Source organism: Ailuropoda melanoleuca, chromosome 8 (genome assembly GCF_002007445.2).
Source record: "Ailuropoda melanoleuca isolate Jingjing chromosome 8, ASM200744v2, whole genome shotgun sequence".
Classification (NCBI taxonomy): domain Eukaryota; kingdom Metazoa; phylum Chordata; class Mammalia; order Carnivora; family Ursidae; genus Ailuropoda; species Ailuropoda melanoleuca.
The window spans coordinates 2683110-2744634 of NC_048225.1; the positions used below are offsets into that span (position 1 = coordinate 2683110).

The 61525-nt window shown below is 42.5% G+C and overlaps 2 protein-coding genes across 15 annotated transcripts in view; both read right to left on the reverse strand.

Annotated features, from left to right (window-relative positions):
- The window catches only part of LOC100465168 (caspase-12-like), an 18095-nt gene extending 8177 nt beyond the window's left edge, over nt 1-9918 (reverse strand). The window contains exons 1-6 of one of the 7 annotated variants that reach the window (XM_034665665.1): nt 9665-9917; nt 9161-9254; nt 8469-8717; nt 7101-7163; nt 4687-4749; nt 2483-2545 (exon numbers count right to left, since the gene is read on the reverse strand). In XM_034665665.1, coding sequence (XP_034521556.1) covers nt 2483-2545; nt 4687-4749; nt 7101-7163; nt 8469-8664 — 385 coding nt within the window. In that variant the 5' untranslated portion in view covers nt 8665-8717; nt 9161-9254; nt 9665-9917. Of the gene's footprint in view, nt 1-2482; nt 2546-4686; nt 4750-7100; nt 7164-8468; nt 8718-9157; nt 9258-9664 lie in introns of all 7 variants that reach the window. The other 6 variants (XM_034665666.1, XM_034665663.1, XM_034665664.1 and 3 more) reach the window with 6 other exon arrangements.
- Nucleotides 9919-24569: 14651 nt separating this feature from the next.
- Nucleotides 24570-52624, reverse strand: LOC100464921 (caspase-1). 8 transcript variants are annotated; one of them, XR_004626991.1, is made up of 11 exons: nt 42850-43002; nt 42009-42275; nt 39661-39720; nt 36583-36837; nt 32620-32729; nt 31615-31788; nt 30206-30440; nt 29268-29411; nt 27964-28073; nt 26168-26469; nt 24570-24676 (listed from the first exon to the last, which is right to left on the reverse strand). XR_004626991.1 is itself a non-coding variant. In XM_034665657.1 (11 exons), exons 1-10 carry the CDS (start codon nt 42854-42856, stop codon nt 26371-26373), a joined length of 1461 nt encoding a protein of 486 aa, XP_034521548.1. In that variant the 5' UTR covers nt 42857-43002; the 3' UTR covers nt 24573-24676; nt 26366-26370. The 8 variants fall into 8 exon arrangements, 7 of the variants coding, with proteins under 7 accessions (XP_034521549.1, XP_019658449.2, XP_034521547.1 ...); XM_034665657.1 differs by having other exon boundaries at nt 24573-24676; nt 26366-26469; XM_034665658.1 differs by lacking the exons at nt 39661-39720; nt 42009-42275; nt 42850-43002 and adding exons at nt 49283-49342; nt 51631-51897; nt 52472-52624 and having other exon boundaries at nt 24570-26469; nt 36583-36747.
- Nucleotides 52625-61525: the final 8901 nt, after the last annotated feature.

The window sequence follows — 61525 nt, forward strand, 5'->3', positions numbered from 1 at the left end:
GACTCAGGACATTATTCAGACCTGTCCCATCTGTGTCTCCCTCTTCCCCCTCCTGTGTTCTAACCCTGGCATATCACATGCCTTCACATCCCTCTCTCTCACAGATTCCTCCCCTTCCCACCCTTCTCCTCCAGCTGTTGGCCTGTGCCTGGGCTCCACGTCTCAACACAACTCTTTAAAGATGGTGTCCCTCTGCACTGTTACTATTTTTTCAACTCACATTTTGTTCTTGTATGTAATAGACACTGGCTGTCACTGTCCCCCTCAAATCCTTGGGATCAAGGTTCCCACTGACCATTTGTTGCTTTTCAGCATTTAACGTGGCAGAACACATCTTCTTCTGTGAAGAGTGTTCTCCAGGCTTCTGTGATGCTGTGTGTTGTGGCCATTCTTCCTCAAGCTGCTGGCGCTCGCTTTCCGGCCACACATCTAAAAGTTGGGCTGTTCTACACTGGACCCTCTGTCATCCTCTCTGAGCATCTCTGCCCAGGCAGTGTCTGCAGGCACACCATCTTACCAACCGGCTACATGCTCCGGAATCCTCAGAGCTATTCCCAGGCCTGGTTCTTCTGTGAACAACTTGGTTTAATCCACTGGTGTATTCAGTGTCTACCCTGGGATGTACTACACACATCAAAGTGACATGTACAGGGAAGGACTCCTAATATTTGTCCATGCCTCTCTGTTTCTCTTGAGTTTTCCTTCAACTACAAGTTTTCTTCTATCTCAGTTAATCGTACCTTCACTTAGTTGCCAAAGAAAACCGATATTCATCCTGATTTCTCTTCTTCCTACATTACCCCACGAATGTCCATCCATAGTCTTTGTTGACTCTACCTCCAGAAGAGGTGCGGATGTCACCACTTGTCATCCTCTCTGTCAGTACAACCCCGCAGTCTAAAAGCTTGTTATCTCTGAACTGAAGTATTTGATCACCTGTAGCCTTTCTGATGCTCTGCTGCTTTATCACTCCTCCATTTAAAAACTCCTAAAGGCTTTCTGTTGCAAATAAAATCCAATTCTTTCTCACTTTCAAAAAGGCCGAAAATAGTATGGTAGCTTCAGCCCGAGTCCATAACAGCTCCTCCTACCATGTCCCCCCAGTTTCATGCTCTCCCGTCAGATTGGCCTTGTGACATGACAAGTCCATTTCTTCTCAGCGCCCTTGGGCTTCCTTCCCTTCCATGGGATCCTTTTGCTATAGAGGGTGGCACAGGCCCCTCCCTCTCTACTCAAGTATGCAATGAAACATCACCTCAAGTGAGTTCTCATAATTGTCCACCCTGGCCCACGTGCCTCGCCTCTCTTCTCTTGTCCATTTCCGGAATTGTACTATATATTTTTTTTCGTGTTTGCTATCTATGTACCTTCACTACCCTGTCAACTTCATGAAAGAAGGCTCTTCATTTATCTTGTTTACTGCTATAAACAGTGATTAGAATAGTAGACGGTAGGTTTTCAGTTCCTGTGTGTGTGTGTGAGAGAGAAAGGATATAATGGCAACTAAAGATTGCAAAGTGTTTATGCCTTTGTAGGCTTGTCCAGAACTTCTGAAAATATGGTACTCAAAGCACAACACTCCTGTAGCCCCTTTCTAGACACTGTGATTCCTTAATGTGGTTCAGTAGCGGATCTGTTTCTTTAGTGATCACACAGTGTATGCGACTTGTCCTGTTGTGTAATTTCTAACATGCATTTCTTAATCACATCCTTGTTCTGTTTATGCAGTTGATACTTGCTTATCTGTTTGATGATTTATGAAACTTTTAAAGATCTTATTAATCTCATTGAAAACTATGAGTCTCAGAAAGGTTGGATTATTTACACCAGAGAACATGGTTAGTCGGTGGCCATGTTGGGCTCAGTGTAGAGATTGCTTGGGTTTTATTCCAGTTCTCTTTCTGGTACAGCATACGGCCTCTCCAGCTGCCTTCACTCACAGAATGTCACCAAACGTCCGTGACACTGCCTGTCATAGGCAGAAGCCATGCATGTGGCCTCCAGCCTTCTCCCTGATTTCGTGATCTTCACTTTCACTTCCAGACTCTTAGAGGATGGAAGAGCAGGGACATAATTGCTGACCTTACTTTGACTCGGGTAGGTGCAGAAGGAAGAAATAACCCAGAATTTCTGAACCCATCTCTGGTCTCTCCACTGTAACTTAGGGCCCCTGTCACTTAGGGCCTTACCCTGAGTGAGGTATGAGGGTTTGCATGAGCCACTGGGTTTGGTGGCATCTGCTAGGGGGAGAGCCAGTGCCTGGGATGACTCCGCATTTTCTTCTTCTCCACTTCCTTCTGATTATTTCAGAGTCCGAAGTGGAATGAACAAAAAGTTAAGGATCAATGCTCTCTGCTGAACATTATTTCTAGAGATGGAAATTAACTAAAAACACAGTTTCCTAGGTCTTGACTGCAGTGCCTTCTGACAGCCCAGTGGTCTGAGAGTTTTCATTTGTGATGTGAGATTTGAAGGTGCTTACCTGTCAGAGAAGAAGAAGACTTGCTGCTCTCAGATTCATCATCCTCATTTTCAGCATGAGATTCTGAAAGATTAGAAACAGAAGACTTGTTACCAGAAGTAGGTTTCTAGAACCTACACACTTGAAACTCTTGCCCTTGCACTCAGAAGAAAATGACGATATTCCACGTGGGGTTATCCTATGAAGCATGGAAATTTGGATCATTTTCTAAGCTCCGGGTTTGTCCTAGGGGACTGTGTCTTTCTACCAAGTGAAGGAGGAGACAGAGTTTCCAGGAAACAATGAAGAGCTCATTATTTTCTTGTTTATATAATACAAGGAATAATCAAATTTTTAATCAAGGTTTTTCTGCAATAGCATTTTTCATGCTGAGGAAAGAATTTACACACCTCTGTAAAAGTTCCATGGTCTTTCAGCAACAATAAAATGATCCCAGAATAATGTTCCACGTATTAGGAATACACTCATGTATATATTGTGCTCTAGAGTAGGGGTTAGGAAACTTTGGCCTGAAGGCCAAGGTCAGTTCAACACCAGTTTTTGTCAATAAAGCTTTATTGGAACACATCCACAGTCATTTTGTACTTATTATCTATTGCTAATTTTATGCCACAGCATCAGATTTTAGCCACTGTGACAGAGAAAGTTTGGTCGAAAAAACTTAAAATATTAACTCTCTTGACCCTTCAGAGAAAGAGAGTGCCAACCCATGCTTCAGAGAGAAANGCAAATAAAATCCAATTCTTTCTCACTTTCAAAAAGGCCGAAAATAGTATGGTAGCTTCAGCCCGAGTCCATAACAGCTCCTCCTACCATGTCCCCCCAGTTTCATGCTCTCCCGTCAGATTGGCCTTGTGACATGACAAGTCCATTTCTTCTCAGCGCCCTTGGGCTTCCTTCCCTTCCATGGGATCCTTTTGCTATAGAGGGTGGCACAGGCCCCTCCCTCTCTACTCAAGTATGCAATGAAACATCACCTCAAGTGAGTTCTCATAATTGTCCACCCTGGCCCACGTGCCTCGCCTCTCTTCTCTTGTCCATTTCCGGAATTGTACTATATATTTTTTTTCGTGTTTGCTATCTATGTACCTTCACTACCCTGTCAACTTCATGAAAGAAGGCTCTTCATTTATCTTGTTTACTGCTATAAACAGTGATTAGAATAGTAGACGGTAGGTTTTCAGTTCCTGTGTGTGTGTGTGAGAGAGAAAGGATATAATGGCAACTAAAGATTGCAAAGTGTTTATGCCTTTGTAGGCTTGTCCAGAACTTCTGAAAATATGGTACTCAAAGCACAACACTCCTGTAGCCCCTTTCTAGACACTGTGATTCCTTAATGTGGTTCAGTAGCGGATCTGTTTCTTTAGTGATCACACAGTGTATGCGACTTGTCCTGTTGTGTAATTTCTAACATGCATTTCTTAATCACATCCTTGTTCTGTTTATGCAGTTGATACTTGCTTATCTGTTTGATGATTTATGAAACTTTTAAAGATCTTATTAATCTCATTGAAAACTATGAGTCTCAGAAAGGTTGGATTATTTACACCAGAGAACATGGTTAGTCGGTGGCCATGTTGGGCTCAGTGTAGAGATTGCTTGGGTTTTATTCCAGTTCTCTTTCTGGTACAGCATACGGCCTCTCCAGCTGCCTTCACTCACAGAATGTCACCAAACGTCCGTGACACTGCCTGTCATAGGCAGAAGCCATGCATGTGGCCTCCAGCCTTCTCCCTGATTTCGTGATCTTCACTTTCACTTCCAGACTCTTAGAGGATGGAAGAGCAGGGACATAATTGCTGACCTTACTTTGACTCGGGTAGGTGCAGAAGGAAGAAATAACCCAGAATTTCTGAACCCATCTCTGGTCTCTCCACTGTAACTTAGGGCCCCTGTCACTTAGGGCCTTACCCTGAGTGAGGTATGAGGGTTTGCATGAGCCACTGGGTTTGGTGGCATCTGCTAGGGGGAGAGCCAGTGCCTGGGATGACTCCGCATTTTCTTCTTCTCCACTTCCTTCTGATTATTTCAGAGTCCGAAGTGGAATGAACAAAAAGTTAAGGATCAATGCTCTCTGCTGAACATTATTTCTAGAGATGGAAATTAACTAAAAACACAGTTTCCTAGGTCTTGACTGCAGTGCCTTCTGACAGCCCAGTGGTCTGAGAGTTTTCATTTGTGATGTGAGATTTGAAGGTGCTTACCTGTCAGAGAAGAAGAAGACTTGCTGCTCTCAGATTCATCATCCTCATTTTCAGCATGAGATTCTGAAAGATTAGAAACAGAAGACTTGTTACCAGAAGTAGGTTTCTAGAACCTACACACTTGAAACTCTTGCCCTTGCACTCAGAAGAAAATGACGATATTCCACGTGGGGTTATCCTATGAAGCATGGAAATTTGGATCATTTTCTAAGCTCCGGGTTTGTCCTAGGGGACTGTGTCTTTCTACCAAGTGAAGGAGGAGACAGAGTTTCCAGGAAACAATGAAGAGCTCATTATTTTCTTGTTTATATAATACAAGGAATAATCAAATTTTTAATCAAGGTTTTTCTGCAATAGCATTTTTCATGCTGAGGAAAGAATTTACACACCTCTGTAAAAGTTCCATGGTCTTTCAGCAACAATAAAATGATCCCAGAATGATGTTCCACGTATTAGGAATACACTCATGTATATATTGTGCTCTAGAGTAGGGGTTAGGAAACTTTGGCCTGAAGGCCAAGGTCAGTTCAACACCAGTTTTTGTCAATAAAGCTTTATTGGAACACATCCACAGTCATTTTGTACTTATTATCTATTGCTAATTTTATGCCACAGCATCAGATTTTAGCCACTGTGACAGAGAAAGTTTGGTCGAAAAAACTTAAAATATTAACTCTCTTGACCCTTCAGAGAAAGAGAGTGCCAACCCATGCTTCAGAGAGAAAGATACTCTTATGTTTCCCAAATCCCCTAGGTAGTCCTTTAAAAAAGACAGTCTAGGTTCTCAGAGATTTATCTCTTGGGCCACGCCACAGCTAAGCAGAAGACAGTGGATTGTTTTTTTTCTGTTTTGTTTTGTTTTGTTTTCTGTTGAACATTTTGCATGTGGGAATAACTCTGGAGTCCACAGTGTGTGGCCAGAGTAGCACAGATTAGCTAACGACTGTCCCTGAGTTTACTAGCGCTCCAGCACCATTTATGCATTTCACAAGTGTTTACTGAGCACCTTTTATGCATCAGGTGCCATTTCCTTGAGTTGGGGCTCTCTTCATGAACAAAGCAGACAAAGCTCCCTGCTTCGTGGAGTTTACGTTTTAGCAGGGGAGATATGATACAGTGAATAAGAAATGCTAAGGGATCATTGAAGGTGACAGTTGCTGAAGGAAAAAGATTTGTAGGAGTGTAAAGTGATGTTGGATGCTGCCACATGGACTGGGGGCTTTNCGTGCCTCGCCTCTCTTCTCTTGTCCATTTCCAGAATTGTACTATATATTTTTTTCGTGTTTGCTATCTATGTACCTTCACTACCCTGTCAACTTCATGAAAGAAGGCTCTTCATTTATCTTGTTTACTGCTATAAACAGTGATTAGAATAGTAGACGGTAGGTTTTCAGTTCCTGTGTGTGTGTGTGAGAGAGAAAGGATATAATGGCAACTAAAGATTGCAAAGTGTTTATGCCTTTGTAGGCTTGTCCAGAACTTCTGAAAATATGGTACTCAAAGCACAACACTCCTGTAGCCCCTTTCTAGACACTGTGATTCCTTAATGTGGTTCAGTAGCGGATCTGTTTCTTTAGTGATCACACAGTGTATGCGACTTGTCCTGTTGTGTAATTTCTAACATGCATTTCTTAATCACATCCTTGTTCTGTTTATGCAGTTGATACTTGCTTATCTGTTTGATGATTTATGAAACTTTTAAAGATCTTATTAATCTCATTGAAAACTATGAGTCTCAGAAAGGTTGGATTATTTACACCAGAGAACATGGTTAGTCGGTGGCCATGTTGGGCTCAGTGTAGAGATTGCTTGGGTTTTATTCCAGTTCTCTTTCTGGTACAGCATACGGCCTCTCCAGCTGCCTTCACTCACAGAATGTCACCAAACGTCCGTGACACTGCCTGTCATAGGCAGAAGCCATGCATGTGGCCTCCAGCCTTCTCCCTGATTTCGTGATCTTCACTTTCACTTCCAGACTCTTAGAGGATGGAAGAGCAGGGACATAATTGCTGACCTTACTTTGACTCGGGTAGGTGCAGAAGGAAGAAATAACCCAGAATTTCTGAACCCATCTCTGGTCTCTCCACTGTAACTTAGGGCCCCTGTCACTTAGGGCCTTACCCTGAGTGAGGTATGAGGGTTTGCATGAGCCACTGGGTTTGGTGGCATCTGCTAGGGGGAGAGCCAGTGCCTGGGATGACTCCGCATTTTCTTCTTCTCCACTTCCTTCTGATTATTTCAGAGTCCGAAGTGGAATGAACAAAAAGTTAAGGATCAATGCTCTCTGCTGAACATTATTTCTAGAGATGGAAATTAACTAAAAACACAGTTTCCTAGGTCTTGACTGCAGTGCCTTCTGACAGCCCAGTGGTCTGAGAGTTTTCATTTGTGATGTGAGATTTGAAGGTGCTTACCTGTCAGAGAAGAAGAAGACTTGCTGCTCTCAGATTCATCATCCTCATTTTCAGCATGAGATTCTGAAAGATTAGAAACAGAAGACTTGTTACCAGAAGTAGGTTTCTAGAACCTACACACTTGAAACTCTTGCCCTTGCACTCAGAAGAAAATGACGATATTCCACGTGGGGTTATCCTATGAAGCATGGAAATTTGGATCATTTTCTAAGCTCCGGGTTTGTCCTAGGGGACTGTGTCTTTCTACCAAGTGAAGGAGGAGACAGAGTTTCCAGGAAACAATGAAGAGCTCATTATTTTCTTGTTTATATAATACAAGGAATAATCAAATTTTTAATCAAGGTTTTTCTGCAATAGCATTTTTCATGCTGAGGAAAGAATTTACACACCTCTGTAAAAGTTCCATGGTCTTTCAGCAACAATAAAATGATCCCAGAATGATGTTCCACGTATTAGGAATACACTCATGTATATATTGTGCTCTAGAGTAGGGGTTAGGAAACTTTGGCCTGAAGGCCAAGGTCAGTTCAACACCAGTTTTTGTCAATAAAGCTTTATTGGAACACATCCACAGTCATTTTGTACTTATTATCTATTGCTAATTTTATGCCACAGCATCAGATTTTAGCCACTGTGACAGAGAAAGTTTGGTCGAAAAAACTTAAAATATTAACTCTCTTGACCCTTCAGAGAAAGAGAGTGCCAACCCATGCTTCAGAGAGAAAGATACTCTTATGTTTCCCAAATCCCCTAGGTAGTCCTTTAAAAAAGACAGTCTAGGTTCTCAGAGATTTATCTCTTGGGCCACGCCACAGCTAAGCAGAAGACAGTGGATTGTTTTTTTTCTGTTTTGTTTTGTTTTGTTTTCTGTTGAACATTTTGCATGTGGGAATAACTCTGGAGTCCACAGTGTGTGGCCAGAGTAGCACAGATTAGCTAACGACTGTCCCTGAGTTTACTAGCGCTCCAGCACCATTTATGCATTTCACAAGTGTTTACTGAGCACCTTTTATGCATCAGGTGCCATTTCCTTGAGTTGGGGCTCTCTTCATGAACAAAGCAGACAAAGCTCCCTGCTTCGTGGAGTTTACGTTTTAGCAGGGGAGATATGATACAGTGAATAAGAAATGCTAAGGGATCATTGAAGGTGACAGTTGCTGAAGGAAAAAGATTTGTAGGAGTGTAAAGTGATGTTGGATGCTGCCACATGGACTGGGGGCTTTTGCTGTCTTATGTAAGTTCATCAAGCAAAGAAAGTACTAGAGATGTGGATAGATTGTTCTCCACTCACAAAAAGAAATAAGACAGAGATTGCATAAGAGAGCAGATAAAGCATAAGTTAGTAGTCCTTTGGCCCAAGATACTCACTTAAACTCAGCAGGCTCCTGGAATTGACGAAATGGTCCGTAAGTATTTTGCCTACCACTTGAGTTTTCTCAGTGAGATCGTCAACCAGGTTTTCAGTCTTATTCACGATGACATTCACTTTTTTCCCTATTGTTTGTAGCTCTTTCTTATCTAACACCTTCTTTTCCCTCAAGTCCTCCAAGAAGCTACCAAACATGGTGCTGGCAATCACCTTTATGTCGTTGACTGGGTCTTGTGGTGATCTCTTCTCTGTGAGAACAATAGGGTTTTAGGTATTGAGAGGATGTTAGATCTCTGATTCTAGGCCCATGGTTCTCAAATTTAACAGGGAGAGTATCTGCTAGCTGGGTGAGCAGAGCTCCCTGCACCCCATTCCCGAAACCTATTCGATAGGTCAGGCTTGTGTGCATGAATCTTTACTTCTCCCAGCATCTTAGGTGATATCAAAGCTACTGTTCTGAGGACCACAGGCAAAGTAGCACCAATCTTCCACAATCCTATGCTTTTTTACTGGTGGAGAAAATGAGCCTCAGGGAAGGAAAACAACTTCACTAAGTAGCTTAGTGATGGCTGCGGAATTTCAGCTTGCTATCACCCGTGCTAGCTTCGCTTCCTGTCACTTTTATCAATACCTCTTTTAAAAACACACTATAGTTAATATGGGTAGAAGTAAAGCGTAAAAGTATTACCACCTATGGAAGAGGGCTTGTTTGTTTCCCTGGCCCGGCCTGGCAGGGTGGGTCTGTATTCTGAGACTGAGAGCTCACATTGTGGCTGACTTGCTCACTGCTGGAAACAAAAGGTCATACAGAGAGCAGAAATATGGAGGAAATGAGATACCCCCTCTTCAACTGGATGGCCCCTCACCCTGATGGGAACACTTAGGTGGTTAAAACACTAAGTCAGTATAAGTTCAAAGAAAAGACTAAAATCACAGGAAAGTTCTGAGAATGTAGGTCCAGATTTTTTATACTTTTTCCCCCCAAAAAGCTGTAACTTCTCAGCTAAAATACTTTGTCTTCTACGACACTTACTTAGTGTGCCCCAAGCTCCCATCCTCTACATTCCCAGAGTAAAACAGTCCTGTCTCATGAGAGCCCCCTTCCAGGCTCCGTCTCCTGTCCTACACTCCTTCCTCCTGAGCTGTAACTCCCCCAAAACACAGACATAAACGGCAGAAAAACGGAGACACTCACCAGCCATTGCTGCTCTGGCTCTCTGGGCAGGAAAGGTAGTGAAAATGAAAGCAGCCTTCTCCCTTTCCTCTCAGTGGACTGGCGTGCTGGTGTTGCCTAAATGGGAAACTACAGGTTTTCTAATTCTCTTGTCAGAGCAGAGATAAAATTTGACTCTTTTTCTGATATGTATCTTATTTCCTTTGGAAAACAGGAATCAAACCTGTCTTTCCTCCTTAGTCTCACACACAGTCTGTGTTCTGTTTTGCAGTCAAATTGACCCTCATCGTCCCTGTGCCACCCCTTAGTCACTAAATGGCAGAGAGGCCTCACCACAGACACCCATTCAGCCCCTGAAGTGAGGTGTGAGTTTTCAAGGCTTATGGGGAGCAGGAAACTGACTGGAAACAGACAAACAGTGCTATTTCTGTCACTGTTTTTAAAAACCCAGGTAAGTGGGGCCTGGGTGGCACAGCGGTAAGCGTCTGCCTTCAGCTCAGGGTGTGATCCCAGCGTTGTGGGATCGAGCCCCACATCAGGCTCCTCTGCTATGAGCCTGCTTCTTCTTCTCCCACTCCCCCTGCTGTCTCTATCTCTGTCAAATAAATAAATAAAATCTTTAAAAAAAAAAAAAACCCAGGTAAGTGATGTCTTTTCTTCTTTCCTTCCTGATCTGTGTACTTGTCAGTCCTGGGAAAATGTGTATATTTCAATTTATTGACTCTTTGACTTGAGATTAGTTTTTTAAACAGTAGATGTTTGCTATCAAAATTAAATAATGAAATTTTTATGAAATGGAGTAAGATCATCTGCCTTCTTCAGTCTCACACGACAAAATAACCACAATTATATGCTTAGCTTACATCAGTGAGAATTTTTGTCCTATGCTTTTAAAAAGCACTCAGTATAGTGCTGATGTTATTGATGACCCCCATCAGGAGTCTCTTTGTATCCTTTTGTCTGAGTATAAACTCAACTCTGACTTGGTTTTGCCTGTGATGCAGTAAATGGACCCTGTGCAGCTCTTTGCCAGCTCGGCAGACCTGTGGTCCATTTCTCCCTCTTGGACGTCTGAAGGTCCACATGAACAAGCCTGGCTAGATTGCTAGAGGATCAGAGACATCACATGGAGATGCCTACCCTGTGTACAGATGATCTCAGAGACATGGGTAACCCCAGAACCAAGAAGAACCACAGGGGTGACTGATCACCTTGTGAACAATAGTAATGGCTCATTGTTTTAAGTGACTGTGTTTTGGGGCAGTTTCTCACCGATACAGAAACACTGCCCTACTCCACATGCTGCCTAATATTTAATGATATAATGATTTTCAATTCTTTTCTTGATTAATTTTTAAATATTAAATAATATATTTGAAAAAATTCTGAAATACACAAATAAAGAAATAATCCTGACAGTAGTAAAGGAAAAAAAAAATCCTTAGAAAACAAATAAGGTTAACAACAGATCTGCCCAGGGAAACTTGGCAGGCTAGAAGAAAGTGGCATGATATATTCAATGTGCTGAATGGGAAAACATGCAGCCAAGAATTCTTTATCCAGCAAGGCTGTCATTCCGAGTAGTAGGAGAGATAAAGAGTTTCCCAGACAAACAAAAGCTAAAGGAGTTCAAAACCACTTACACAGCCCTGCAAGAAATATTAAAAGGGACTCATTGAGTGAGAAAGACTGAAAGCAACAAAGATTAGAAAGAATCAGCGAAAATCTCCAGAAACACAGAATTTATAGGTAATACAATGGTACTAAATTCATATCTATCAGTAATCATTCTGAATGGGGATACCTGGGTGGTTCAAGTAGGCTAAGTGTCTGACTCTTGGTTTTGGCTCAGGTCATGATCACAGGGTCATGGGATCAAGCCCTTTGTTGGGCTATGTGCTCAGCACAGATTTTGCCTGAGATTCTTCCTCTCCCCCTCTCTCCCTCAAATAAATAATTAAATCTTTTTTTTCTTTTTAAGATTTTATTTATTTATTCAACAGAGATAGAGACAGCCAGCAAGAGAGGGAACACAAGCAGGGGGAGTGGGAGAGGAAGAAGCAGGCTCACAGCAGAGGAGCCTGATGCGGGGCTCGATCCCATAACACCGGGATCACACCCTGAGCCGAAGGCAGACGCTTAACCACTGTGCCACCCAGGCGCCCCTAAATAATTAAATCTTAAAAAAAAAATCACTCTGAATGTAAATGGACTAAATGCTCTAATCAAAAGACACTGGGTATCCCAATGTATTAAAAAAAAAAAAAACAAGACCCATCTATATGCTGCCTATAAGAGACTCATTTTAGACCTAAAGTCACCTGCAGATTGAAAGTGAGGGGGATGGAGAACCATCTATCACAGGAATGGATGTCAAAAGAAAGCTAAAGTAGCCATATGTATAACAGACCAACTAGATTTTAAACCAAAGACTGTAATAAAAGATGAAGAAAGGCATTATATCATCATTAAGGGGTCTATCCAACAAGAAAATCTGACAGTTGTAAATATTTATGCTCCAAACATGGGAGCACCCAAATATATAAATAAATAATAGCAAACATAAAGGAACTAATTGATAATAATACAATAATAGTAGGGGACTTTAACACCCCCACTTACAGCGTTAGACAGATAATCTAAGCAGAAAATCAACAAGGAAATGACACGCTGGACCATTTATTTCTTGTAAATGACTACAACAATGAATGACACACTGGACCATGTGGACTTAACCAATATATACAGAACATTTCTTCCTAAAGCAGCAGAATAACCATTCTTTTCAAGTGCACATGGAACATTCTCCAGAATAGATTACATACTATATCACAGATTAGGCCTCAACAGGTACAAAGAGATTGAGATCATACCATGTGTACTTTCAGAACACAATGCTAAGAAACTTGAAGTCAACCACAAGAAAAAATTTGGAAAGATCTCAAATGCACGGACGTTAAAGAACATATTACTAAAGAATGAATGGGTTAACCAATTTAAAGAAGAAATTTTAAAAACACATGGAAGCAAATGAAAATGAAAAGAGTCCAAAACCTTTGGGATGCAGGAAAGACAGTTATAAAAGGGAAGGGTATAGCAATACAGGCCTTCTTCAAGAAACAAGAAAAGTCTCAAATGCCTTATACCTAAAAGATCTGGGAAAAGAACAGAAAATAAAGCCTACCAGCAGCAGAAGAAGGGGAAAAATTAAAATCAAAGCAGAAATAAATGATACAGAAACAACAACGACAAAAAACATAGAACAGATCACAGAAACTAAGAGCTCATCCTTTGAAAAAATTAACAAAATTGATAAACCCCTAGCCAGACTTATCCAAAAAAAAAAAAAAAAGAAGAAGAAAGAAAGAAAGAAAGGACCCAAATAAATAAAATCACAAATGAAAGAGGAGAGATCACAACCAATACCACAGGAATATGAACAATTATAACAATATTATGAAAATTTATATGCGAAGAATTTGGGCAATCTGGGAGAAATGGATACATTCCTAGAAACTGAATCAGGAAGAAATAGAAATTTTGAGCATACACATAAGCAGAAAAGAAATTGAATCAGTAATCAAAAGTTCCTCCCAAAAAACAAAAGTCCAGGGCCAGATGGCTTCTTAGGGGAATTCTACCAGACATTTAAAGAAAAATTAATACCTGTTCTTTTGAAACTGTTCCAAAGCATAGAAATGGAAGGAAAACTTCCAAGTTCATTCTACAAGGCCAGAATTACCTTGATTCCAAAATCAAAGACCCCACTAAAAAGGATAATTACAGACCAAAATCCCTGCTGAAAATGGACGCAAAAATTCTCAACAAGTTACTAGCAAATCGAATCCAACATAACATTAAAAGCATTATTCACCACCATCAAGTGGGATTTATTTCTAGGCTGCAGGGGTGATTCAATATTCACAAATCAATCAATGTGATGCACCATATTAATGAAAGAAAGGATAAGAACCATATGATCTTATCAATAGATGCAGAAAATGCATTTGACAAAGGACAGCATCCATTCTTGATAAAAACCCTCAACAAAGTAGGGTTTGAAAGAACATACCTTAATATAATAAAGGCCATATATGAAAAACCCACAGGTAATATCATCCTCAATAGGGAAAAGCTGAGATATTTTCCTCTATGGTCAGGAGCAAGACAGGGCTATCCACTCTCATGACTGTTATTTAACATGTTACTGAAAGTGCTAGCCTCAGAAATCAGACAACAAAAAGAAATGAAAGGCATCCAAATCAGCAAGGAAGAAGTCAAACTTTCACTCTTCACAGACACCTTGATATTCTGTAGAAAACATGGAAGATTCCATCAAAAAAATTGCTAGAACTGATACATGAATTTGGCAAAGTCACAGGATATAAGATCAACATACAGGAATCTATTCATTTCTATATGCCAATAATGGAGCAACAGAAAGAGAAATCAAGGAATCAATTCCATTTAAAATTGCACCAAAAGCCATTCAATACCTAGGAATTAACCTAATCAAAGAGATAACAGATCTGTACTCTGCAAACAATTTCTTTTCTCCTTGTGAAGTATATGGAAGAGGACACCATGAAATGTAAGGACATTCCATGGTCATGGATTGGAAGAAAAATATGGTTAACCTGTATATACTGCCCAAAGCAATCTACACAGTTAATGCAATCCTTATCAAAATACCACCAGCATTTTTCATGGAACTAGAACAAACAACCCTATAATTTGTATGGAATCACAGAAGATCCCAAATAGCCAAAGCAATTTTGAAATGGAAAACCAGAGCTGGAGTCATCGTAGTTCCGGGCCTCAAGCTGCTCTAGTCATCAAGACAGTATGGTACTGGCAGAAACACAGACATAGAGTTAAATGGAATAGAATAGAAAACTCAGAAATGGACCCACAACTGTATGGTCAACTAATTTTTGACAAAGCTAGAAAGAATATCCAATGGAAAAAAGACAGTCTCTTCAAAAAATGTTGTTAGGAACACAGGACAGGAACAAGCAAAAAAATGAAACTGGATCACTTTCTTACACCATACACAAAAATAAATTTAAAATGGATGAGAGACCTAAATGTGAGACAGGAAACCATCAAAATCCTAGAGGAGAACACAGGCAGCAACCTCTATGACATTAGCTATAGCAACTTATTACTAGACACATCTCCAAAGGCAAGAGAATCAAAGGCAAGAATGAACTATTGGGACATAATCAAGTTAAAAGCTTTTGCACAGTGACGGAAACAACAAAACTAAAACAACCTATGGAATGGGTGAAGACATTTGCAACGATATACCTGATAAAGGGTTAGTATCTAATATATATAAAGAATGTATCAGACTCAACACCCAAAAAACAAATATTCCAGTTAAGGAATGGGCAGAAGACATGAATAGACAGTTTCCGAAGAAGACATACAGATGGTTAACAGACACATGAAAAGATGCTCAACATCACTTATCATCAGGGAAATACAAATCAAAACCAGATGAGATACTCTCTCATACCTGTCAGAATGGCTAGAATTAACAACACAGGAAACAACAGATGGTGGTGAGGATGCAGAGAAAAGGGAACCCTCTTACACTTTTGATGGGAATGCAAACTGGTGCAGCCACTCTGGTAAACAGCATGGAGGGTTCTCAAAAATTTAAAAATAGGGGGCCCCTGGGTGGTTCAGTCAGTTAAAAGTCTGACTCTTGATTTCGGCTCAGGTCATGATCTCAGGGTCATCAGATCAAGCCCTTCATCAGGCTGTGCCCTGAGTGTGGATCCTGCTTAGGATTCTCTCTCTCTCTCTCTCTGACCCTCACTGCCCCCTACTGCATGTTTTCTCTCTCTCTTTCAAAACAAACAAACAAAAAAAAACAAAAAACAAAAAACAAAAAAACTACCTACAACCCAGCAATTGCACTAGTAAGTATTTACCCAAAGGATACAAAAATACAGGTTCAAAGGGGTACGTGCACCCCAATGTTTATAGTAGCATTATCAACAATAGCCAAACTATGGAAAGAGCCCAAATGTCCAATGACTGATGAATTGATAAAGAAGGTGTGGGATATATATATATATATATGATATATATTCATATATATATATCATATATATATATATATCTCCGATAGAATGTTATTCAGCCATAAAAAGTAATGAAATATAATCATTTGCAATAACACAGACGGAACTAGAGTTTATTATGCTAAATGAAATAAATCAGTCAGAGAAAGACAAATACCATATGATTTTAATCATATATGGAGTTTAAGAAACAGAACAGATGGACATAGGGGAAGGGAAGGAATAATAAAGTAGAAACAAGAGAGGGAAGCAAACCATAAGAGATGCTTAACTCCAGAGAACTAACTCTGAGGATTGATGGAGGGAGGTGATGGAGGGGATGGACTAGATGGGTGATGGGTATTAAGGGAGGCACTGGTTGTGATGAGCCCTCGGTGTTGTATGTAAGTGAAGAATCATTCAATTCTACACCTGAAACCAATTTTACCATATATGTTAACTAACTAGAATTTAAATAAAAATGTGAAATGAAAATAAATAAATAATTTAACCCTCCTTTCTTCTTGTAAATGTTACTCAGTAGCTTAATTCTCCCTATGTAATTCTTTGTATAGGAGTTGATAATAGTCGCACCTGCACATTTTCCTTCATCTACAATTAGATTATTATTTTAACCTATATTTTTATTTTACATTGTCTAAAGTCCTATAATTTTCATTAACTTCTGCACCCACAACCAAGTGTTCTCTGCTTTTTTCATGCAATAACTCTAAATGTTAAGGAACATGAAATGCATTTATATTATTGTTGGCTATGTGTATAATCTCTGGCCAAGCACTGTGTTGGGACTATATTTCCATCTTTCAGGGGCTGATCCCTCTGTAATTGTCCATTCAGAGAAGAATATTTCTAGCCTCAAGATCTACCACATTGTTATTATCTAGTCGCACATGCTTGCTCTTCTCTCCTATAATTCTAAGGCTGAGGCATCCCTTCCCACTTGATTACTCTCACCGACCTAAGGACATTGTTCAATAATAGTCCCATTGCTGTCCTACATCATTTTCCCGCTGAATGATGTCATTACTATAACCATAAAACACATCATAATGAACCCATTAAACGCACACACACACCCCCCTCACTTCCCCACAACTCCTCAAAAGCTCCCAAAACTCCCTTTATTCTCTCTCAGATCAGTTCCAGTCACTCTTCTGTCTCTATCCTTGTTTCAAAAAAATTCCTGTTAATGTAACCAGGGTCTTCCATAGTGCCAAATTAAATGTTTAATTCTCAATCACTGTTTTGACCAATTAGAAGTATTTCATAGTGATATTTGCACCTCTTCCAGAAACCCTTCATTCATTTGCCTTCCAAATCACGACCGTGTCTTGGCTCTCCCATTACTTCACTGGCTGCTTCTCTTAGTGAACTTTGCCAGTTAATTCATATCTCAAGGCCTCTGCTCTATATATCCTCACTTATGTAGCAGTCCAATCCAGTGTCTTGGTTTTCAGTACTGTTGATAATAGAGGAAGGCAACACACGATTTTATCCTCCAGCCTATACCTGTCCCCTGAATGCCACACTCATATAGCCAGTATCAAATGGGCATCTGTTTGAGTACCTGGTAGGCATCTCAGTCCCCCTAAACCTACCACCTTTTAGAGGGTTTTTCATATTATTCTTCCAGTTTTTCAAAGTAGAACACTTAAGACTTATGTCCTTTCTACCGTCAACTCTGAATATCTGCAGTAGCTTTCTGAGTCCTATTTCTGGGTCTTCCTTGGCCCCATCCTTCTCATTGTCATCTCCACCCCATAGCCAGAGTGATCTTGATAAAATGTAACTCTGATAACTTAGTTCATTCATCTGCTCAAAATTCTCAAGTACTTTTCCATCTTATAGCAAAAGTGAAAGGTACCTTATATGATCTGGACCTTGGAAAAGTACTAATGTCATGTCCTTTCCTTCCCTCACTCCTCTCTGCCTATGAATTCCAGCCACACGAACCTCCTTGCTCCTCCTCAAACACACCAAGGACACTTCTGTCTCAGGCCATTTCTCCTTGCTTTTCCCTCTGTCTGGAATGCTCTTCCTTCACATTTCTCAACGGCCAGCTCCCTCTCTTTCATTAAGTCTTATTCTACTGACTGATAAATTTGTTTCTATATATAATATAAATATAGTTTCTATATCCCTCTCTTCCCCACTGAATTAAAAGCTCCATGAGGACAGGAACTTTGTTTTCTGCTTGATGTCCAATGCCTTACATACAGTCATTATTCACTATTTGCAGGTTTACTGAATAAATCAATATTTTATTGATTTTGTGCATTTTAAAAAGTCCTTCCCCTGGGGCGTCTGGGTGGTGCAGTTGGTTAAGTGTCTGATTCTTGGTCTCAGCTCAGCTCATGATCTCATGATCTCAGGTTCATGAGATCAAGCGCCATGTCGGACTCTACACTCAGCACAGAGTCTGCTTGAGATTCTCTCTCCTTCTCCCTCTGCCCCTCCTTCTCATGCTCTCTCTCTAAAATAAATAAATAAAATCTTAGGAAATATATAAATAGTACAGCTTGAAATCTGGCAATGTGATGCCCCCAGCTTTGTTTTTCTTTTTCAACAATTCCTTGGTGATTCGGGGCCTTTTCTGGTTCCGCACAAATTTAAGGGCTGTTTGTTCCAGTTCTTTGAAAAATGTCATTGGTATTTTGATCGGGATGGCATTGAAAGTATAGATTGCTCTGGGTATCATAGACATTTTAACTATGTTTATTCTTCCAATCCATGAGCATGGAATATTTTTCCATCTTTTTGTGTCTTCTTCAATGTCTTTCAAGAGTGATTTGTAGTTTCTAGAATATAGATCCTTTACGTCTCTGGTTAAGTTAATTCCAAGATAACATATGATTTCTGGTGCTATTGTAAATGGAGTGGATTCCCTAATTTCTCTTTCTTCAGTCTCATTGCTCGTGTCTAGAAATGCAACTGATTTCTGAGCATTGATTTTGTATCCCGCCACATTACTGAATTGCTCTATAACTTCTAGTAGTTTGGGGGTGGAGTCTTCTGCACAGCCAAGGAAACCATCAAAAAAACTAAGAGGCAGCCCATGGAATGGGAGAAGATATTTGCAAATGACACTGCAGATAAAAGATTAGTATTCAAGATTTACAAAGAGCTTCTCAAACTCAATACACGTGAAACAAATAATCAAATAAAAAAATGGGCAGAAGATAGGAACAGACACTTTTCTAATGAAGACATACAAATGGCTAACAGACACATGAAAAAATGCTCAAAATCATTAGCCATCAGGGAAATTCAAATCAAAACCACACTGAGATACCACCTTACGCCAGTTAGAATGGCAAAGATAGACAAGGCAAGAAACNTGATACCACCTTACGCCAGTTAAAACAGCAACAAATGTTGGAGAGGATGTGGAGAAAGGGGATCCCTCTTACATTGTTGGTAGGAATGCAAGTTGATAAAGCCACTTTGGAAAACGGTGTGGAGGTCCCTTAGAAACTTAAAAATTGAGCTACCCATGATCCAGTCATTGCACTACTGGGTATTTACCCCAAAGATACAGATGTAGTGAAGAGAATGGCCATATGCACCCCAATGTTCATAGCTGCATTGTCCACAATAGCCAAATCATGGAAGGAGCCGAGATGCCCTTCAACAGATGACTGGATTAAGAAGCTGTGGTCCATATATACAATGGAATATTACTCAGCTATCAGAAAGAACGAATTCTCAACATTTGNTTATATACAATGGAATATTAGCCATCAAAAAAAGTGATTTCTCAACATTTGCTGAGACATGGACGGGACTGGAGGAGATAATGCTAAGCGGAATAAGTCAAGCAGAGAAAGATAATTATCATATGGTTTCACTCATTTATGGAACATAAGAAGTAGGAAGATCGGTAGGAGAAGAAAGGGAAGAAGAAAGGGGGGGTAAACAGAAGGGGGAAGGAACCCTGAGAGACTATGGATTCTGGGAAACAAACTGAGGGCTTCAGAGGGGAGGAGGGTGGGGGAACGGGATAGGCTGGTGATGGGTATTAAGGAGGGCACGTATTGCATGGTACACTGGGTGTTATACGCAAGTAATGTATCATGGAACTTTACATCAAAAACTAGGGATGTACTGTATGGTGACTAACATAATTTAAAAATATTATTAAATAAATGTGAAAAAAATAAACATTAATCTCATCTGAAAAATAAAAAAATATATATGAATAACAAGGACTTCCCCTGGCTTCTGCACCTTCTTTTTCTTTTATCATCTTTGAATTCATTTTTATTTTCATTGTTTAACCTTTGTTGACATATAATTTATATGCAAAACATTGCACTTGTTTAATGTATACGTAGTGATGAGTTTGGACACATGCTTCCACCTGTGATACCATCACTTCAGTGATGGGTTAGCATTGTGCATAGTGTTCTTAAATTTTATTGTATTAACTTTATTAATCTTTTTTCTTTATGTAGTGTACTTTATGAATCTTGGAAATTTCCTAATACTCAAATCTCATAAAGACATTGTCCTCTATTTTTCTCCTCCTCATAACTTAAAAGTTTCGGTTTTCACATTGTGGTCTTTACCCCATGTGGCATATACTCTTGTGTAAGTTTGAGGTATAACAAATATATATGTGAGGTTGTGTATTTTTTTGCAAACTAATTTCTTGAATCTTTTTTTTTTATTTTACCTCTGCAACATGACATAGTCTATATTGTTCATTTTTATCCTTTGTATTCTTTTTTATGTCTCTGTTTGTCTATCCATATGCCAACTGATGGAGCTTTTTGCTTCAAAGTTTTATTTAAATTCTACTTAGTTAACATATAGTATAATATTGGTTTCAGGAGTAGAATTTAGTGATGTGATACTTACATATAACACCCAGTGTTCATCACAACAAGTGCCCTCCTTAATACCCATCACATTTAGCCCATCACTCCCCTACATCCCTCCATCAACCCTCAATTTCTTCTCTGTAATTAAGAGTCTGTTATGGTTTGCTTCCCTCTCTCTTTTTTTTTCCCTTCCCCTACGTTCCTCTGTTTTGTTTCTTAAATGCCACATATGAGTGAGATCATATGGTATTTGTCTTTCCCTGACTTATTTCACTTAATATTATACTCCCTAGCTCCATCCACATCATTGCAAATGGCAAGATTACATTCTTTTTTGATGGCTGAGTGATATTCATTTTATGTGTATACCACATCTTTTTTATCCATTCATCAGTCAATGGATATTTGGTCTCTTTCCATAAGTTAGGTATTGTTGATAATGTTGCTATAAACACCGGGGTGCAATATGCCCCTTCGAATAAGTATTTTTATATCATTTGGGTAAATACCTAGTAGTGCAAATGCTGAGTTGTAGGGTAGGTCAATTTTTAACTTTCTGAGGATCCTCCATACTGTTTTCCAGAGTGGTTGCCCCAGTTTGCATTCTCACCAGCAGTGTAAGAGGCTCCCCTTTCTCTGCATCCTGATCAACATCTGCCGTCTCCTGTCTTGTCCAGTGTAGCCGTTCTGACTGATGTGAGGTACTACCTCACCGTGGTTCTGATCTGTGTGTCCCTGATGAGGAGCGACGCGGAGCATCTTTGTATGTGTCTGTTGGCCGTCTGCATGTCTTCTTTGGGATAGTGTCTATTCATGTCTTCTGCCTATTGCTTAATTGGATTATTTGTTTTTGGGGTGTTGAGTTTGGTAAGTTCTTTATAGATTTTGGATTCTTTCCCTTTATCAGATATTTCATTTGCAAATATCATCTCCCATTCCATAAGCTGCCTTTTAGTTTTGTTGATTGTTTCCTTCACTGTGCAGAAGCTTTTTATCTGGAGTCCCAATAGTTCATTTTGCTTTTGTTTCCCTTGAGAGAGCTTTATATCATGTCTTGATTTGTATTACGCAATCTCTATCCCTTTAACACAAAATTGTTTTCTTAGCTCTTCTTACTATTTTACTTTCTAAACAAGGTGTATAAACAAACTATCAAATTCAAGAAAATTCCCTGTTAAGATTTCTTTGTTATTCCATTGGGTTTATAGATTAATTTGGGTAGGAAATTGAAACCTTTACATTTGTCCTCTAATCAGTGATGGTGATTTCCCTCACAGTAGTTAAAACATTTTTCTTGTCACTCGGTGATTTTTTAAAAATATTTTTTCATAAATACCTTGCAAGTATTTATTTACAATTGCCTTCAAATATCTTATGATGTTCATTGCTATTGCAAGAAGCAGCTTTAAAAAGCAAACACTTCCTATCATCTTTTAAATACAAGAATGATGTTAAATTTTATATATTGATCTGAATTCTTGCAAATCCAGGGAATATATTATTAATTTGAAGAGATTTTTTAGTGAATAAAATCATATTTTTCAAGAACAATAATGATTTTATTTCTTGTGTTCCATACTTTTTACTTTTGGCTTTACTGGCTTGGAACTCCAGTGCAAAATTGAATAGAAATGTTTTTTATTTGTATGTTATTTAAAGGTGATACTCAAATATTTCTGCATAAGAAGGCTATAGATTTTCAAACATTATGTGTTTTTCCTCTATTTCTATTTTGTTGGTAGGCTTCTTATTAAATATATGCATTAGGTTAAGGAATTGCTTTTCTTTCTATTTTTCTAAGTTTTAATTATTTTTTATCATAAATGAATTCTCAGTCATATTGAATGCCTTTATAAACCTCTTAAAATTATTGCATCTACTTTTTAATCTGTTATTTTGAGGAAAGCTATCCCAAATATGTCTGTTATTAAACTGTAACCACTTCTTAGAGTAAATACTAGTATCATTAAATACTAATTAATAAATATTAATATTATTTCACACATGGCTAGATTTGCTTTGCTAACATGTTTTTTTAGAATCTTTACATGAGCATTTGTGGGAAATCAGCCACTATTCTAACTTTTCCTCTTCCCTAATTTTGTTTCAGTTTTATATAAGCCCTGTAAAAGAATTTAAGAAGTGTGCTTCTCTTTTTTATTTGGAAGTGTTTATTGAAAGTAGAGCTTATCAGTTTCTTAGAAGTTTTGTAAGACGGGTCTTTGCAACCATTTGGGGCTACTAACCTTTTTTGCAGACAGACAAAGAAAAATTAATTGTTTAATGTTTATGGATCCATTCAGCTTTTTATTTTATCATGTATTAAGTTCATTAATTTACCTTTTCTAGCAAATTTTCCATATATTTCCTGTGTTATGTATGATAGTCTCTATTTTTTTTCTGTATTTATGTTTATCTGTATTCATCATACCTTTTTATCTTGAGTATTTGTGCTAATTCTGTTTTTTCACATTCAGCCTTGGCTGAATGTCTGTGATTTCATTAATTTTTTTAAAGGGCCAGCATTTGCTTCAGTGACCCTCTCAGTCCTTTGTTTCATTATGACTTCATTCATGTGTTCTTTTTAATCGGTATTATTTTCTTACTTCTGTTTATGTATTGGATTAGTATTTTTCTGACTTCTTAAGTTGAATGCTTAGTCATATTTTTTCCTTCTGGTTTTTGTATGTGTGTATATGTACACATAGTTCTATGTTTGGAGTGTGTGTGTTTCAATTTTGCGCTATATGCAGATGTGAGACAGTCTTTCTGTTATTGGATTTCTAATAATACCACTCAGTAGTCAAAGAATGAGGCATCTGTGATGTGAATTTTTATATCTTTGTGATGTGACTTATGTGTCTACATGGGCAGACCAAGTCCAGAAATAAAGCCGTCATGAATCTTTGTCATGTTATTTAACCCTTGAAATTCAACATTCAGTTAACCCCTACAATTCAGAATCCCTACAATCTTAGTCTGTTTGCTTTGGAGAGGCAACATAGCACAATGGTTAATAACTCAGATTCCAGAGGAAGTTCAGGGCATTCACCTGCTAACTGTGACTTTGCACAGCTTATTTATGCTCCATAATATCTGTAAAACAGGGATGCTGATCGTAATTACAGGGCTGTTGTGAGGCTTTAATTATTTACTTATACACAAAAATCCATTTCATTGATCAAAAGCTTTACAGTAATCCTGACATACAATTAATCTATATAAATTTTAACTATTATGTTTGTATTTGACACCTAGAGCATCCTTCTATTTTTTAAATTTAGTTCATCTATGTACTAAAATGTCTATCCAGCATTCTCTGCGGACATAGAAGAAGTGATACATCTCCTTACATAGTAGTTCCAATGCCCATGTAGCCAAAATTTCTCTACCAACATTCATCCCTCTCAAAGAGTAGACATTACCCCTTCCACTGCTGGCACTCCCTTGCACTTTGCTGCGACTTATCTAATTACATTTGCATGTCTGTACAAATATATTGAGTTTACACCATCTTGGACCAAAGCCCAGCTTATTTTAGACAACAGCCAAGGTCTGGCTAAAGGATAAAATTTTCCTGAAATATGGAAAGTGCAGAAGTCTGGGGAAGAAGTAGTTAACAAGAAAAATGTATAGCAGGAAGAAAGACACGTGGGATTAATTTGCTGAATTCATAGTTTACTGAAGGGGAAAAAAATGGGCTCAACCTATAATGTTGGTTAAGTAATAAATGAGAAAACTTTTTCTAGATCATTCTGTAGATCCAGGGTTTGATAAGTATATGGATGAGGAGCTGACCAATTTACAGTTCTTGTCTCCAGATAGGTACTGCCTCCCATCACCCTACTGCTGTGTGCAAGTCATGGCCAGTTACGTCCCCCCAGTGAAGTGCACACGCTCCATGAGTCCTAAAGTTGGAAAACCCAGCTCGCATCTTCCACTCCATTTCCATTCAGGCCCCATTTTAACTGAAATCCTATTCCTCGTTAGAGGGAACAAAAGACACAGTTCATTTGTTTTCATTTTTATTGAGATACAAAAGGTCACATGAGTATGCTGTGCTAGCAAAGTGCTTTTCGAAGTCGGTCAAGAAGGACTGGACTGCCCGCAATGCCCTGAAGGAGAGAAAAAGAGCAGAATGTCAACCTAGCCATCCCGGCAAGGCCTCAGTCCGTCCCTTCTCATGGCTCCGCTTCCGTCCTCTTCCAGATGCCTTCTGCCACTTCCTTCGGCCTATATTTGTGACCCTTGTAGTCTTCTCGCCCAAAAGTACTCCAGGTGATCTTTGCAAAATCTCAGTTACTCGATTATGTCATTTCTCTGTGCAAAAGCACTTGAAAGGTTCTCTCTGTCTCACTCGGGGTAAAACATTTAAAACCTTTACCGTGTGACCACCAAGGTCCATGTGACCAGGCTCCTCACCACTTTTCCGAATTTGTCTCTACCATTTTCCCCAGTCTCATTCTCCTCCAGGCTCCCGCCTCTTTGCATTTCTGTAGACCCATGAAGCCCATTTCTGCCTCAGGGTGTTTGTACGTGCTCTTCCCTGAGCTGCAACACTTTTCCCCCACAGGAACCACAAGGTTCACCACCACCCCCCCAGTCTGTCCATTCCTCGTTCTGACTTTACCATTTTATCACTTGAAGGAAACTGAATAATCTGTCTAGCTCGACAGCATCCACCCTCTCTGTCTCTTTAGTCTCCTTTATTCCTCTTAGCTCTTCTCCCTCTCTGACACCGGATCTAGTTCCTGGTGTAGTTAGACTATGTCTCCCCTCGCTTGCGCATGGCTTGATCAGAGCAAGGACTCCACTTATTTTGTTGCCTGGTTTATTACAAGCATCTGGATCAGAACCTGGCACATAGCAGGTGCTTGATAAACACTAGTCCCATAAATAATTCAATCCCCAAATGTGGTTCTAGTGGACTAATCAGGCCTTAAAAGCTGTTCTACTGAACTGGGCAAGTGTGCAGTGACTGTGCCAGAAACCAGGGGTAGGAGATGGCATGGGCACATATTGAAACTTCTGAGACAAACCTCACAGTAAAATAGAATTTAAATGATGTTTCCAAGAGGGAGACTCATAATTGCTTATCATGAAGAGTGATGTAAAGCTACTGTGAGTAAAATAATTTGGGCTCTAACCTTGATGTGCCCAATCTAAAATATTCGGACCAAAAATAATAATAACCATACTACTACTACATGTGAAGGTGGGTGCTCGAAGGGTTTGTGAGCAGTGTGTGCAGGTGTGAGAGCACACTCGGAGTGTGAGATCCACTCTGGGAGAGCGGTGTAGACCCAGAGTCTGCCTCTACACAGGGCAGCCTTCATCCTGTCTGGCGACGGTAGCTCAGAGTGGCGATGTGACGCATGTGCACTCATAGGACCAAAGTCCGCTCTCTCCCTGCTCCTCTGTTTCCTCTGTTCTCGGGACCTGAGGCCGTGTGCAGGGACTCGGCATGTGGGAGAGGTGGGCAAGAGAGGGAATGAGAGAGATGAATATAAATCATCATGGAAACGTGAGGACATTCCTATTTTAATAATTGCTCCCCTGTGTCCTGCATAATTCATTACTTCCTGACCTGGTTGGGCTCAACTCACCGATGGTTCGAGTGTGGAGGAGGAGGCAGGATCCGGATGCAGAGAAGTAGAGTCAAAATCAGCGACTAACCGCCAAACCACATCAACAGGGAGCACGGATGTGACCACCTAAGCGGTCAGCTGCCGTTTGGTCATTGGACCTCACCACCGAGATTACTCTCCCGTTTACTTCACCTGCCAGCAACTCTTGACACTTACTATTTTCAGTTGCCAGGGAAGAGATAGAAAGGTTTTGTCATGGACATTCGTTCAATGGTGGGCATCTGGGCTTTGACATTTGGTTTTTCAAAAGCTTGTTGTACCTGAAAACAAAAACAGGGGCTGGATGAAACATGCCTCTTATGAATTCTCAAAAGAGATTTTCCACCATGAGCCAGGAAATTCTGGGAATTCAGGGTGCTCCTAGAGTTGATCAGCCAGCCCCATGGACACTCAGACTCTTTGCCACTGCTACCCTACCTCTTAAAAGTGACACCCCATGTCAGAAGATGCTCTTTATCTCAAATATCTTATGTCTAATCCAAGCCTTTTCAACTCCATTTCCTGTTTTCCATTTCTGATCTGATAATCAATTTTCCCCTGGGATCTGTTCATGAGAACTGGATCTTGAGAATTCTCTACTTTCTATGTCCACGAGGGCTAACTCCTCAATTCAATGAGACTCAAATCCCAGGATTTTGTTCTTAAGTCCAGAACACTGAGCAACTTTCACATCCCCACCACCAAGCTGACCTGAAGCCTTTTGCCACAGGCTGATCAATGAGATCCTACTTAACCTGGATCGATTATTTCTAGTCTTTTCCTGGAAATGCCCTTCTAAGTGCAATGTCTAAATCCTACTCATGCAAAGGACTTAACTTGTTAAGTTCCTATTCAGAGACCCCCAACTCATGTCATGCTGCTGTCTTCTCCAATTTACTAGTGGTATAGCCTTCTTCTTCCCAAAAGAGTACAACTGTTCTCTGTGTTTTTGAATGAAAACACAACCACACTTTTCCATGTTCTTAATACCAATCCGTTGCTGCCTAAAAGGCAGGGGGGGACAACTATTTATTTTTTCATGCATTTATTCACTCAATGAATATTAATTCCTATGTGCCTGAATGTTGAGGTGTTTAGCAAATCCCTGCCTCCTTACATGTGAGCGAGTAAATACAGGTAAAGAACGAACCTATAAATACATATACTGAGTGCATGGAGGGGAGAGCCACAGAGGAAAGTAAACAGGGAAAGAGGGGTGACTAAGGAGTGTTCAGAGCTGGGGAAGCAGCATCAGGTCTCCCCTTCTGGACCACTCCATTCACAGACCGTCATCTCCTATCACATGTCCTCGGTCTTTTCCTTTACAGTTCCCATCACAATCTGTAACTACACATTTGCTTGTTGGCCTGCTTGTTCGGTGACTGTGTGTCTCACAAGCGTGTACCTGCTACAGAACCTTAGGTCACATGTGTCTCATTCACCCCTTTGTCACCAGGATAGAGCCCACAAGTACGCCACCCAGTCCATATTTATTTAATAAAGTAAACAATGAAAATTAATGCAAATACCTCCCATTCTTTGAAATTTAAGAACTTACACCCCATGACATAGTAGCTTATATTTTATATTATTTTTTTATATTTTGATCTTCTGCTACAGTACATTGACTTTTTTTTTCCTAAATCAGGTTTTAACACCTAGATGACAGGAACCAGGTCCCAATATTCTTGTGTTTGCCTGACCAGTTCTGCCATTGTCACCTGGCAAAGCCTTCCTGAACAAACAAATGACCAGAAGAGGAAGCACAAGCTTACCTTCTGGAATACTTCTACTAGGTGACAGCACCAAGAATATTTTTGGAAGCATGTGATGAGTTGTGCAATGAAGAGAGATCCCTTTGTGACGTGTCTCCAGGATACGTTATCTATGAAGACAGGAAGTGGTAAGTCTTGGGCTGTGGCCTTCACTCTTACTTTGTTTACAGTTTTTTCTAAAGCACAGCTTGGTAGTTATCTCCATGTGCATAGGAGAAGCGGCTATAATCCTACATTAACTCATTTTCAACGGACAGGAAGCAAACAAACAAACATAAAACTAGCAGAGGCTGAACTAACAGGGCAGCTCACCAGAACTGCGGCACAGCGGTTACGTCATATTCTTAGGACTGATGTGCCCTATGTTCATGCACTCGGCTTTCAAAAGAGGCTTGAGAGATAACTGGAATTATCCCATTTTACAGAAGAAAGAATAGAAGCTCAGAAGGATTCAAGAATGTCGCCACATTTACACAGGTGGCCATTTACAGATTACATACCATGCTCTCCTTCGCAATATAATAAACAAAATAGATAAACAGACCCAAAGGAAACTTTGGAGGGGATGGTTATGTTTATGGCATGGATTGTGGTGATAGTTTCACATATATATACTTATCTCCAAACTCATTAAGTCCTATACAGTAAATATGATTAGCATATGTCAATCATATTTCAATGAAGTGGTTTTAAAAAGACCGAAAATAAAAATTTGCAAATTAGGAACACCCAAATGTAAGTCTTCTTCAGATGTTTACGTAGAGGTCGAGAACTAAACACTGCCCTACTGTCAGTAGGCCAAATAAGCCCCAAGGTATCATATTCTACTTCTTTTAAAGGGGCATCCAAGTGGTGCTGGGGCGTGTGGTGGTGCCATCCAGACAGCATTAGATGGGGAGTATGGAGCAAAAGGCTTGTACTTGGTCATCTGAGAAAAGGTGGCCAGTCCCAGGATCCATAAAAACTCTTCTCAAAATGTTGAATGGATTTAGTAGAAAAATGAATCAATCATTTATTTTAAAATGGTATATGGTAAAAGGAATTCCTTGCATTAGGTGGTTTTAATGTTTGGTGCACCTTTGACTATAAAGCGCAACACTTATAATAAAAGCACAATCTTAGAAAGTAAGGGGAAAACAGAATCTTCATCTCCATAGAACAGATGAGACAAGATTTAAAATATATCAACAACACTTAAAACTTGCTTCCGATCATTGCTGCACAGAGACTATGTTAATTTTCTAGAATTATTCAGAGGTGGACTCAGGCTCACAAATCCCTGTGTGCACTGGAAAGACACATACGTGGAGTCGAGGAGCAGAAAGCAACGAAGTCCTTCTCCACGTGGACCTTGTAGACGACATCACTCTCCAGGAGCAGAGGTTGATGTGAAAAGCTGTCAGTCGAGGCTGCTGGAGAGTCACTGACCCACAGTTCCCCAAGATTTTCTGTGGAGACATCAACTTTCTACACACTACGTGCGTCTCAGGATGACTAGAGCAATTGCCCACCTCTTTGTTTTTAAGTAGTTATTCCAACCAGTTAGCACACACACACACAAACACACACACACACAGCGCTCTGCCTTTCTCTAGGGTCCTTCAGCAATATGCCAATTAATGCTGACAGCATCACAGAACTAGAACCCATTTGCTAAGAAGAGACTAGACGTGAAAGCCTTATTTGCATAATTTCAGAGAGCATAGTTACATTTTTCAGCTAAATTATGTTTATTTCCTTTTTTCCCCAAACATTGCTCCACAAAGCTAAAGGACAATTGGAAGTCAGAAAAAAAGAAGTTTCTTTTGACTGCCATCCCAAGTTCCCTCACCTCCCTACTCCTTTCCCTTTCAGTATGCCTGAGGAAAAAAGGGTGCTGCTATTGCATCATATGCTCACGTTCAAAGGAAGTTGTTCTCAAGCCAGAGATTGTCAAAATGGCTGTAAAATGTTGAGGAAAGCCCTCATTAAAATTATTTTGTTCCAGGATTCGAATATTTGTGTTTAACTTTGATTTAGGAATTCTGGTGGTCTTCTTCACCACGTCCCCAGGATTAAGTTGAACAGAAATTTGACGGCTGACGGGACAAATGCTCATGATTCCAGCCCCCTAGGGGGAGTTTCCTGCCTAGTTTGTTTGCACAGAATGGGGTCTAAGTTCGTCTCCTCTAGAAACAAAGCACACATCACAGTTCTCTGCAGACACCTTCATGACCATTGGGGTTTCCATCTCAGAACTCACCTCCTCTGCAGGCCTGGATGATGATGACCTTGGGTTTGTCCCTGAGTTTGAAGCAGTTGCGGTTGTTGAAGATCTGGAAGATGGTGTCATAAGGTAGCACATCCGGATTTTCCGGGCTGAACGTAGTCCCACAGATTCCACTCAAGATGCCGTGAGACATGAGCACCAGGAACGTGCTGTCTGAGGACTCGTGCTCTGGGCGGGCAGCAAATGCCCGCAGCGCTGACTCCATGTCCTGAAAAAAACCACCAGGTCTTACTTTGATAGGAGAAACATTTCAGTTGGTCTTACCTCCTGCTTATCAGGAGCAGCAGTGTAAGAAATGTCCAGAATGCTCCACTCGCTATCCCTTCGCACTGCTTGCTTGAGGATGGCTGTCTGATGTTTCTCTCTATAATGGAGCAGTGGGTAGAACTTTCCACTCCTGATGACAATGTATAAACTGTCCTCTTGCTACATTTTACAGTCACTTTTTGTCACTTACGTACTTTTTCCTTTCTGTCTCTGTCTTTCCTCTCATTACTTGATAAGAGCCTTGTGTCATAAATGCATCCTTCCAGCTCCCTTGTCAAATCCTTCCCACTGTGCTTAGAATAAAATCAAACTTCTGATGTACAAATACTCCTCTCCCACCCTGCCTCATCTTCCCCAGGCTCTGGCCACCTGGTCTTTCTGTGTGGCTCCTGTGTGGCTTCCATTCTGACTCGGAATGCAGTTCATCCACAGCTGTCCAGAGCTGTGTGGTTCCCCGTACTCATGTGTCCGCTCCTGGATTCACTCCCCAAAGATCCCATCTAACATCATGTTTGCTGGGATCCCCACTCACCAGTTTGCTCTCATGTTTCCTTTTTCTTTTTTCTTTTACTTACTTTTAACTTTCTTTTCACTCTTACAGAGACACACCAAATCTGTGAAATTTTCTGTTTTGCTTACAGTACGATTATCTCACACCAAGCGAGCCTAGAGCACTGCAGCTGGGAGCTCCTGTCTCATTTACAGACCTGTGCCCAATGCCAGGAAGAGCCCCTGGAACACAGCTGGGACTTGGTACTCATATGGTGAGTACTGTCCTATGAAGTATACATCACTCTAGGATTTTCCGGGCTATTGGGGCTGAGTCCTAATCATCCCACTTTGGAACTAAGGATTGTCTGGATACACTTGCCAATCACTTTGTCCAGTTATGGAACTGAGGATACTTAGAACTCAAAAAAGACATAGATTTTCCGTTTCCTACTTTCATGTTTTAAACACACACACACACACACACACACACACACACACACACACACACACACAAATACGGCCTGAGGATGTCAAAGTATTTGCCTAATACACTAAAGCTAGCATGTTCATAGTAGGATGCGTGTTGAATATATGCATGCTTGGGGCAGGTGAGGGACCCCTACCTTAGCAGTGAGTTTCTGTTTCACATCCACACTGTAGCCAAGGCCTTCCAGCAGATTCTTCATCCCTGTAATGTCAAGTTCAGCCCCATTCCTGGGAGGAAGATGATCAAATTCTATATTGCATATGATGAGAGCGAGACGAATACGATCCTGTCTCTCCTTTATTGGGTAGATCTGCAGGAAATGGATATACAGTGAGTTTGATTTGCCTAAATCTCCTTTGAAACACTCATCCACCAGTCACTGTTAAAGCTAAGGGCTCTGTTAGCTGCCCTTCCCCCGTCCGAAGACACTGCCCTCCCATCTCTTTGTAATGGATTGAGTTAGTAGTAGCAAGAGGTGCAAATTGGAAGTAAGTTATCTTTTAAGAGCCCAGAACAGGACCAAGGATATAGCTGGGATGGTTACTCAAGAATCTTCAGGAGACTAGAATACTTTCTGCCCTTTCCTCCTCTCTCTTCTCTACCTAGTCAAGTCTTTCTTAGCATTCAAGATTCAGATCCAATTTTGTGGAAGCCGGGAGACACTTGCCACTGGCTCCAGCTAAAAATGAATACACCAATGGTCCTTTTCCTTTGGTAACATTATTATTTTGGTAGTTTTTCTTGAGAATACATCAACATGCAATGCTATACAGACTTTAATTATATTTTAAGAAATGCTTTATGTCTAGGCTTTTCAACTAGAATGCAAACAACTATTATCAGCCATATTCTTTTATAAATATTTCACTTCTGTAACTACAGCTAAAATTGTCATAAATCACAAATAGATTCGAGAACAAATAAATGAACAAGATGAGAGATCTGTATTCTATCATGGGATTGAAAGAGAATTGGAGTCTATGTGAGGCCCACATGATTTCCTCCTTGCTCAGAGCATCTGTGGATAAGATTACCACTGTCCCCACTCCCCAACTCTGCAATCAGTGTTTTAGGAAATCATGTCGTTAGTGAAAACAGTTGTTTCTCTTTTATTCTCGATGTCATGGACCGAGCACAGCACCTCTCCAGCCTTCTCTGTATACAGTTTCACGAATTCTTCATGAGGACAAAGCTTGAGAGTATCCGTAGATTCTTCTGGCTCAGGTGGCCCAGGCATGATGTCCTCGAAAGCTGCAGGACACATCACAGATCATAAATTAGGATATCTGCCTTTGTGACCCAATTTTCACCTAAGAACGCTGACAGAGAAGGGCAATCATGGGAAGAAGATCTTTCACCATGTAGGGTTATGACTGTGTCTGACCTCGAGTGTGCGGACATGTGTTTTGAGTAGGAAAGAACAGGAAGATTGTTAGCAGAGGAAGCAGATCTGCCTGAAAATTCAAGCGTAGGTTTCTGATAATTCTGAGGAAAACCCCTTTATGATTTGGGGTCATATTAAGCCTTTCCACATTCAGCAAAAACCGTTTTACTCTAGAGTCCTCCCTCATCCATGTGGACCTTCTATTGTCTCTGAGCAAGAACATCCTGACTAACATTTATTGGAGTGTTGTCCCTTAGAAATGAAATTGAGCCACATGTGCTATTCAAAATTTTGTAATGTCCATGGTAAGAAACAGATGAAATTAATTAATATGAGTAATATATTTTAACATGATATATGCAAAATTGCATCCTCTCAACATGTGCTACTGGCCACACTACCCCAGCCCTGAGTAGCCAAGTGTGGCTGGTAGCTCTCCTGTCGGATGGTGTGCCATCCTGAGTCCACTCCCACCTCAGGCGGCGCATGCAGACACACCACGCAGCGGAATCCCCAACTGTGCACACTCTGGACCTTCACAGAGGAGATGGGCTGTGGTGTCTCCTCACCGAGCTGTGCAGCCAGTGACTTAAAGGAGAAACGCTATCTAGTAACCAGCCCTGCCTCCAGGGTCGACCAGATGGTTGTCTGTCAGGAATCCTAACATGCTCTGGGTGTCCTTGCCCCCAAAGTGTGAACCAACTAGCGTGCAGTTTTCAACCTGCGCTTTCCAGTGTGAGAAAATATCTCCTCCCACGTAGAGAAGGTTCTCTCTGACCCATCCTGACCTAATCCCTAGAGAAATGTAGGACTTTCCGACCCTGCTTGGCCTCACTTAACTGAGATTGTGTAAGAAGCTTGGAAAGTCCTGAGCCCGCCCTTGGAGGAATGAGGAAGAGGAATTCATCAACAGAATTTAGCAGTTTGCCAAGAGCTAATGTAACAAGGATTTTGTCCATGAAAGGAATAAACCCCTGTGTTCAGTGACACAAGCCAACCAAGAACTCTTCTGATTTTCTTTTATTTAAATGACAAAAGCAACATTATCCTGTATAAAATTTTCAGCTTTTATATTTTATACTTTTTTTTTCCTATTTCACTCATTTTTTTCCATTAGTTTTTAAATAACATTTTTGTGATAAATGTCTTTCTAAACCAAATGCTAAAAACCTGACTCTGGAGATGTACCAGATTGTAAATCTTTAAGGAAACCAGGTTTCCTGAACGTTTCTTAAACAGAGACACTTGTTCTCCCTTTGTATTCCAGAAGATTCCACCCCTGTGCGGACGTCCAGGGTTCTGGGCTAGTCTCTGGTCAGAGGGTATGTTTTCCCAGCAAAAGCTTCCTCTGTTTCCAGGTTGTGTCCAGGTTTGGTGACTACCCTAATTACCGAGCATCAACCCCTAATGACCGTCTTGTATCTGTGTACAGATACTGTGTTCGCAGATAAAATTGGGAATGAGATAGGATTTCTACCTCACATTTAACAGTAGAGTTAGCATGAAAATGAATCCTTTTGTTACAACATAATAAATATTGTAGTGCAGCCTGCTGCCCAAAAGGGATTCCACTCACCTGGCAGCACACAGAAGGAAATGAGAGAAGGCGGAGTTTAGATAAAAATTTTAACGTTGGTCTTATCTGTTACTTAATGACATGCTTAAGAAACCCCTTAAACTGATACAAAAAGGAAGAGACTGGTCCAAGGTAAGACAAAGCCACCTACCTGCCAAGGGAGATGTAGTTATCCTCAGTAGTTATTCCTCAGACTAGCAGTGCTCGTTGCATGGTATGCACATATATGAGTTTGTTAAATGAAATAAATCAGAATGATATCCATGTCCAGAAGGCCTGGCCAAGGTCCTTCTGTACACCAGTAGCCCAGCTCACCCAACTTCTGGCCTGTGGGTGCCCTAGGATTCCTCCTGAGGCCCCGGGTGCAGAGAGCGCCCAGGGAGCCACTGGGCACGTGGTGAGCGGACCCCGACCTGACTCCTGCCTGCCTCAGACTCTGCCAGTGGCCTGACCTTGTTTCCGTTTGATGCTCATGGTGATTCCTGGGGGCTTCACATTATTTTGAAGCTCCCATGACTTTAGTTTCGATTCTCATTTGCTGAATGATCTCTGATTTTCTTTTTTATCCAAATTATTTCCATTCCATCTCAGATTTCAGAGAAAGTAATAAACCTGCATAAGGACCAACTCACATATTAATAAGAACACAGACGAGGCCACCATACTGGAGATCTGTCAGACTAGCATGTGTCTCCTGCTGGACAGAACATCCCTCCTCCGTGAGGGACTTGCTGAAAAAGCGTATTTGCTGTAGTGAGATCTCTAGTTTCTATCGCCTTTTGTTTATTATTGCTTATTATTATTGTTATTATTATTGATCAACTCTGAGATTTCAGGGCTGGGATTTGAGCTTCAGCTCTGTAGTGAATCAAGTCTGTCACTGGTGAACTTGGGCAAGAGGCTATTTAGGCTCTAGTAATATTTATAATTCAATCTAGGTCAGAAGTCTTAAAGTGGTTTAATAGATTGGACACTTTACAAGTGTTATCCTGATCGTATTTTGTAACGTACAGAAATGATGAAGCACTAGGAGGGTCTAAATATGAGAAGCGAAGTAACACTTATGAGAACTGGTATTTCCTGCCGGCCCGTTCTTCGTCTGTCGTATTCATCCTGTGTTTATGACGTGCCTGCCCTTGGTCCGCGCTCGCTGAGAGCTACTATTCCCTCGTGAAAAAACACTTGTACTCTGGGTGAGGAAACTTGGTGGATTATCATCCCGTTTGATGAGATAGAAAGGGATTAGAAGCAGAACAGCTCCGATGGGGGGAATCACGTGTTTAACACTATAGTTGTTAGTTTTGTGAAGTCAGTGGAGTCTTGGGGCAGAATGTTGAATGTGCAGCTAGAGCTAAGTGTGTCTGGAGCTCAGAGAAGAATTCTGGGTAAGAGCTACTGTCTTTGGAGTTGTCAGCCTGTGCCTGCCACGATGTCCCTAGCCTGTGAAGAAGTTACCAAAATTGTCACCATTTCACAGATGCTGAGACATCAGCCCAGGGAGGTTTAAGGAGCTGGAATGAAATCACAGAGTGTCTACAGTGACAGAACCTGGGCTCACGTGCAGGTATCCTTTACTACACAGCATCCACAATCAGCTCTTTCTATGAGCAAGAGAAGCACAAGGACTTGGTTTCATAGCTAATTTGAAAGTGGATCCCTCCCACAAAAGGCAAGGTGGCCTCTCAGAGGATGATGACAGGTTTAGTAAAAACTATGCGTTTTTGGAGTTGTCAGCCTGTGCCTGCCACGATGTCCCTAGCCTGTGAAGAAGTTACCAAAATTGTCACCATTTCACAGATACTGAGACATCAGCCCAGGGAAGTTTAAGGAGCTGGAATGAAATCACAGAGTGTCTACAGTGACAGAATCTGGGCTCACGTGCAGGTATCCTTTACTACACAGCGTCCACAATCAGCTCTTTCTATGAGCAAGAGAAGCACAAGGACTTGGTTTCATAGCTAATTTGAAAGTGGATCCCTCCCACAAAAGGCAAGGTGGCCTCTCAGAGGATGATGACAGGTTTAGTAAAAACTATGCGTTAGTAATGGAAGGATGGTGGGATTATGGAGGACCCTGGAGGGGCCTTGGAGTTAAGTAGATTCTGGAAAATTTCAGACCCCCATTGTTAAGTGATTCCAGTTTACCTTTTACACTTGTGGAATATTTGTCCGTATTAATGAAAGTTTGGATAAGGGCTTGACCTGCCTCCTGCCGTTTCTGCCGCACAGAGTTCAGAAAGACCCAGGGCTTGTCTTCAGGTTTGGCATCGTAAAACTTTTTCTTTTCTCCTTCCTCCAATTTCAGAACATCTTTTTCCAACAAGCCATGCAAAACACCAGTAATGAGTTCTTTTCCCACAGTTTCCAAAATCTTAAATGGGTTTTTGTCATGTTTGTCTTCTGTCAGAAATACAAACACTCCTTCAACTACAGGCACGACTTAAAGAGTTTTGCCCTGTCTCTAGAAAGTTCCCCATTATGGGAAATACCTCCGAAACTGCCTTCCCACTATTTCGCCATCTGCCCCATAAAGTACGTCCTCTTTCGTCATATCCATAGAGTTCTCTGGGCCCGTCAAATTCACGCCGGGCTGTGTTTAATGATGTGTCCCCAGTGAAGATTTTTGGGATGAGCTTCTCATCTTTCTTCTGTGACAATGGGCCTGATGCTCACTTCCTGGCCACCTATTGCTTTCACATTTTTCTTTCTCACAGTTATGACGATGACCCCTTTGTAACACATGCCCCAAGGAAAGGCCAGGCTATGGCCTAGAACTGTAAATTTTTCCCACTAGACTGTAGGATCTTTTCCTTCTGTATTGAATTTCCTTGGTAAAAGCATGATGTCTTTGAATCCGTATCTCTGTTCCCACTTCTCATTCCCACATCTTTGTGCTTAAAATACTTACAAACACTTACTTACATGTTTGCTGAACGCATAAATTAATGAATAAATGAATGAATGCACCCAGAGCCCTAATATTTTGAGATCTTATCTCAATAAGAATTCTTAACTGCCCTAATATTTTGAGATCTTATCTCAATAAGAATTCTTAACTGAAAATCATCTAATGACTAATCTTTCTGTATCATAGATTAACCTGACACCAGGTTAATTTACTACTATCTGGGACCACCTTAGCTGATACAATTGTGTGTACTGTCATTTCCATCTCAAAATTCTTGGCTAGCTTTAATTTGATGGTGGAAATTCTTAAATACCTATTATTTCATATTTTGTGTATCTNTGTAAGATCATAAAAGCAGGAACCTTGTTTGTACTGTTCATTCCTCTCTAGACAGTCCATAGAGCAAGATCTATAACACAGTGGGCATGTGTCAAATATTTTTCTCATGGCCTAGCATACTAGCAATTTTGATGAAATTATTCAGTGAAATAGTATTTTAACAAACATTTATTGCATGCACACTGAGACAACTACTGTGATGGGATCTTACCCACAAATAAGTCAGATGTGTCTAATTTCCTCATAAAGTTTAAAGTCTAATAGGGGAAAAGAATAGATTTATTTCTTTAATGATAAGAAAAAAATGGTAAGAACTATGGCTGAAGAACCATAGGCCACTATAAGAATTGGGATTCTGAAATATAGTAGCGGAAATAGAAGTGGAGAGCAGGATCTGGATTTGAGAGAGGAANCGAAACTGCCTTCCCACTATTTCGCCATCTGCCCCATAAAGTACGTCCTCTTTCGTCATATCCATAGAGTTCTCTGGGCCCGTCAAATTCACGCCGGGCTGTGTTTAATGATGTGTCCCCAGTGAAGATTTTTGGGATGAGCTTCTCATCTTTCTTCTGTGACAATGGGCCTGATGCTCACTTCCTGGCCACCTATTGCTTTCACATTTTTCTTTCTCACAGTTATGACGATGACCCCTTTGTAACACATGCCCCAAGGAAAGGCCAGGCTATGGCCTAGAACTGTAAATTTTTCCCACTAGACTGTAGGATCTTTTCCTTCTGTATTGAATTTCCTTGGTAAAAGCATGATGTCTTTGAATCCGTATCTCTGTTCCCACTTCTCATTCCCACATCTTTGTGCTTAAAATACTTACAAACACTTACTTACATGTTTGCTGAACACATAAATTAATGAATAAATGAATGAATGCACCCAAAGCCCTAATATTTTGAGATCTTATCTCAATAAGAATTCTTAACTGAAAATCATCTAATGACTAATCTTTCTGTATCATAGATTAACCTGACACCAGGTTAATTTACTACTATCTGGGACCACCTTAGCTGATACAATTGTGTGTACTGTCATTTCCATCTCAAAATTCTTGGCTAGCTTTAATTTGATGGTGGAAATTCTTAAATACCTATTATTTCATATTTTGTGTATCTTTGTAAGATCATAAAAGCAGGAACCTTGTTTGTACTGTTCATTCCTCTCTAGACAGTCCATAGAGCAAGATCTATAACACAGTGGGCATGTGTCAAATATTTTTCTCATGGCCTAGCATACTAGCAATTTTGATGAAATTATTCAGTGAAATAGTATTTTAACAAACATTTATTGCATGCACACTGAGACAACTACTGTGATGGGATCTTACCCACAAATAAGTCAGATGTGTCTAATTTCCTCATAAAGTTTAAAGTCTAATAGGGGAAAAGAATAGATTTATTTCTTTAATGATAAGAAAAAAATAGTAAGAACTATGGCTGAAGAACCATAGGCCACTATAAGAATTGGGATTCTGAAATATAGTAGCGGAAATAGAAGTGGAGAGCAGGATCTGGATTTGAGAGAGGAATCAGTAAGCTTGGCCACTGCTTGAATGTTGGAAGTGAGGGAAAAGAAAATCCAAGATAATTCAGGTCTCTGGTTGGAATAACTGGGTGATAGTGGTGTCATTAACCAGGACAGGGGAAACCGGAAGAGAAGCAAGGTAGGGGAAGGATGACGGGCTCAGCTCCCTGAGGGAGACGTGAGTGCCCGTGTTCAGTCGGCACTAGCATAGTCGAGGGGGTCGTCAGGTGTGGGACACAGATTTAGATTTGTGAGTATGAACATGGTGGTAGAGCTGCGGGGCTGGCTCTGCGCAAGCACAGAGATTAAGAAGAGAGAAAGGCGTAGGCTCAGTCCATGAGAGTATCCCATCACCCTCTCACCCTGGGGTCATCCCGTGGACTTAGAGTTAATGTCAAGAAAGATGAGGTTCAAAAATGTTCTTGCTTGGAAAATACCATTACCTGGTGAAGGAAGAGTTGCTGCTGGAGAGTCTGAGTTAAGCTGACTTCTAAAGGGTGTACCTGAGGAAAGATCCAGGACATTAACATAGTCACTGACCATCTCTGAAGGATCTCGCCCAGCGTGTTGGACACTCCCTAGGGAACACACCTTCTGCAGGCCTGTTCAGAGTGCAGCTAGATTAGAACCACGCCCAGCACTGAGCAGCCAAGGCCGCTAGGCTGGCCCACTGAACGTTCCCCCTGGAGGCAGAACAAAGGAGTGTCTGGGAGGGACTCTCCATTTCTGCTCTCTAAGATGAGGGGGATTGAGTGAGCATCCGCCGTAGAATCAAGAGGTCTCTTCATTCTCCTGTTTCAAGGTGGCTTCTGGGATGACCACTGCTGCCTGACAGGTGTATGCCATGTCGAGTGTCTAACTCAGAGCTGGCCTGGACTTCGGAGAAAACGAAAAAGAACAGGCATGTGCAAGTGGACACTTAGCTTTGCTAAGATTTATCACAGCAGAAAATGAGGATGAGGTGACCCCCTGGCTGACCCTCAATCAGTGTTAGGTCATTTTCCCTAGTGTCAGCGAACAGGAAGGTGGCCGAGCCAGCATACACCTGCAGACTATCTGCATTAGCATCTGTGGGCTCCCCGTTAGTACGCCACTCCTTCGGCCCACAGAGGCCACCATCTAAGGGCTCATGTGCCAGGATCCCTGACCATCACCTCTGTAATCTGCATCCGTCCTACTGGGGCAGAAGCTGTACTCGGAGGAAAACAGCGGGAAGCTGCAGTTACAGTGTTTGGCTGCATAAAATCCCTCAAACCTATTAATAGATCCCCTTGGGTCACTTTTATGATTGTTGATTTTAAGGACAAGAACTGAATTTAAACTTGTTTAAGGTTTCATGAGGATCTCGGTATGACAACACCCACCTGAGAAACTCATTTTGGAAACTTTCAGAACTGGCATAAGCTAACAAATGAGAAATACTCCCCAATCTTTATTTTATAGTACTGATTGAGGACAGGATTTCCATAGACAAAATACAGTCCATTTCCCTGCTCTGAATTCAAGAACGTTCTCTGGAAGAGGCCTTTTTATGGCAATAGGAAGTAGGTCTTCTTATGACCAAGAACCTTCTTTTAGAAAGATCTCTCCCATTAAAGTGCATCCAAATAGTATATCTCATTGTCATATTCTATGAACCTATAAAAATTGGCTGATGGATGAGGGAGAGACAAAGCCATGACGATCCTGACTGGGGAGGCATCATGTGACGACTGGAGAGGCCGACTCCAGGTGTAGAGTGTCCCTTGGGTTGGACAAGTGCCTCCAGGGCTGTGCAGGGAGAGGAACAGGGCCAGGATGAGCTCTCTGGCTATTGTAAAAGTATTCTAGACCCTTACCATTATTTCTTGGTTATCTTTAACTGGGGGGAATCTATTAAATGAAAAAGTTACTGAAAGAAAAACGAGAAATTCATTATCCATCAGTGGATGCTTGCCGTGTCACTTGGCACGCATAAGCTTTGACAAATTCCCAGGAAAAAAGGCTTCTAGTGTTCAAAGAACATCTCCTCTTTCTAAATGGCTTTGGCAAGTGCCCAAGAGACCAGGGCTGGACTCCACTGGACCTCCTGTCTTCGCTGTGTTCAGGGACTAAGTGACCACGGAAGGGGCAGTTCAGATGTCTATGCATGGTCTTGGGCTCTCAGAAGGACCAGAGGTATAAGGGCTGGGCCTCATAAAATGGTCCACAGCCCAGAACCATGCTGGGGGACAGTCTTACTCAAAAGAAAATGGGAGGGGGTAACTAGAAGGAAGAGTCCACTTAAAATCCTTACTTTTCTGTAAGCACTGAACTTATTCTGAGTGTTCCACCATCCCTGAAATATATTTTGTTCCTCCTGGAGAGCCAAATTTTGGAGAGATGTTATAAAAAGTATCTGAGTCTTTATATCAGATGACTACATAAGTTCCCAGGGAGCCCTGGACTTTAATGAGAGAGAGCGAGAGAGAGAGAGATGGAGAGTGAGAGAGAGAGACTGAGTCAGTGCTTTGCCAGAATGACTGGAGAATGTGGTATGAAGCTTTTCAGACTGTCCCCATGAATTTCTGCAAAGGAGCTACTGCATACTCAGGTTGGGAAACGAGCTCCAATCAAAGGAAGGCTCCAGGGGTCAAAGGACCAAAAAGGAAGAAGCCAGGAGGCTTGCGGTAGACCTATTGATGCAAAAATGGGGCCCTACAGCAAGGAACTGGGAAGTTGTCTGCAAACAGACCTGATCAAGGAAGAAATCAAACATTGGCACAAGGACACGGGACCTCCGTTCACCTCAGTGTGAGGCATTGACCCTTACCTGAGGAGAGCCCCATCTTCTCTGCAAGGAAGGCGTCCTCATCACAAATATAACAAATAAAAATCTGGCATGCCTGGGACCCTTTCCGTAGGACAGAGTCAATCAGAGCTCGGGCTTTATCCATCACTGTAGCATTTTCATATCGCACTCTCTCCATCTCCTCCTGGTTCAGCACCCTTTTCTCTAAGAGCTCATCCAGCAAGCCGTTGAGGGTCCCCGTGTTCACCGAGCTGACAAACAGCTTCCGCTTGTCCCTCAGGGTCTGGTCTGCATGAAGCACAAGGATTCCTCAAGTCATGAAAACAGTCTCATTTCCTTTCAGGTCAGCACCAAGGAGTAGCCTGCTTTAGATTTGAGAGGAAAGACATCCCTCCCCACGCAGCGCAGGAGCCTGAAGACCCCCGCGTCTCTCAGTGCGCCCTCAGCACTGACCCTGGGCGCTCACTGAGCAGCCTGAGGACCGAGATGCTCTCCTGCCTTTTGCATCGGAAAACCCGGGCTCTTCCCCCCATGCCCTACATGTCCTCAACTCCGCATAAGAAAATAATGACCAGCGATGTCCCATTTCCTTCCCCGGGCCACTTCTGCACCCTCTGTCACACAGGGCCGGTAACATTCAGCTAGGATGGCAGAGCAGCCCCAGCATGCCAGCAAAGCCCCAGTTCCCTCCTGGCCTTGCCTTTCTTCAGGCTGCGGAGAGTCTCCCGGGCCCTCCTTTTGCCCTCCCGCCTGCTCCCCGGAGGCCCCCACCCTCCGTCGTGCCCACCCGGACAGTCACAGAACTAAAGACCAGCCGGGACTGTTTTCCCCCAGACAGGCCCTTAGACAGTCGGAAACTCACCAGCCATGGCTTTTCTCTCTCAGCCTCGATGTAGTCTGAAACTGAAACCATAGCCACCTTCCTTTTCAGCAGGGCGTGTAGTTTATTGAGAAATACCCAGTGCCCATGCACAGACATCCTGTTTTGCTCTCCGCACTCCCGGCCCGCCCCCACAAGAAGTAGTCAGTTCCCCGAAACCTAGCCTGCATCGAGGAGCCTATCTTTGGGGAATTTCTTTCACTGGCAGTTGGATGAGGTCAGGGAAGGAAGGGAGTGGTGCTTGTGCAAGTGCACGTAGAATTTGACTTGCACAATGCTGACTCTCCCGTTCGTTAGGAACTGTGATCTGGAAAAGTCACTCCTACTTTGGCATCTTAGTCCATCCAGGCTGTTAACACGAAATACCATAGCCAGATGCTTCTGAAGGAGGGGGGTTGATTTCTCAGGGCTCTGGAGGCTGGAAGTCCTCAATCAGGGGCCAGCAGGGCAGGGCTGTGTGTGCACCACTCGGGGTCTGCTGACTGCTCACCCACCCTGTCCTCACCCCACGGAAAAGGCACAGGGTCTGTCTGGAGCCTCTCTTATAAGGGCTCTGCCTTCATGACCTCATCAGCTTCCAAAGACCTCACCTCCTACTACCGTCTCCCCGGGCATCAGGTTTTTGGCACACGGCTTTTGGGGGGGGACACCGACATTCAGTCTGAAGCATTTGGAGAAGCTGAGCGCCTGCGTCCTATGCCCCATCCCGCAGCTCTGGGCGGCGTTCCTGTGAAGCCGTGTTGCTTTTAGGAATGGAAACAGTTGGCACCAGGATCAAAGATTTCTTTCTATTTGCTCTCCTGTGGCAGATGGCTCTGTTTTTAGGGACACCATAGAGACTAACAGTCAGGCTCTGCACTGAGAATATCTGACCTACCAGTTTAACCATTCCTTCCTCATTTTGCCTTATTAAGAAAGGACCCAGTTATTAAAATATCCTCTGTGTGTGGGGGGGTGTGCTCCTGTGTGAAATAGGTGAATTAAATCATCACAGCTGTAGTACTGTTGCTCTAAAACTCTATGTAATTAAAAACAAGCTTGCCTGTTGACGTGTGAGTCGCTCGTTTGGCTTCCTGTATTCCAGGCTAAGTGTTTGATTTATACTAATTAGAATAAAATTCACTGTGTAGATTCTAATCTGAGCTTTTGCTCTGCATGCTTTGATTTTACTTTGCTTTTTATCCCATGCACTTTGGGCTCAATCTTGCACTCCTTGCTGCGAAGACAGACGTTGCAGGGAAGGAAGCAGGAATGGCAGGTTCCTTGCTTCCCTGCTACTTTTGTATTTATTTATTTTTGAAACGCCTTGAGGACTTCGCATGAGGGTCTCTGCCACAGCCAGTGCTGCACACTGCGGAGTGGAAACTGCGGGGGTGGCCTCCGGCCCGGGGTTGCAGAACTACGAGCAAACTCCCGCGAAGCCGTGCGGAGAGCCACTCCATAGCAAGGACCTTGCGGAGTAGAGCGAATACCTTACGATTCCAGAAATGTAAAGTTCTCGAGTAGGAAAGTCTCATGTCCCGTGTTGGAACTGCCCAAGGAGGAGGCAAGGGAAACTGAGCGCCAGGGGCAGGAGGACACCTTTGGCGGGGACAGAAATGTTCTGTGCCCCGACTGGGATGACATAATAGTAGAACACACATTCATCGATATTCACCTTATAACATTCAGAGGGATGTGGTCTGTTTTATGGAAATTTTGCCGTGATAGCACTGAATTGTAAACACTAAAATCAGGGGTTATAAGGATAGCCAGGATTGGAATGGACGTGCTTCTCTTTTTTTCTGGATGCACTCAAGCCGCCACAAGGTGGTCGAAAGTGGTAAGAGGAAGAGTTTCCATTAGTGACGGAAACAGAGTGGCCCGTAGCCGGGTGGAGGTTTGTAGACAGAATGGAGATAATTTATAGAGATGATTAGTGTATCAACTAAGACACACACCTAGCTGATAGTCTTACATGAAAACACTCATCTTAAAATAAATCAGTGCCGCAGTCTGATTGTCAGCGGTGTTTAAATGGGACGTACCGATTCAGCAATCCTCACGTCGCCGTGGCCTGGGGTAGCCCGTCTGTGCAACTCTGCCCTTTCCGACAGGAGCGCTGTGGGAAGCTCGCGCACACGGAGCAGAGGGTCCTTGTGCTTGTCTCCTGGCTCTGCCATTTTCAACACTTAGAAAGCCACTTCCCCTCTCAGTTTATCTGTCACATATTCTTTTATTTTTAGAGCCATTCGGACGTGACAATTAATGCATCTTAGTGAGAGCACTCACCACATATAAAATCTTATTTTTTTTTTCTTCGTCTTAAACCTCCCCTTTTCCACGTCCTATCATCATAAACTTCGAGGCCCAACAGCCCTGGGATTAGCTTGCATTCCTTAGCTGTAGATCTTGGAAAGTGACTTACCATCTCTAAGCTTCTGTTTTCTTACCTGTATGGGGAGGGAGGGCTCACAGTCATTCTTCCTTTCCAGGATGGAATGGCATGAATACAGATCAGGCCCCACTGCTTCCCATCCATCAGTAGCCATGAGCTATATCCCAGAAGGAAGGTCACGTCAACATACACTTCCTTGTAAAATGCTTCCGATTTTTTCTTCTTTTTTTAATCTCATGGCCTCAGGAACTGTGTACAGTAGACAGGTTCCATAAGCATGGATTCCATTTTATGAATGAGAGGATCCAGGTAAGCAGTTGGATCCGGGACTCCACAAGCACAGGCCGCAGAGCTTGTGTGAGAAGACAGGTCCCCCTGCCCCCCTTCAGTCCCTGCTCAGTTGGCAGCGTGCGGCACCCAGCGTCCTGCTCTGGGCAATGGGATGACCCGTCTCTGTACTCGCTGCTGGGAAATGGAAGATAATGTGAAGAGATGAAGCCTAAGCATTGAGAAGGANCAGCGTCCTGCTCTGGGCAATGGGATGACCTGTCTCTGTACTCGCTCCTGGGAAATGGAAGATAATGTGAAGAGATGAAGCCTAAGCATTGAGAAGGAATAGAATGACAGTGAATGAGAGCGTAGATAACAGTGCTATGAGCTATCAGGAGAGCGCCAATTATATCTGACCTGGAGCAATTAGGGACGCCCACAGAGCCTGGCAGGACAAACCTGCAGCCACAGGGGGAAGAGCTTGGGGATTGGTAATGAAGGAGGGAGAAGAGGACTAACTTGAGACATTTCTGTGTTGTAGGTGCTGAAATAGGATCTTTTGCCCACTCAGAAATGCTGGAAAATTATTACTAGTAGCTCAATTTTGAGATCAAAATACTAAGGCCCAAAGTGGACAAGTCTGCTTCTCAATAACAGAGTGCATGAGTGCATGGTGTCATGGGATTGCTTTACTCTAAAGTCTCTTCTTTATCATTGATCTATCTATCATCTATCTATCTATCATCTATCATCTATAAAAAGTAGAAATGTGCAACCAGAACAACCCAATGAGGAGAATAATATAAACAAAATGCTGAGGCCAGAATCATAGGAAGGAGGGAAAACCAAAATTGCTCGAAGCAAAGGGTGTTTGTTTGGGATCAGGGGGAAGTGTGTTTTGAGGCGTAGATTAGGTCTAGATTGTGATGATTTATAAACAGGCAGCCTCGGTGAGAAATTTAAAATTGAAACTGTTATGACAGGCAATGGGGGCCAATGTGGATTCTTGAGTAGAAGGGTCATAAGGGAAGTAGCTATTTTGCATTGAGTGCTTGACAAAAACTAGGCCCCGGGATATGTACAGACACACCTTGTGTGGTTGCGCTTTGCAGATACTGCGTTTTTTTTTTTCAAACTGAGGGTTTGTGGCAACCCTGCATCAAGCAAGTGTGCAGGCGCCATTTTCCCCACAGCATTTGCTCACTTTGTGTCTCTGTCACGTTTTGGTAATTCTCACAGTATTTCAAACTTTTTCATTATTACTGTATTTGTCGTGGTGATCTGTAGTGAGTGATTTTTGATATTGCTATTATAATTGTTTGGGGATGCCACAAAGTGTGCTCCTAGAAGACCACAACTTAATCAGTAAATGCTGGGTGTGTTGTGACTGCTCCAACACCCAGCTCTCCCCCCATCTCTCTCCCTCTCCCCAGCCTCCCTACTCTCTGAGACACAGCAGTATTGAAATCAGCCCAAAGCATAACCCTCAGTAACCTCTGACAGCTCAAATGACAGGAAGATTCACACTTCTCTCACTTTTCAACCAAAAGCTAGAGATGATTAAGCTCAGAGAGGAAGGTATGTCAAATGCCAACATAGGCTGACAGCTGGGCTTCTTGACCACACAGTTAGCCCAGTTGTGAATTGTTAAAAAGAAAAACACAGGCCCAACGTGGTGTCATTTAAGACAAGTCAACAACCTGGGGCTTCACCCCTAACCTAATTACGGTTTCAGCCCTCCCCAGAAAAGTTGTCCTAACTGGTCAGCCGGGAATTTTCTGCTTCAGTGATGTGATCTGTCACATGAGCCCTCTTCATCCCCTCAAAGGAAGCTGAGGTCTCATCCATCTAATAAGACCCCCTGCCTTTCTCCCCAAGGGAAGGTGACCTTGCCTTGAGCAAGCCTTTCTTTGCTTTTGCTCATGACTTCCTTGCCCCACCCTCTTTCCTATAAAAACCTTCCATTTCGTACACCTCCTCAGAGTTCCCCTCCTCTTGCCAGATGGGCTGCTCTCTGCATCATAAATTGCTTAATAAAGGTAATTAAGCCTTCATATCAACTCAGCTGAACTTTTGTTCTTTAACAGATTTGGTGGCAGTGTTGGGATCCAAAGCAAACCTCTGTCAGCATTTGGGGACAAAGACAAACACAGACATGGCGTCCAGCAAACAGGTTTGAGTTCGCAGTCTTTTTTGCCATTTCCGAGGCCCGTTGGTGAGCTTCTGTTGGTCTGAGCTCTGGTCTTTTTGTGTTCGAGCTCTAGATCCAATCAGCTCTGCAGCCCAGGGTTCCCAGAGCCCTCGAGAGTAAAATGAGGCTCTGGCAAGGTACCAGCCTTTAGCCCTTGGCTCAGTCCAAAGCTCCGTGTTGGAGCCCCTTCTGCAGTTGTATTCCTCAGTCTCCTTGAGCTGGGGTTTCCTGGCTTAGTCCTGTCCCTAGTCCGCAGTCCCCATTTCCTGAAGTCTGCTGATTTAGTCCACACTGAGAATTGCACATGGTCCGCAGAGGAATGGACTGGGTCAGAGGTAAGAACTCGCCCGGTTCTGGGACCAGACCAGGTTTGATTTCAGCTGGACTGGGGCCAGTTCAAGGCCTCTAGGATTGTTTTAAATAAAGGTCATTTGCTGCTAAAGGAAATCTTGGAAGCCAAAAATGAAGCCACAAAACTGATGGGCACAGTACAGCATTTAAAGGCTGTTAGACCACTCACCATCTCAAGAATCCTATGATAGGGTAAGTCGGTCATGGGATGGGTTAGGCTGGCACTAGATTACCTGCCAATCAAGAACATTTCCATGCAATGAGGTAGTCCCCAGCCCTGTGGCATGCCCCTTCTAGGTATTGGTTTGACTCTGAGGAACCCAATGGCCTAGCGAGAAAATACTCAAAGTTTTATATTCCAGCACACCTGCTTATTTTATGTGTAAGAACGATAGTCCNTTGTTTGTACTGTTCATTCCTCTCTAGACAGTCCATAGAGCAAGATCTATAACACAGTGGGCATGTGTCAAATATTTTTCTCATGGCCTAGCATACTAGCTATTTTGATGAAATTATTCAGTGAAATAGTATTTTAACAAACATTTATTGCATGCACACTGAGACAACTACTGTGATGGGATCTTACCCACAAATAAGTCAGATGTGTCTAATTTCCTCATAAAGTTTAAAGTCTAATAGGGGAAAAGAATAGATTTATTTCTTTAATGATAAGAAAAAAATAGTAAGAACTATGGCTGAAGAACCATAGGCCACTATAAGAATTGGGATTCTGAAATATAGTAGCGGAAATAGAAGTGGAGAGCAGGATCTGGATTTCAGAGAGGAATCAGTAAGCTTGGCCACTGCTTGAATGTTGGAAGTGAGGGAAAAGAAAATCCAAGATAATTCAGGTCTCTGGTTGGAATAACTGGGTGATAGTGGTGTCATTAACCAGGACAGGGGAAACCGGAAGAGAAGCAAGGTAGGGGAAGGATGACGGGCTCAGCTCCCTGAGGGAGACGTGAGTGCCCGTGTTCAGTCGGCACTAGCATAGTCGAGGGGGTCGTCAGGTGTGGGACACAGATTTAGATTTGTGAGTATGAACATGGTGGTAGAGCTGCGGGGCTGGCTCTGCGCAAGCACAGAGATTAAGAAGAGAGAAAGGCGTAGGCTCAGTCCATGAGAATATCCCATCACCCTCTCACCCTGGGGTCATCCCGTGGACTTAGAGTTAATGTCAAGAAAGATGAGGTTCAAAAATGTTCTTGCTTGGAAAATACCATTACCTGGTGAAGGAAGAGTTGCTGCTGGAGAGTCTGAGTTAAGCTGACTTCTAAATGGTGTACCTGAGGAAAGATCCAGGACATTAACATAGTCACTGACCATCTCTGAAGGATCTCGCCCAGCGTGTTGGACACTCCCTAGGGAACACACCTTCTGCAGGCCTGTTCAGAGTGCAGCTAGATTAGAACCACGCCCAGCACTGAGCAGCCAAGGCCGCTAGGCTGGCCCACTGAACGTTCCCCCTGGAGGCAGAACAAAGGAGTGTCTGGGAGGGACTCTCCATTTCTGCTGTCTAAGATGAGGGGGATTGAGTGAGCATCCGCCGTAGAATCAAGAGGTCTCTTCATTCTCCTGTTTCAAGGTGGCTTCTGGGATGACCACTGCTGCCTGACAGGTGTATGCCATGTCGAGTGTCTAACTCAGAGCTGGCCTGGACTTCGGAGAAAACGAAAAAGAACAGGCATATGCACGTGGACACTTAGCTTTGCTAAGATTTATCACAGTGGAAAATGAGGATGATGTGACCCCCTGGCTGACCCTCAATCAGTGTTAGGTCATTTTCCCAAGTGTCAGCGAACAGGAAGGTGGCCGAGCCAGCATACACCTGCAGACTATCTGCATTAGCATCTGTGGGCTCCCCGTTAGTACGCCACTCCTTCGGCCCACAGAGGCCACCGTCTAAGGGCTCATGTGCCAGGATCCCTGACCATCACCTCTGTAATCTGCATCCGTCCTACTGGGGCAGAAGCTGTACTCGGAGGAAAACAGCGGGAAGCTGCAGTTACAGTGTTTGGCTGCATAAAATCCCTCAAACCTATTAATAGATCCCCTTGGGTCACTTTTATGATTGTTGATTTTAAGGACAAGAACTGAATTTAAACTTGTTTAAGGTTTCATGGGGATCTCGGTATGACAACACCCACCTGAGAAACTCATTTTGGAAACTTTCAGAATTGGCATAAGCTAACAAATGAGAAATACTCCCCAATCTTTATTTTATAGTACTGATTGAGGACAGGATTTCCATAGACAAAATACAGTCCATTTCCCTGCTCTGAATTCAAGAACGTTCTCTGGAAGAGGCCTTTTTATGGCAATAGGAAGTAGGTCTTCTTATGACCAAGAACCTTCTTTTAGAAAGATCTCTCCCATTAAAGTGCATCCAAATAGTATATCTCATTGTCATATTCTATGAACCTATAAAAATTGGCTGATGGATGAGGGAGAGACAAAGCCATGACGATCCTGACTGGGGAGGCATCATGTGACGACTGGAGAGGCCGACTCCAGGTGTAGAGTGTCCCTTGGGTTGGACAAGTGCCTCCAGGGCTGTGCAGGGAGAGGAACAGGGCCAGGATGAGCTCTCTGGCTATTGTAAAAGTATTCTAGACCCTTACCATTATTTCTTGGTTATCTTTAACTGGGGGGAATCTATTAAATGAAAAAGTTACTGAAAGAAAAACGAGAAATTCATTATCCATCAGTGGATGCTTGCCGTGTCACTTGGCACGCATAAGCTTTGACAAATTCCCAGGAAAAAAGGCTTCTAGTGTTCAAAGAACATCTCCTCTTTCTAAATGGCTTTGGCAAGTGCCCAAGAGACCAGGGCTGGACTCCACTGGACCTCCTGTCTTCGCTGTGTTCAGGGACTAAGTGACCACGGAAGGGGCAGTTCAGATGTCTATGCATGGTCTTGGGCTCTCAGAAGGACCAGAGGTATAAGGGCTGGGCCTCATAAAATGGTCCACAGCCCAGAACCATGCTGGGGGACAGTCTTACTCAAAAGAAAATGGGAGGGGGTAACTAGAAGGAAGAGTCCACTTAAAATCCTTACTTTTCTGTAAGCACTGAACTTATTCTGAGTGTTCCACCATCCCTGAAATATATTTTGTTCCTCCTGGAGAGCCAAATTTTGGAGAGATGTTATAAAAAGTATCTGAGTCTTTATATCAGATGACTACATAAGTTCCCAGGGAGCCCTGGACTTTAATGAGAGAGAGCGAGAGAGAGAGAGATGGAGAGTGAGAGAGAGAGACTGAGTCAGTGCTTTGCCAGAATGACTGGAGAATGTGGTATGAAGCTTTTCAGACTGTCCCCATGAATTTCTGCAAAGGAGCTACTGCATACTCAGGTTGGGAAACGAGCTCCAATCAAAGGAAGGCTCCAGGGGTCAAAGGACCAAAAAGGAAGAAGCCAGGAGGCTTGCGGTAGACCTATTGATGCAAAAATGGGGCCCTACAGCAAGGAACTGGGAAGTTGTCTGCAAACAGACCTGATCAAGGAAGAAATCAAACATTGGCACAAGGACACGGGACCTCCGTTCACCTCAGTGTGAGGCATTGACCCTTACCTGAGGAGAGCCCCATCTTCTCTGCAAGGAAGGCGTCCTCATCACAAATATAACAAATAAAAATCTGGCATGCCTGGGACCCTTTCCGTAGGACAGAGTCAATCAGAGCTCGGGCTTTATCCATCACTGTAGCATTTTCATATCGCACTCTCTCCATCTCCTCCTGGTTCAGCACCCTTTTCTCTAAGAGCTCATCCAGCAAGCCGTTGAGGGTCCCCGTGTTCACCGAGCTGACAAACAGCTTCCGCTTGTCCCTCAGGGTCTGGTCTGCATGAAGCACAAGGATTCCTCAAGTCATGAAAACAGTCTCATTTCCTTTCAGGTCAGCACCAAGGAGTAGCCTGCTTTAGATTTGAGAGGAAAGACATCCCTCCCCACGCAGCGCAGGAGCCTGAAGACCCCCGCGTCTCTCAGTGCGCCCTCAGCACTGACCCTGGGCGCTCACTGAGCAGCCTGAGGACCGAGATGCTCTCCTGCCTTTTGCATCGGAAAACCCGGGCTCTTCCCCCCATGCCCTACATGTCCTCAACTCCGCATAAGAAAATAATGACCAGCGATGTCCCATTTCCTTCCCCGGGCCACTTCTGCACCCTCTGTCACACAGGGCCGGTAACATTCAGCTAGGATGGCAGAGCAGCCCCAGCATGCCAGCAAAGCCCCAGTTCCCTCCTGGCCTTGCCTTTCTTCAGGCTGCGGAGAGTCTCCCGGGCCCTCCTTTTGCCCTCCCGCCTGCTCCCCGGAGGCCCCCACCCTCCGTCGTGCCCACCCGGACAGTCACAGAACTAAAGACCAGCCGGGACTGTTTTCCCCCAGACAGGCCCTTAGACAGTCGGAAACTCACCAGCCATGGCTTTTCTCTCTCAGCCTCGATGTAGTCTGAAACTGAAACCATAGCCACCTTCCTTTTCAGCAGGGCGTGTAGTTTATTGAGAAATACCCAGTGCCCATGCACAGACATCCTGTTTTGCTCTCCGCACTCCCGGCCCGCCCCCACAAGAAGTAGTCAGTTCCCCGAAACCTAGCCTGCATCGAGGAGCCTATCTTTGGGGAATTTCTTTCACTGGCAGTTGGATGAGGTCAGGGAAGGAAGGGAGTGGTGCTTGTGCAAGTGCACGTAGAATTTGACTTGCACAATGCTGACTCTCCCGTTCGTTAGGAACTGTGATCTGGAAAAGTCACTCCTACTTTGGCATCTTAGTCCATCCAGGCTGTTAACACGAAATACCATAGCCAGATGCTTCTGAAGGAGGGGGGTTGATTTCTCAGGGCTCTGGAGGCTGGAAGTCCTCAATCAGGGGCCAGCAGGGCAGGGCTGTGTGTGCACCACTCGGGGTCTGCTGACTGCTCACCCACCCTGTCCTCACCCCACGGAAAAGGCACAGGGTCTGTCTGGAGCCTCTCTTATAAGGGCTCTGCCTTCATGACCTCATCAGCTTCCAAAGACCTCACCTCCTACTACCGTCTCCCCGGGCATCAGGTTTTTGGCACACGGCTTTTGGGGGGGGACACCGACATTCAGTCTGAAGCATTTGGAGAAGCTGAGCGCCTGCGTCCTATGCCCCATCCCGCAGCTCTGGGCGGCGTTCCTGTGAAGCCGTGTTGCTTTTAGGAATGGAAACAGTTGGCACCAGGATCAAAGATTTCTTTCTATTTGCTCTCCTGTGGCAGATGGCTCTGTTTTTAGGGACACCATAGAGACTAACAGTCAGGCTCTGCACTGAGAATATCTGACCTACCAGTTTAACCATTCCTTCCTCATTTTGCCTTATTAAGAAAGGACCCAGTTATTAAAATATCCTCTGTGTGTGGGGGGGTGTGCTCCTGTGTGAAATAGGTGAATTAAATCATCACAGCTGTAGTACTGTTGCTCTAAAACTCTATGTAATTAAAAACAAGCTTGCCTGTTGACGTGTGAGTCGCTCGTTTGGCTTCCTGTATTCCAGGCTAAGTGTTTGATTTATACTAATTAGAATAAAATTCACTGTGTAGATTCTAATCTGAGCTTTTGCTCTGCATGCTTTGATTTTACTTTGCTTTTTATCCCATGCACTTTGGGCTCAATCTTGCACTCCTTGCTGCGAAGACAGACGTTGCAGGGAAGGAAGCAGGAATGGCAGGTTCCTTGCTTCCCTGCTACTTTTGTATTTATTTATTTTTGAAACGCCTTGAGGACTTCGCATGAGGGTCTCTGCCACAGCCAGTGCTGCACACTGCGGAGTGGAAACTGCGGGGGTGGCCTCCGGCCCGGGGTTGCAGAACTACGAGCAAACTCCCGCGAAGCCGTGCGGAGAGCCACTCCATAGCAAGGACCTTGCGGAGTAGAGCGAATACCTTACGATTCCAGAAATGTAAAGTTCTCGAGTAGGAAAGTCTCATGTCCCGTGTTGGAACTGCCCAAGGAGGAGGCAAGGGAAACTGAGCGCCAGGGGCAGGAGGACACCTTTGGCGGGGACAGAAATGTTCTGTGCCCCGACTGGGATGACATAATAGTAGAACACACATTCATCGATATTCACCTTATAACATTCAGAGGGATGTGGTCTGTTTTATGGAAATTTTGCCGTGATAGCACTGAATTGTAAACACTAAAATCAGGGGTTATAAGGATAGCCAGGATTGGAATGGACGTGCTTCTCTTTTTTTCTGGATGCACTCAAGCCGCCACAAGGTGGTCGAAAGTGGTAAGAGGAAGAGTTTCCATTAGTGACGGAAACAGAGTGGCCCGTAGCCGGGTGGAGGTTTGTAGACAGAATGGAGATAATTTATAGAGATGATTAGTGTATCAACTAAGACACACACCTAGCTGATAGTCTTACATGAAAACACTCATCTTAAAATAAATCAGTGCCGCAGTCTGATTGTCAGCGGTGTTTAAATGGGACGTACCGATTCAGCAATCCTCACGTCGCCGTGGCCTGGGGTAGCCCGTCTGTGCAACTCTGCCCTTTCCGACAGGAGCGCTGTGGGAAGCTCGCGCACACGGAGCAGAGGGTCCTTGTGCTTGTCTCCTGGCTCTGCCATTTTCAACACTTAGAAAGCCACTTCCCCTCTCAGTTTATCTGTCACATATTCTTTTATTTTTAGAGCCATTCGGACGTGACAATTAATGCATCTTAGTGAGAGCACTCACCACATATAAAATCTTATTTTTTTTTTCTTCGTCTTAAACCTCCCCTTTTCCACGTCCTATCATCATAAACTTCGAGGCCCAACAGCCCTGGGATTAGCTTGCATTCCTTAGCTGTAGATCTTGGAAAGTGACTTACCATCTCTAAGCTTCTGTTTTCTTACCTGTATGGGGAGGGAGGGCTCACAGTCATTCTTCCTTTCCAGGATGGAATGGCATGAATACAGATCAGGCCCCACTGCTTCCCATCCATCAGTAGCCATGAGCTATATCCCAGAAGGAAGGTCACGTCAACATACACTTCCTTGTAAAATGCTTCCGATTTTTTCTTCTTTTTTTAATCTCATGGCCTCAGGAACTGTGTACAGTAGACAGATTCCATAAGCATGGATTCCATTTTATGAATGAGAGGACCCAGGTAAGCAGTTGGATCGGGGACTCCGCAAGCACAGGCCGCAGAGCTTGTGTGAGAAGACAGGTCCCCCTGCCCCCCTTCAGTCCCTGCTCAGTTGGCAGCGTGCGGCACCCAGCGTCCTGCTCTGGGCAATGGGATGACCCGTCTCTGTACTCGCTGCTGGGAAATGGAAGATAATGTGAAGAGATGAAGCCTAAGCATTGAGAAGGACTAGCATGACAGTGAATGAGAGCGTAGATAACAGTGCTATGAGCTATCAGGAGAGCGTCAATTATATCTGACCTGGAGCAATTAGGGACGCCCACAGAGCCTGGCAGGACAAACCTGCAGCCACAGGGGGAAGAGCTTGGGGATTGGTAATGAAGGAGGGAGAAGAGGACTAACTTGAGACATTTCTGTGTTGTAGGTGCTGAAATAGGATCTTTTGCCCACTCAGAAATGCTGGAAAATTATTACTAGTAGCTCAATTTTGAGATCAAAATACTAAGGCCCAAAGTGGACAAGTCTGTTTCTCAATAACAGAGTGCATGAGTGCATGGTGTCATGGGATTGCTTTACTCTAAAGTCTCTTCTTTATCATTGATCTATCTATCATCTATCTATCTATCTATCTATCATCTATCATCTATAAAAAGTAGAAATGTGCAACCAGAACAACCCAATGAGGAGAATAATATAAACAAAATGCTGAGGCCAGAATCATAGGAAGGAGGGAAAAACAAAATTGCTTGAAGCAAAGGGTGTTTGTTTGGGATCAGGGGGAAGTGTGTTTTGAGGCGTAGATTAGGTCTAGATTGTGATGATTTATAAACAGGCAGCCTCGGTGAGAAATTTAAAATTGAGACTGTTATGACAGGCAATGGGGGCCAATGTGGATTCTTGAGTAGAAGGGTCATAAGGGAAGTAGCTATTTTGCATTGAGTGCTTGACAAAAACTAGGCCCCGGGATATGTACAGACACACCTTGTGTGGTTGCGCTTTGCAGATACTGCGTTTTTTTTTTTCAAACTGAGGGTTTGTGGCAACCCTGCATCAAGCAAGTGTGCGGGCGCCATTTTCCCCACAGCATTTGCTCACTTTGTGTCTCTGTCACGTTTTGGTAATTCTCACAGTATTTCAAACTTTTTCATTATTACTGTATTTGTCGTGGTGATCTGTAGTGAGTGATTTTTGATATTGCTATTATAATTGTTTGGGGATGCCACAAAGTGTGCTCCTAGAAGACCACAACTTAATCAGTAAATGCTGGGTGTGTTGTGACTGCTCCAACACCCAGCTCTCCCCCCATCTCTCTCCCTCTCCCCAGCCTCCCTACTCTCTGAGACACAGCAGTATTGAAATCAGCCCAAAGCATAACCCTCAGTAACCTCTGACAGCTCAAATGACAGGAAGATTCACACTTCTCTCACTTTTCAACCAAAAGCTAGAGATGATTAAGCTCAGAGAGGAAGGTATGTCAAATGCCAACATAGGCTGACAGCTGGGCTTCTTGACCACACAGTTAGCCCAGTTGTGAATTGTTAAAAAGAAAAACACAGGCCCAACGTGGTGTCATTTAAGACAAGTCAACAACCTGGGGCTTCACCCCTAACCTAATTACGGTTTCAGCCCTCCCCAGAAAAGTTGTCCTAACTGGTCAGCCGGGAATTTTCTGCTTCAGTGATGTGATCTGTCACATGAGCCCTCTTCATCCCATCAAAGGAAGCTGAGGTCTCATCCATCTAATAAGACCCCCTGCCTTTCTCCCCAAGGGAAGGTGACCTTGCCTTGAGCAAGCCTTTCTTTGCTTTTGCTCATGACTTCCTTGCCCCACCCTCTTTCCTATAAAAACCTTCCATTTCGTACACCTCCTCAGAGTTCCCCTCCTCTTGCCAGATGGGCTGCTCTCTGCATCATAAATTGCTTAATAAAGGTAATTAAGCCTTCATATCAACTCAGCTGAACTTTTGTTCTTTAACAGATTTGGTGGCAGTGTTGGGATCCAAAGCAAACCTCTGTCAGCATTTGGGGACAAAGACAAACACAGACATGGCGTCCAGCAAACAGGTTTGAGTTCGCAGTCTTTTTTGCCATTTCCGAGGCCCGTTGGTGAGCTTCTGTTGGTCTGAGCTCTGGTCTTTTTGTGTTCGAGCTCTAGATCCAATCAGCTCTGCAGCCCAGGGTTCCCAGAGCCCTCGAGAGTAAAATGAGGCTCTGGCAAGGTACCAGCCTTTAGCCCTTGGCTCAGTCCAAAGCTCCGTGTTGGAGCCCCTTCTGCAGTTGTATTCCTCAGTCTCCTTGAGCTGGGGTTTCCTGGCTTAGTCCTGTCCCTAGTCCGCAGTCCCCATTTCCTGAAGTCTGCTGATTTAGTCCACACTGAGAATTGCACATGGTCCGCAGAGGAATGGACTGGGTCAGAGGTAAGAACTCGCCCGGTTCTGGGACCAGACCAGGTTTGATTTCAGCTGGACTGGGGCCAGTTCAAGGCCTCTAGGATTGTTTTAAATAAAGGTCATTTGCTGCTAAAGGAAATCTTGGAAGCCAAAAATGAAGCCACAAAACTGATGGGCACAGTACAGCATTTAAAGGCTGTTAGACCACTCACCATCTCAAGAATCCTATGATAGGGTAAGTCGGTCATGGGATGGGTTAGGCTGGCACTAGATTACCTGCCAATCAAGAACATTTCCATGCAATGAGGTAGTCCCCAGCCCTGTGGCATGCCCCTTCTAGGTATTGGTTTGACTCTGAGGAACCCAATGGCCTAGCGAGAAAATACTCAAAGTTTTATATTCCAGCACACCTGCTTATTTTATGTGTAAGAACGATAGTCCCGAAAGTTGACAATTTCTAGCAAGATGGAAAAATTTTACCAAACGTAACCTAGACTTACAATGGCCAATTGTGGGGAACATTCACATTAAGTAGGATCATTTAAGAAGTGCAGTTGAAAGCAAACAGAATGGGATACTTATTTTAACTGGCATGGAGAAGGCTCCAAAAGGTTTCAAAATTTCAGAATAGTTTCATTGAAAGGTTTATTGTGAAAGGCTAATGAAAAAGCAAAGGTACCTGAAACAAAAGACCTTTAGACAATTTTACAACTCCTGTCCTTGCAGGACCAGAGGGGTGGCTCCAGGAACAATTCAAAGCCAATATATATATATATATATATATTTAAACCAATTCCAGAACCTCTCTGTTTAATTTCACAAGGCTCCCAAACACTGTAAAAACTCTGGCCTTTACTAGAACAAAGCTCCTTCTAGGAGGGGCTTGTGTTTTTCTCCTGTGCCTTTGAAATGTAAATTAATTGAAAAAGTAAATAAATAAAAAGGTTGCTGCAATCTACCCTCCCAATAAGAAAGAGAAAGAAAGAAAGAAAGAAAGAAAGAAAAACTCTGGCCTTTACTAGAACAAGCCTCCTTCTAGGAGGGGCTTGTGTTTTTCTCCTGTGCCTTTGAAATGTAAATTAATTGAAAAAATAAATAAATAAAAAGGTTGCTGCAATCTACCCTCCCAATAAGAAAGAGAAAGAAAGAAAGAAAGAAAGAAAGAAAGAAAGAAAGAAAGAAAGAAAGAAAGAAAGAAAGAGGTGTAAATGATCTATCTGGTCAAAGAGACTCTTATCAAGGCCATCTCTTTAAAATGCAAATTTAAAGGCAGTAATTCTTATCAAGAAAAAACAAAAGGGGGCAAGGTCTTTTGGAACTGGATTCGAAGAACAAATGCAGATCTTGTGTTTTCTCCATGAATACTAGTAGAAAAAGCTTTAACAACCTAGGCAGGTAATGGTAACTTTTTCCATCTACTGGAAAAACAAATTTAGATCCCACTTTTGTAAGGAGTGAGTTTTGTTCATGGCAATGATTTTAAAACAGAAGCTGTGAGGTCTCGGTTTTCATCCGTATGGTCATGTGTTCCTATAAATAGGTGTTGCAGATGTGTGGTGTTTACGTCCAGATGGTATTGCCAACACTTTGTAAAAAAGTCTCTTTTTCATGGTGTTAAACAGGCAGGCACTTATATAAATTACTATTCATAAAAACCCTCAGAGATGCCACAGAAACTAACCCAAATGTTTTCCAAGTTCACATGTCCTGCGACAATCTTAAAGTTAGTTAGTTAGTTAGTTTCAGTTTGTTGGTTTAATTAAATTAGTCATGTCGTTAGAGTTATTGACATTGAATACAATGCAGTTAAACAAGTTAAATTATGTATTATAATTACCTGAATTTACTAGTGACATTCATGTTATCCCCTGTAATTTACCAGCAAAAACACTGAAGCAATGACTGATTTGGCTGATGTCTCATGAAGTTTTCATGGGTAATCCAAACATACTTCTGGGAGCAAATGATTTAGATGTAAGTGGAGTAAGAGTGTACACGTAAACTTTTCATCGACAATTACATTTTAGGATACATGTATTTAAAAATAGCTTTCTAAAACTTTTGGTAACTTGAAACTTTAGAGTCTTGCTAAGTTAAATCAGAGATGGAAATTTATTGAGTATTTCGATCATTTCCAAATAGAATAAAATAATGAAATAGTAGTTACCACGCTAAAGAGGAAAAGCGTACGACAAAATCTGATTGCAAAAGCGCAAAAGCTGTAGAAGGTTGGTGGGACAGGATTCTTTGAAAAGGAATTTTAATGTGTGGTCAAGCAGGCTAAGATTAAAATGAATTTAAAAATGAATTTTAATATCAAAGGTAGATTGGTGCAAAATTAGAACTTGGTTTTCTCTCTAAGGGATGAGGGAGCAGAAGCCTGGCGGAGGCAAAGCACAAGCTGACCCCTTGCAACCTCTCCCCTCCCCTGGCTCCTGGTGGGATCTGTGTGACACTCTTCCAGGGATCTCCCAACTATCTTACTGTTAATATCTTGCTAGAGGGGAAAACAACCTTAACTTGACAATGGCAAGGCCTCCTATAGCTTATAGGTCCTCTTTAGCATAGGAAAGTTCTTTTGAAAACTCCCTTTTCCTTACTTCCCCCAACTCCAGAGTATGTAATCACCACTCCTCAACCCCCCGGTGCAGCCGCTCTTTCTGTCCATGGGTCCTGTCCTCATGCTTTAATAAACCCCATTTTACACCAAGGACTTCTCAAGAATTCTTTCTTGGTCTTCGGCTCCAGACCTCACCGCACTGAACCTCACCCATATTCCACAACCACACCATGCAAGGACAAATTTTTCTTGGACTATTGGTCTGCTTTTGATAAGAGATTGTAAAACTTTTGTTTGTTCGCTTTTCTTTTAAGTAATATGCGTCAAAAGCAAAATTTCTGGGTTTTGTCAAGATAATTTTACATGACTTTATGAGGTCTTTGATTCCTTAAGAAAGCTGAACTCTGTTAAGAAAAGCTAAGGTTTTATGGTTTTTGTTGTCTTTTTCAGCTTTTAACTTTGTGTGTTTGCAAAATTTTTAACTGGCGTCGTGGTTAAGTAGATAATCTGTTGTTTCAGTGACCTGTGATCTGATTTGACCAAGTGTTGTTGGTTGTTTTGTTTTTGTTTTTGTTTGTTTGCTTTACTTTTTGGTATTTTTGACAACCTTACCAAAATCTAATTCTAAATGAAGTCTTTTTGACCTGGAAATAACTTTGGGATTTTTTCCAGAGTGTCCTTGGGACATTTCAAAGGATTTGTTCAACTAACCAGGCTTATTAGATACATTAAAATACATGGGAATTGTTGACAAAAAAGAACTGATACTAGGTCCTCTTAATGTTGTCTGTACTGGTCTGTAATTGTTCTAGAAATTCTGTGAAACTCCTAGAAATTTGATATGTCCCGGTATGATGTTATCACTTGTAGCCATTCCCTACCTTCTGAATTGCTGTCGTCACAGAGGCCCACAGTAAAAGGACTGAGCTGGAGTATTACGGGATGGTCCCGCTGACTTCCGTGCAGAGTTTATAAAGATTATGACACAGGTGCATGAAGTCCCGCTGCTTGTGCAGAAAGTGACCCCTTAGAGCCAGACTTGCCCTCCTGATGTTCTTGTGACATGGCATCCGTCTGCTCCTGCGACAGAGTAGTGAAGATGGATAGACAGTACCTGTAAATTAAACAGACAGGGCTCTGGGGAACCCAGGATGGCCACTCGATTCTCCCTGGCTTTCTGGAAAACCTCTTTTTTTGGAGGGGGCGGTTTACAATCCTTCACCTTAAATGCATAGTGCTTTTAAGATGACAAATTGTGAATTGGTGAGGAGACTATTATAAAATTGCAAAAACTTTGGAAAAACTATTTTTGTTCCCAGAGGCTACAGACCTTCTCCCTCTGGACCCTTTGAACACCTGCAGCTGGACTTCATCTGGCTGCCACTCAGTATGAGTTATCAGGATGTTCTTAATGCATGTGG

What these genes read in the sequence shown, in the direction of transcription:
- LOC100464921 (XM_034665656.1), bottom strand. An exon ending in GAAGATGGGGCTCTCCTCAG is followed by an intron (nt 39,721 to 42,008) that starts GTAAGGGTCAAT and finishes ATCTTTCCTCAG; the next exon opens with GTACACCCTTTAGAAGTCAG. An exon ending in ATATTCCACAAGTGTAAAAG is followed by an intron (nt 32,730 to 36,582) that starts GTAAACTGGAAT and finishes TGTGTCCTGCAG; the next exon opens with CTTTCGAGGACATCATGCCT.